This window comes from Psammomys obesus, unplaced genomic scaffold (genome assembly GCF_907164565.1).
Source record: "Psammomys obesus unplaced genomic scaffold, mPsaObe1.curated_primary_1811, whole genome shotgun sequence".
Classification (NCBI taxonomy): Eukaryota; Metazoa; Chordata; class Mammalia; order Rodentia; family Muridae; genus Psammomys; species Psammomys obesus.
Window position 1 is genome coordinate 3,002,711 of NW_026591598.1, and position 71,186 is coordinate 3,073,896.

The window sequence follows — 71,186 nt, forward strand, 5'->3', positions numbered from 1 at the left end:
TGTAGCCTTGGCTGTCCTGGACTCACTTTGTAGACCAGGCTGGCCTCGAACTCACAGAGATCCACCTTCCTCTGCCAACCAGGTGCTGGGATTATAAGGGCCCACCAGCATGCCCGGCTCCAGAAGTCACTTTTTTTTTTTTTAAAGATTTATTTATTTTATGTATATGAGTGTTCTATCTGCATTTACACCTGCCAGAAGAGGGAATCAATTCACATTATAGATGGTTGTGAGCCACCATGTGGTTGCTGGGAATTGAACTCATGACCTTTGGAAGAGCAGACAGTACTCTTAACCACTGAGCCAGACAGTACTCTTAACCACTGAGCCATCTCTCCAGCCCCCAGAAGTCACTTTTAATAAATCATTTTTTTGTCAGTATGTGTATAACAGTATCAGTTCCTTAGTGATTAAAAGATAATTATTTTTCTGTTAATTTTTTTTTAAACTATGGTTTTGGGTGTTTTGTTGTTATTGTTTATTTTGAGTCCTCTGTTAATTTTTTTTTTTTTTTTTTTTTTTTTGTGACAGGGTCCTATGTAGCCTAGCCTGGCCTTGACCAGAATGTGTGTCTATGCAGCTGTGGACGATCTTGACCTCCTGATTTTCCTGCCCACCACCTACCAAGCATGGAGACCCTGAGGTGTGTCATGGGCCCCAGTTTCTCTGTGATTCTGGGGATGGGACCTGGGTATGCCTATAGTCTTTCCACTAAGCCACATGTCCAGCTTCCCCATCTAGTAATTCTTTACTTTTTGCATTTTCGTGGCCACTGGAGGAAGACCCTGATTCCTGGCACCCTCAACCAGCTAGTTTCAACACCTGCCCTCAGCAAGCCGAAAGACACAGTGAACCAAAGAGAAAGAAAAAATTCTTCAAAGTATCAGTGCTGGGGAGACAGGGGCACAGCTCCACACTGTCACCCTCATCAGCCAGAGGACTTCCCCTAGAGCAGTGGCTCTCAACCTTCCTAAAGCTGTAACCCCTTAATACCCCCAACCATAAAATCATTTCATTGTGACTTCAGAACTGTAACTTTGTTACTGTTATGAATTGTAATGTCAGTGTTTTTGGAAACAGGATTGTTAAGGTGGTCACAACCTACAGGTTAAGAACTGCTCCCCTAGACTTTAGGGACCTAGAGAATTGTGGGTTGGTGCTGAATTTCAGGATGACCCAGCATCATGAGGCAGTGTTTGAAAGTTTTTGAAGATCTGTGTATTTTAAAGATTTGTTGATTTTATGTGGACAGGTATTTTACCTCCAGGTAGGTATTTGCACCATTTACATCCCTGGTGCCCAAGGAGGTCAGAAGAGGACCTTCAGTTCCCTGGAGCTGGAGTTACAGCTGGTTGAAAGCTTCCATGTAGGTACTGGGAAATGAACCTGAGACAGTACTGCAAGGGCAGTTAAGCATAGTCTTAACCACCAAACCATCTCTCCAGCTCCACTAAAAGATCCCTCAAACTGGCTATGCTGGGAAGACAAAGAGATGTAAGGATTGCCTGGATCAGTTACTTTCCTATTGCTGAGATAAAACACCATGACTGAGGAACTTTTATTTTGGCTGTACATTTCAGAGGGTTAGAGTCCATGATGGTGGAGCCAAGGCAGCAGATAGGCAGGGGCAGCAGCTCTGAGCCCCTGTCTTAAATTGCAAGGGGGAGGCAGAGAGAAGTAGAGTCTGGTGAGTCTTTGGATCTCAAAGCCCATCCCCAGTGACACACTTCCTCTAGCAAGGCTATACCTCCCAATCCTTCCCGAATGGCTCTACCAATCAGGAACAGAGCATTCGAACATATGAGTCTACAGAGGTTATTCAATTCAAACCACTAAAGTACCCTAAGTCAGGTGTGTGGCTTTTGACATGTCGGTCCATTTGGTCTGTACTGAGACCCATAGCCAGGCCAAAGATGACATCAAGAAGGCGATGGTGGCCATTGAGAAAGTGCAGAAGTAGGAGAAGAAATGGGTGACTGTGACAGATAGAAAGGAGGGATTTTGAATTTTATACAAATGAATAATAGAGCTGGAGAAATGGCTCAGCAGTTTAGAACACTGGATGATGTTCCGGAGAAACTGAGTTCAGTTCCCCGCACCCACATGGTGGCTCACACACATCCCTAACTCCAGTTTTAGGAGGTCTGATGCCGTCTGGCCTCTGCTGGCACTAGGTACATACATGGTGCATGGAAATATATACAGGCAGTACACCCATATACATAAAATAAAAATAAAATTAAATAATGAAAAAAGTATAGACATACACACAGCTCAGTAGCTTCTGACCAGCTTTTCCTAAGGAAACACCAATTTTATGTTTTGTTTTGTTGTTATTGAGATTGGCCACTTTTGAGACAGGGTTTCTTTGGGTAGCCTTGACTGTCCTGGAACTCTCTCTGTAGACCAGGCTGGCCTTGAATTCAGCCTGCCTCTGCCTCCCTTAGTGCTGGGATCACAGGTGTGTACCACCACAACCGGGCCGTCTATCTTCTTGGAGAATGATTTTAATCCCTGGAGGGTCACAATTCTTGGTTGTCTGGTTTGATATCTCTGTGTCTGGGATGACTAGCTGACTCTGGAACTATGAGTCTGGGAGTCAGATCTGTCCATCTTAGTGATGATGGAGTGGATAAGGTCACGGTCCATTTGGTCCGTGCCGAGATTGGTAGTCAGGCCAAAGATGACATCAAGAAGGTGATGGTGGTCATTGAGAAAGTGCAGAAATGGGAGAAGAAATGGGTGACTGTGACAGATAGCAAGAGGGAATTTTGAAATTTATACAAATGAATCGTATGTCTTCCCAGTCTGACTCTAGAGAAGGGAATGATGAAGTAAAAAGACTGCCAATATCAGATCCCAAGGTGAAGGGGCTTTCCAAACTCCCATAGCCATGCCTCCCAGAGATGGTGGAGAGACTGCTGAAGTGGGCCAGTGACATCACCTGTTTTATCAGGTCTGAAGTCTCAGCACATAACTGAAATCATTAGAGGAAGACCCTTCCACATAGCATTTCAAAGGGGCTAAAGTCACTTAATGAGGGGTGTTCTGAACCTGTATGAAAGCGTAGGATAACAATGTGGTTCACGGGAACTGACCATCACGGTGAGTGTTTAGATGTCTCCTTCAGGCACAGTGGAGCTGAGGTGGTACTTAACACCAGATGCATGAGATCCTGTTTTCAGCAGGGTAGGCTTGATTTGGGAGTCCAAATCATGCCACAATTGCAATAATCTCGTGAAGTAGAGCTCTGGTTACCTCTTATGACATTTTTGCTCTCTAAGACAAAGCTTCTACCTGCTCTGTATGAGTTCTATTTTGTCTGGAGGTCAAACCTCCGCCCCCCCCCCCATTTCTGTAGTTAGTGTGGTGGTCAAGCCCTAGAACAAAAGAGCCAGTCACTCGGGGATCACACTAGGTCCAATTTTAGCTTTTAGGTCAATTTATGAGTGCTTTGCCTGCGTGTATATATGTACACCATGTGTGTGCCTGGTGCCCTCAGAGGCTAGAAGAAGGCATCATATTCCCCGGAACTGAAGATACAGACAGTTGTGAGCTGCCATGCAGGTGCTGGGAACCCAGCCTGGGTCCTCTGCTTTAGCAGCCAGTACCCTTAGCTACTGAGCCATCTCTCCAGCCCCAACCTGGTTCCAATAAAACAAAACAAACCCCCAAAATGAAAACAAACCCATATTTATGTATTTCCCCGTCCCCTGTGTGTGTATGTGTGTATGTATGCCATGGATGGCTTATGGTGGTCATAGCACAATTTTCAGGAACTGGTTTTCTTGCTCAACCACATGGGTCCCAGGAAGAAATAGTTCTTCCCATGCTTGAGAGATCATGTGTTACTTGCTCAGTCAGTGGAATGGCCACACGTGCCGCATCGCCATGGTCTTCCTTCCTGTGGGAACCAATGTGAGGTCTTCTTTGAGGTCCTGGTGGTGTTCAGATCCAGTTCTGGGAAGCTTTAGAGAAAAAAATGCAGTGTTCTTGGAGCACATGGCACATGTGATTTATAAGGAAGCTTTTGTTTGTCTTACCCATGCCAACTGCCGTTTCCAGACTCCAGAGTATGTTTCTTTTTTCTTTCTTTTCTTTTTTTTCTCTCTCTCTTTTTTAAGATTTATTGATTAAGTTATTAAGTATACAGTATTCTGCCTGTATGTCAGAAGAGGGCACCAGATCTCATTATAGATGGTTGGGAGCTACCATGTGGTTGCTGGGAATTGAACTCAGGACCTCTGGAAGAGCAGCCAGTGCTCTTAACCTCTGAGCCATCTCTCTGGCTCCAGAGTATGTTTCTTTAAGAGAAACTGTGGCAAAGAGAAGTTGTTTTTGGGTCTGTTCACTGCCCACTTTTAAAGGGACAATTGAAAAAAAATTTTTTTTTGTTTTCCTATAACAGGATTTCTCTGTGTAGCCTTGGCTGTCCTGGAACTTGCTTTATAGACCGGCTGGCCTCTAACTCACAGAGATCCTTCTGCCTCTGCCTCTCAAATGCTGGGATTAAAGGTATGTGCCACTAACTTCTGCCTAGGACAACTGAATTAAAATCAAGCCATAAATGTTTAAGTCAAAACAGAGGATAGAAAATATGAAGTTAATTTTTAGAAATGGGGGCTGGAGAGATGGCTCAGTGGTTAAGAGCAATGGCTGCTCCTCCAGAAGACCCGGGTTCAAGTCCAGCACCCACACGTGGTGGTATAATGTTCTTTTGAAATGTATGTACTTTACCCTTGTTCATTCAAATGTGGATTTCTCTCCCCCACTCCCTGGTTTCAATCTGGACATTGCATTGTGGTACTTATTCTAAGCATCACACATGGCAGCTCACAACTGTCTGTAACTCCTGCTGCAGGGGATCCGACTCACTCACACATGCAGTCAAAACCGATGAACATAAAATAAAAATAAACAAAATTGAAGGAACTTCAATTTAGAAATTGTTATTTGAAACTTTTTTAGAAACGTTTTTTGTCCTTTAAAAAATAGCACTCCCATGCCAAGTGTGATGGTGCACACTTTTAATTTCAGCATTGGGAGAAATTTAGAGGCAGATGTGCTTTCAAGGAAAGCCTGGTCTACACCCTGAGACCCTGTTTTAACCAACAAAAATAATATTAACTCCCCTTTAGTGAGGGTCTCCATATATCTCATATTAATGTTTAATACTGAACCCAGAATGGACACAGTTTCCTACATGGATAACAGCACAGACTAGAGTCAAGGAACAAAACTTTTAATAGCTTGCTGCACATGTCAGTGTTTTACAGCATTTAATGACATACGCCACAAAAACATTTTCTGTTTACAAACATGAATTTTGAGTATAATGATCAAGAACCCTCAGGCCAACATTGCTCTTCAAGTTTTGGTAGGTAACATTTACAACATATACACACACATCCCATTAGATAGCTACTTAGGAGACAGGCAAGAGCAGGGATGGAGGCCACGGAGGGCGGGCCTTATCTCAGATTTCCTTGGTAACATACAGGGAAGTGAGTCATTGTAATTCCTTAAAAATTTACTGTAAATTCCTTAAAAATCCCTCCTTAAAGGCTGGAGAGGTGGCTCAGTGGTTAAGAGCACTGTCTGCTCTTTCCAGAGGTCCTGAGTTTAATTCCCAGCAACCACGTGGTAGCTCACAAACTATATATAATGTGATCTGAAACCTTCTTCTGGCCTAGAGGTGTACATGCAGCTAGAACATTTATATACATAAAATTAAACAAATTAATTAAAAAAAATCCCTCCTGGGGATGGAGAGATGGCACAGAGGTTAAGAGCACCGGCTGCTCTTTCAAAGATCCTGAGTTCAATTCCCAGCAACCACATGGTGGCTCACAACCATCTAAATGAGATCTGGTGCCCTCTTCTGGTAAGCAGATGCACATTCAGGCAGAACATTGTATACATAATAAATAAATAAATAAATAATAAATATTTTTTAAAAGTCTGTCTTTAAAATTCTTGTTGTGTGTGGAAGAACATGCCCTTAATCTCAGCAATGAAAAGGCAGAGGCAGAAGGATCTCTGGAAGTTCAAGTCTGGCCTACATAGTGATCTCCAAGACAGCCAGGACCTTTAGAGAGAAGGACTGAAAATACCATGTAAAAAAGAGGGTGGCAGTATCAGGGATTTTGCTGGGGCCCAGCAAGACAAAGAGTCCTTCTCTCGGTCAAAGAATACAATGTGACTTTTACCCCTGGGACATGGCATTCTAATCTGTCTCTAATAGTATCACATTATACATCACATTCTTCTTCCTTCCTTCCTTGTAGTTTATAGATTTTAGCAGTTTTCCTTTGCCTCCTTCCTCCCTCTCTCTTCCCTCTTAAAGTTACTTGATGTGTATGGATGTTTTGGGTGCTTGTATTTCTGTGCACAATGCATGCCTAGTACCAACAGAGACTAACAGAGGGCACTGGATTCCCTGAAACCGGAGTTACGACAGTTTTGAACTGCCATGTGGGTTCTGGGAATCAAAACTGGATCCTCTACAACAAGCCAGTGGCTTTTTTTTTCCCCCTGGAATTCACTATACAGGCTGGCCTTGAACTCACAGAGATCCACCTGCCTCTATGCCTTCCCAAACAGAGAATTAAAGGTGTGTGCCACCACACCTGGCCAGACAGTGTTCTAATCTGCCGAGCCATTAATCCAGCCCTTTGCTTCTTTTTCTGAGTCATAACTCAAAGTGTGATAACACAAAAATATTTGGTGCCACATCCACTTGATCTCTTTCTTCTTTGGATAGTGGCCAAAATCCTACAAACGTCTGCCCTGACTTTGGGCATTCTCATTCTTTCTGAAGGGTAACCCCCCTCCATACAGAATTCCTACAGCTCCCCAACGTTTCTCCTGACTCCACGGTTAGAATCTAGACACAAAAGGCACACCTATTTCCCTTCCCTGTTCCTGTTCCCTCTTTTCTGGCAGATGCCACCACTCCCAGCTTGCCTACCATGTCACTTTTATCTCAAACTATAATAAATAAAATGGTCCTTAATTTCTTCTGAGTCCATTTTAAAATTCTTTAACAAGGAGACTAGCAAACCAGAAATGGGAACTCCCATTCTCCCATTCCATAGTGATAATACTTTTTTTTTTTTGGCTTTTTGAGACAGGGTTTCTCTGAGTAGCCTTGGCTGTCCTCAAATTCATAAAGGTACGACTACCTCTGCCTTCCAAGTATTGGGAGGCATGCGCTACCATCCTCCTGGTTACCCAAATATCTTTGTTAATACAAATGACATTATTAGCAACGATCTGCATAGGAAAATTATCCCATTTCAACACTGACAAATTGTATGTATATTTCATGTGGACTAAAGCTGGGAAGTCATACAAAAGGATTTCTACATACAGGCCCATTCAAGTTTATTATTTATTTATTATCAAGTTGTTAACTTTTTCTTGCGGAAGTAAGTTTAGGAAAAACAGTTTATAGCGTTTCTGAGTATCTGCTAAAATAACTGTTAACAGTTTAACTACCTTCACATTTTAGGTGAAATCCCTGTAAACAGGGTTTGTTTCCTCCAGGATTAACACTTAAGAGCACCAGGCCCACCCCATTTCACAAGAGGACATGCTCAAAACCAATGTTCCAGTCAGTTCACATTTTAGAGAGGTCTGCTTGGAGTAGAGTCTTATAAACTGGGGTTCCTTTCAGTTTCAAAGTCAAATACTCTAAATTCAACCATCTTAGCTGATGATTTTTTTCAGAGAGAAAAAATATAGAGGTGGCAGCTCTAACTTAAAAGAGTCACAGTTATGCTTACCCATGCTTACACATGATACACCTTTTAAATGGGCACACTGAGATGAAAATTTTGGTATGCAGGCAAAGAAAAATTAAAAAATCAAGTGGCCTGGGTTTAGTAGTAAGTTATTTGCAGGAACTGCAGGGAAGATCGGCTCTGCCTTAGGGTTACTTTAGAAACTATCATGAGTTTACCAAAGGCTAGTCAGCTAGAATGCTCCCCACGGGCTACCATGTTTACACGACTGGAACAGAAATGTCCTCAAAACTCTTGTTTCTCTACGTCACATGTGCTCAGGAGGGGGTGCAATGGGTTGCTTTGGGAGAGGAATGGCCACAAAATTACCCTTTAGCTTTTTAGGCGAATGGGCTTCTATCACAAAGAAGCAGAATGTCAGATTAGATGATGTGATGGGCCAGAAAGGGAAGTACAGGCTGCCCTTTAAAACTTGGGAGGAGCAGCATTAAAAGATATCTTAAAATAAGAGAGTTATCATGTACAGGATGATGGCGGCTTGCAGAGGAGAGCGGTGGGAAACCCTCCCAAACAAAGAAAGTGGTTGGTGGTAAGTTTCACACCATGTGATTTAGTCTGTGATAGCCTACCTGACTACTTAGTCTAGGATAGCCTTCCTTAGCATGGAAGAGCCAGATACAGGGAGGAGCATGAATTAGGGGCTGTAAAATAAATAAATAAGTCTCAGCACAACATGGCTTCTTAACACACAGTCCCAGGAAAGAGCTGCAGGTTTGAGTTTTTCAATCTCTGAGAAAACGCCAGCTTTGAGTCATCAGTATGGCTTACCAAAGTGCCCATGATCTAACAGGAAGACTCAGAACAAAACTAAAATGCTACAACCCCCCCCCCAAGCCTACTTTGTCCCACACCAGACACTCAAATGGTTTAAGGCCCATTACACAAAAGGCATACCAACCCAAACATAGCTCTACAAAACGGGAACAGGTCAGAGGAAGCAGGAAAAATAAAGCCAGTCATCAAGTGGCAGTCACCACATATGGCTTACAAAGAACACAAAGTGCTTAAAAGAGACCCAACCTAAAGGAAACCCAAACCTGATTGGGGAGAGCCATGGTAAAGGTTGAACTTTCTTAAAAAAAAAAAAAGAAAAAAAGAAAAAGGAAAAAAAAAATAAAAAATAAAGCCTAAATCCTTGTTTTTCTCCTTCACCTTCTAGAGTAAATGATACTGGCTAAAGCAGAAGGCTGAAAAACTCCCTGGAATAAAGCAATTCTAGAAGCTGTTTGGGGCAGTTAAACCTTTTGCTCTCCACACAGGGTCAGCTTGCTGCCAGTGGCTGCCACTCAAAATGTCTTTCCTCCAGGCTGGCTTGACAGCTGTTATTGAAGTTATTAACATCAGAATCTGTGTCTTGGCAGCTGTCATTAGTCCATCTCTTGTCCCTGCCTTTTGCTTGCCACAGCTCACCTCTCATCTACCTGGCACAGTGTGGATGGCAGAGGCTGTGGAGACTTTGAAAATGAGTGGTGTGGTAGAAACATAACAATGGCAAGAGAAGAACTGCTGACCTCTCCGAAAGTTCTGACCAGCACCGGGGAGGACTTGTGAGTGGAAAAGCCCTGGTCCTCAGGAGAGTTTCCAAGCTCTGGGCTCCCACACTTGAAGACCCGGAGAGCTGTTACTGTGAGCCCCCAAAACAAGGGTTGAGGTGGGCAAGCCTCTGGGACAGCCATTATAAGTTTGTTTCCAAGGCGGTCAAGATGTCTCAGTGCTGCCTCAGACAACAGCAGGTGTGCGAGTGATCGGCAAGATGGGATTGCTCATCTTTACAAGCAGAAATGGAGCAAACCAGGACATTTCCCATACTTGCAGCCTCTGCTAGCGAGTGCCAGCTGCCTGCCTCTAAGCAGCCTGCTCTCATTTGTCACCACAGAGGTACTACGGAGTGGCTCTTGTAAATGCTTGGAGTCTAGGAGCAGGTTTGCAGAGCCACCATGCGTGGTTTTTCCTCGCCCCACCCCCACCCAAGGAAAGACTGAGATAGTCATAGTAACAAGTAAGACTACCTTAAATTTAGGGGTCATGGCTTTGCTTAGCAGAGCAAACAAGAAAAATATGGAACCACCCAAGCCCACAAAATACCACAAAAGTAAGCACAAGAACAAAAGGTACTTGCAGAGGTTTGGACCAAGTCTTATCTAGAAAACCCAACCAAAAATAAAAATGAATTTGACTAAGGAGAGAGCCAGGAGGTTCTTTCAGGGGACGTAGTGAGATCGTACAGCCAGGACAGCCACGGGTAGTGTTCAGTCACACCAAACAATGCTGACCATAAGAGAAAAACTGCAGAGCAGGCAGTAGGAAAACTACAGCCATCACAGAGAAGGTGGAGGCTAAGTTATTAGCCTAGGAGGGGAGACACTGTCCCAGTGGTAGAAGGAGAAGGTCGGGGGCTCGGCCCAAGGCCATGGGAAAAAAACAAACCAAGTCAGTTAAAGAAGTCCCAGGACTTGGAGATCTCAGCCAAAGAGCACCATGAAGAGCTATTTCGCTCACAGCTGCCACAAGGAGCAAGTTACAAGAAGCCTGTTAATAAAGGAGAAGTCTCTGGGGAAGCATAGGCGAGACTCCACAATCTGGGCAGGCCATGATGCTCAAAAAGTGGGAGGATGCTGCCAGAGAGTTGTGTGTGAACCAGCAGGGTGCTCCATAGATGCCAACTGAGTAACTCTAACAAGACGCAATGAAACGGGAATCCGGCACAAACTTCCTAAGCTCTGTGCATTTGGTGAGATTGGCTTAGGACCAGAGATATAACATCCCAAGTTCGTGGATAAGGTGGAGGTGAAAGTGGCACCAGCCCCAGAGGAACTTACCCAGGAAGGCAAGGAATCATGAAACCTGTTGCCAGGTAACTCTAAGCTGCCTCCTCCCCCAACCCCAACCACCGAAAACCAAGTGTCAGGTGACCAAGGATGGACAGACATGCTTTAAAGGTACTCATTTCTTTGAAAGCTGATGATATTCAAAAGACTATTTGATTTTATCAAAATAATGGTGTGACTCTCCTAATGAAATTCATTTTTAACAACACTGGGAATCCATTTGGCAAATACTCTGATGCCAAGGTACTAAAACAGTGGGTGTGGGAGAAGCAGTGTCCATCTTTCCTGTCCTGAGCATGAGGAGAGCCAATGTCATCCCATCAGAACTTGATCAGGGATGTGAGAGTGCCTGGTAGAAAGATGACAACTAAAGCCACTTGCCTGTGGCATCCGTGCTTTGGGTATGTCCTTCCTTCCTAAGAAAACAACACACCTGCTTTCTATTAAAACCGGATCCTCTCCTAACCATTTCCGCTGTGTGTTGGAAGGCTGTTTGCTCCACAGCTTGATGGGACCCCTGGAGCTCAAAACTTTTCCAAGTCCAGTGGTGCAGGCTTTTGCCCCAGCGCTAGACTCTGCTTTCTCATTGGAGCTCTTGTGTGTTGGCTCCATCATGAGCTCTGAAGGCTTCTGACCAGTCAGTTCCAGTGTTGCTGAACATCATTAAAGGGGTTTCCTTTTTATCAGGTCCTTAAACAGTGGCCTCTGTGCCTTGGCCCTTGAACATGCCATTATTCGGGTCCTCATGAAAGGGTTTTTTTTTTTTTTTTTTTTTTTTTTTTTTTAATGTTGCATCCTGGAGCTGCTGAGCCTGCCCTTGCTCCTAAATGTTGGTCCCAGCGCCAATTGGATGAAAAGGACATTCTTTTCAAAACTGCATCTCAGTTTCTTGCAGATACCCTAGGAGGTCCTTTTCGGGAAGGAATGTCCCGTTCAGAACCTGCTCCTCAAGGCCTGCTGTCTGTAGCCATTGGTGTCAGTCCTGGTCTCCTCAGATGTTCCATAGATCATTTTGAAAGTTGCAGCCTCAAGTCCCTGAGGATGAAGTGTTTGCTGTTCGCAGCCCCAGAGGCCCACTGAGAGGAGCCTTCCCCCTGACAAGTATTTGAGTCGCTGGTGGACATTCTAGGCGCCGTTTCCTAGGAAGGGATGCCCCGGTAGGAATTTTGTTAACTCTTTCTCAACAAAATAGGGCCCTTCTGTCCCCTCAGAACAGTCATTTTGATTTTTTTCTAAAGAATCTGGCTACATTTACTTTTCAGACACAAGGATATTGACGTGTTGTTGCCTTTTCTTTGGCTCACAATTTAGTCAGGTCTAGTTTTTCTGGCTCCTTCCGGTCAGTCCCTGCCTCTCACCTTCCGGACGGGACCTGCGGCAGCGGCGGCAAACCGCTGTGAAGCGGCTTAACAGAACGCCAACGGTGAAAAGCTCCTTTACGGAGTGGGGGATGGGGACTGAAGGTGGGGCGGAGGAAGGGTGGGGAGAGGTAGGGCGCCTACAGGGTTGGGCGGAGCAGATGGAGAATTCCCAGTTGTGTAAATTGGCCATCCGAGGTCTTAAGGTGCAGGTCGGTGAGTCTGGTCTGACCAGCCACTTAGAAGCCTTCAACGTCCTGACTTCAGCGCTCTGGCTGCAGAGGCTTGGTGATAACTATGTACGGAGGAGGCCAACATCAGCCAGCCGGGGCCGGCGCCTGGGCGTTGCAGCAGGCCGTGACCTGGGTCACCCAAGCAGAAGTGGCTCCCTGTGGGAACTCTTAGATGAACTGGTAGCGCACTTTGTAAGTCCGCTGATGCAAAACGCCGCGATTCCCGCCTACAAGCGCTTGGGCAAGAAGAGGCTGCGCGCCCTCCTACGGTGTGACAGGGAAACCACTCACAGGCCGCTCAGAGATGGCCAAGGGGGTAGAAGTGGAAGCAGTTTGCTCCAGCAGGAAAATTTTACATGCCACAGATAGCCATTGGGAGAGGTTTTTATTTTAATTTCTTTTCACTGTATTTTTATGTGTTTGGGTGTTTTGTTTGCGTGTTGGTTGGGCACCAAATGCATGCAGTGTCTGTGGAGGCCAGTTACAGAATGGTTGTGAGTCGCCACGTGGGCTGCAAGAATTGAACCTGGGTCCTCTGGAAGAGTCCATCTCTCCAGACCTCTTCTATTTATTCCTGATGTATACTTTATGTTTTGGAGTTCTCAGGATAGTGCCAGGACCCTAGCACTCCAACAAACCAAGACTAGTAATGCATCTTCAAAGCAAATTAAAGACAGACCTGATACTGAAAGCAAGAAAAAGATTGACTCAATGGTGGCCATGTTGGATAGTAGGACAAAGAGACGCAATGACCTCCTGGGTCCTGACATGAGGTTTAGGTATAAGGGCCAGAATTATGCATATCTGAGCAGTCCTGGGAGAGGCATGGGTCCTTTCATCACTGATCCATCACTGTCTTGGCTACAGTCCCTTTGCAAGGCGGTCAGACAAGATGTCAGGATGGTGAGATATCCCTTTCCCTAAGAAAAGTCCCTTTCCTTGTTGGATGCAGGCTTCATCCTTCTCTGAGGAGGATCAACTTCTGGGGAAAGTCCAATTTCTAGGACCAGTCTGATGGTTAAAGGAGGGCTGCAAGTGTTTCCTTAGAGGATTCTTTGAGAAACATGAAGATGCCTTGTAGGTGGAGGTAGTTTTCCCCGTATTTTTGCTCTTCTAACAGGTGGCTGAACTTCACCCTCAGACAACTTTTGAAGCAGTGGATGTGGCGGCTTATAAAGTTGCTATACACTCATCTCTCTGCACCAGGCAGTTTGACCATCTTGACAGAGTTGGAGGCAGGCTCTAGAGCTATGGAGGCCAGGCTGGCCTCTCTCACAGAGCTCTGCCTGTCTCTGCCTCTGGAGTGCTGGGATTAAAGGTGTTTTAAACCAACTTCTAAATGCAATAGCGGGGAAGAACGTTTGTGTTTAACTGTGCATTCACATGAACTGCTTAATTTTTTTCGCATGACCTAGTTTTATCTTATTTGGTTTGTTTGTAATGCCTTACAAATAATGGTTATATTTTACCCTAACACTAATTGCATGTTTAAAAATATTAATTTTTTGAGATAATTGCACCATTTCTCCCCTCCATTAAATGCAGTTTGTATTTTTAGAGGTTTAAGAACTTGTTTTCATGTTGTGGTCCTCCCAATCCCTACCCTAAGATGCTCCACCTGCTGGCAGAATGGCAGTATAGCTTCAAAAAGGACCTTGCTTAGGACTCCCTTGATTTGGCAGTTTTGTCTTAAGCAAATTTGTAAGTTACACCTTTGTAGCTGAAAAGAGCTCCACAGAGATGTAACTAACAGCTACATCATCTCCCTGCAGGAAGTGTGCAAATATAAGCTGGTATGGATGGCTGGGAAGAGACTCTGGTTGCTGTTACAATCAATGAACATACCATGTACACTGGCATTTTAGAGCAAGTTGTGAATCAAAATATCTGTTTGTTCTGCTTCGTTAGCATATTTGTACCCTTTTCATGCAGTAGAATCCAAGGCCTTGAGCTTCATAAAAAAGAATAGGAGAAGGTTGCTTCCTGTATAGAAATATAGAATAGTATTTATGGGTCCTGTGCTTTGATTGAGAATGTCTCCTATAGGCTCAGGCATTTGAATACTTAGTCCCAGTTGGTGTTGCTGTTTGGTGAGGTTTAGGTGGAGTAGCCTTGCCACAAGAAGCATATCACTGGAGGTGAGCTTTGAAAATATTCGCCTCACATACTTCCAGCTCACTGATTCATGCCTGTAGCTGAGGGTGTGAGTTGTCAGCTTCCTGCTGCTGCTTGGTGCCATGCTTCTCCATCAGGACAGATTTCTATGCCTATGGAACTGTAAGCCCAAATAAACTTCTCACCCCATCCCCAATAAGTTGACTTGATCATGGCGTTTTACCACAGCAACAGAATAGAAACTAATATAGGAATCATAAATAATTAAGTTCTTTAAAAACAAAACAAAATCAACCAAAAAGAAAAAAGCGGGGGGGGGGGGGGGAGACATGTATTCTTTAAAATGCCAGGAAGTTTTGCTTTGTTTTCTTTGAGGCAGGGTTTCTCTGTGTAGCCTTGGCTATCCTGGACTCACTTTGTAGACCAGGTTGGCCTTGAACACACAGAGGTCTGCCTGCCTCTGCCTCCCTGAGTGCTGTGTCAGGAAGTCTTATTGAGTTTGATTTCTGCAACTCCTATAAAAAGCCAGATGTAGTAGAATACATGTGTAATCTTAGAACTCCCAAAGGGAGATGGGAGGCAGAGACAGGCAAACCAGAAGACAACTTGCTAGTACTGCTTTGTCTACTGGTCCAACTGTTAGCCTGTATGCTGATGTGATATTTTGTTATCCATATATGTGTCTGTATGCCACCTTTAGGTATGATGTTACTTGAAAACGACCCCCCCCCCCGGGTTTACTTCAAATTAGCCTATAGGTAAGCAAACATACATGTAAACTCAGTCCAAATTCCCTCCAATTCCTAAGACTTAAACAAATCTTATTATTTTAAATTTACAAGTAAAAAAAAAAAAAAAAAAAAAGCTGGGTGGCAGTGATGCATACCTGTAATCTCAGTACTCTGGAGACAAAAGCAGGCAGCTCTCTGTGAGTTCAAGGCCTGCTTGGTCTACAGAGCAAGTTCCAGGACAGCGAGGGCTACAGAGAAACCCTGTCTCAAACTCCCTCCCCATTCCTCCCCCCCCCAAAAGAAAACAAACTCCAGGACTGATAATACATTGGCTTGTGCTACTATTAGATAGTTAAATAATAATGTCAATATCTTTGTTTCAAATACCACTTTCTGGGGCTTCATTACAATACTCTGTGCAAAAGTCAGTAAATGTAATAAAAAGCTGGTGTAGCTGGATAGGGCCTTGGGTTGTCCTTGGTGATTTCCAGATTGTATTCTAAAGAGTTGAACAAGACACATTATGGACATCAGGGTTCCCTTTTGCAGGTCCCTAGTTTTTTCTGATGAAAGAATTTGAGATTTAGAATTAAATTTGAGAATCATTTTATTAGATTTTAAAAGAAAAACCACAGGGCAGGCAAACTATAATCCATCAGTAAGATGGGGGACTTGGAAAAAGGAAGCTGCAATAGAGTAGGGGGTTTCTTCCTCCCATCCCCAAGCTCCTGGAATAGTGATTCATGAGACTCAAAATATTATTTACAAATACCTAGGCCATGTAGCTAGGCTCTTTTCTCACTAGCTCATAACATAATAACTCATTTATATTAATCTACATTCTGCCATGTGGCTAGTTACCTGTACTCAGGTACCATGCATCCATTCTCCTTACATCTTGTTGGCTGACTCTCTTACACCTGGCTCTATCACAGAATCCCTTTTGCCTGCAGATGTCCCACCTTCTATTTCCTGCCTCACCTATAGGCCATAGATATTGTAATTGACAGGTATTGCATCCATACAATCCACAAGATAATTCCTTCTACAATTCCCCATTTTAGTTCAATAAAAGGCCCCTTTTTACATAATAAACTATATACAATAAGAACACTTATGAAACAATTATGAAAACTATTGGGTAAGATTTACATTCAATGTAAATTTACATTCAACGTCCAGTCCAAATTCATTTGGCAACTTAAGAGAAAGCATTCTATTAATTATCCTATCTTGATAAGTTCAGAGTTGTATACCTAAAAATTTTCTATCCTTATTTGCATTATCAATCAAAAAACATCTTCTTAGACCTAAAAATCTTCTTAAATCCTAAACTTAAGCTTTATTTTAAGACAGTAACTACCTAGTCTTCAACCCCATCAAAGACTTGAGAAGGAATAAGTATTACTTGAGAATGCAGGAAGTCCAGGGAAGCTGCTTCCAATACTATAGACTTGACAGACAGCTGGATGCCTGGACAGTCACCCCAAATTTCTCTATAACATTGTAGTGTCAATCTTCAGCCTTCTGGCCCAGTAAGATACACAAGAGAATTCCTTCTACAGCGCAAAGGAGACTTTTTCATCTCATGTGGGCTCAGTTCAGGAGTTGGGAGTACCAGAGATTCACAGTCACAAAAAGCATCCACTGACTCAATAGCTCTGAGTTTTTGTCTGCGATCCTGACATTGATGGTTGTTAAAGGGTGATGTGTAGAAGGAATCTCTTTTTATCTGTATGGAAGCATCACCTGTCAAGAAAAAGCTAATGGCCTTTAGCTAAGACAAGAAATAAGGAGGTGGGGGGTTCCAGGGAGAGAGGGGGTGGGGAGCAGCAAGGCATGGTGCTGGACTCCTTTAACCCTGGCACTTGGCAGGCAGAGGGAGGTAGATCTATTGAATTCAGGGCCAGCTTAGTCTCTATAGCAAGTTCCAGGCCAGCCAGGGCTACACGTAGTGAGCCTCTAGGTCAAAATGACAACGCAAAATCCCCATAAAACAAACGAACAAACATAAAGCTCCCAAAAATCTCAACTAAGAAAAGTGGATGAGCCTGGAATGCCTTAGAGAAGAGCTTGGAGGAAGGGCACTGCCAAAGAGAACAAAGGGAGGTAACAGGACTCACTCTGAGGCCCTCTGCTTTGTACTTTTTCATTCAATTTGTGGTTGCTGGGTTCACGACTGGACAGTTCTTTTCATGAGTTTAAGTTCTGTGCCTATTCATATCCAAATATTTTTTTCTTAAGACCAACAGAAAAGACACTATTCCTATTATTTGTGCAATATATGACCATCATTTCTCTTTTCTTAAACAGTCTAGAAACTTTGCAGCTAGGGGCCAGTGAGATGGCTCAGTAGGAACAGGCACTTGTTGCCAAGTTCAATTACTGAGACTCACATGGTGGAAGGAGAAAACTAACTCATACAAGTCTTCTAATCACTGACTGCGCCATGGCACAAATCTTCTCACCCCCCCCCCCCAAAAAAAAAAAGTAATAAAAAAATTCCACTAGATTTCAAAAAGATAAGGGGAGGTGACCCTTACACTGAAACATGAAGATAATGATTTTGTTGTTTAGGAGCCAGGGTTTCTCTGTGTAGCTCTGTTCATCCTGGATCAGGCTGGCCTCGAACTCACATATTCCATCTGCTTCTGCCTCCCTAGTGCTGAGATTAAATTCAATTCCTGCACCACCACCATCACCCATCGAACAGAACAAATTCTATGCAAAGAAGTCAAAAATCTAGCCACGTGGAGGGCACACATATTCACTGAAATGTCCCCTCCTGCACCCAGGAATGTTCTCAGTAGAAAAACAGCGGCACAGCCATGTCTAAATTCATCTGCACTTTAGGCGGGTCCTGACAATCACAGGCTGGTGGGGGACAAGCATTTTGGATGAACGAAAAAGGAACTAAAGAGACATACATACTTAGTACTACCAATAATCATTTTTAACATATTGGTTCAAATAAGAAAAACACACATATATATATATGGAAAAAAATCTTAATGTTAACCACTGAGGTGGGGAGGCGGGGAAAACTAATAACAAAGGCAGAAAAAGAAGCAAGACTTTAGGTTGTTGTTCTAATCCAACATTGCCACATAGAGATAAGCACGCAGCTGTTATCTGCAAACCTCACTGGGCTTAATGCTCACATGCAGGCCCTGAACATGGAGCCAAAGCTAGACTTAAACTCTTTATGTAGCTGAGGGTGACCTTGAACTCTTTCCTTTTCTCTGGCCTTCGCCTCCCCCGTGCTGGGTATTTTTCTGAGAGTCAAGAAATACGGCGTTGGTCGGGCCCCAACACTTCCAAAGACCCAATAGACAAGGAGTGCGCCACTACCACGTGGGAAGAGGCTCCACTAGGAGCGCTGACTCCCGGCCACATCCACACAGGGCCCAACAGGAGGCTCACCCGGATTTACCGAAACCTTGCCTCTTGCTAGGCAACCGAATCTCCACAGCGACCGGAACAGGAAGATGCGAGGCTGCCCAGAACCACGGAGGGCGGGCGCACGCAGCCTCTCTGAGCTCCTCGGAGACAGGGATACACAGCGTCCCGGTCGCCATGAAAACAGGCCACACCCCGGCGATCCCGGCCCGTGCCTGCCCAGTGCGCAGACGCGCGCGCCGTTCCGCGCATGAGCAGTGTGGCTTGAAGCCCGCCAGCCCGAGTCTCCGGCGCCAGCTACGCCGCTGTGGCTGTCACTATGGCCCATTACAAAGTGAGGGGGGCGCGGCGTGGCTCGGGGCGTGCGGGCGGCGCCGGGTGGGAGTTGGGGCGCGTGCAGGGCTTGGGGGTGGCAGCGGGGCGCGCCGTCTTCCTGCTCCGGCCCCGGGCTCCGGTCCCTGACCCGCCGTGTCTCCTCAGGCCGCCGACTCGAAGCGCGAGCAGTTCCGGAGATACTTGGAGAAGTCGGGGGTGCTGGACACGCTGACGAAAGGTGAGCCAGGGCGGGCGACGGCTGCCCGCGCCCGCGCGCTCCCGGCCAGGTGGGGCTGGCCCGGGGACTGGCAAGGCCTTGGGGTCCCGCGGGTCGAGCGCACGCCGGCTGCGGGACGTCGCCTCGCCCCGGTGGCCGCTTTCTACCTCAGACTGAAACTCTTGCAGCTGTTGCAAAGTCTCTCCAACTTCCGTTGCTTTCCCTCGAGCAGCCGCACTGGACACCTTAGCAAGAGACCTTGAGATGCCAATTGCTCCCGCCTTACAGTGTGCGGGATCCTACACATTTTCCTTTGGACAAAGGCAGCTAAGAAAATTACTGGATTTGAGAGTGGATTAAGTTAGGTCTAGTAGGGGGATTCATAATCCGTTTGGGCTGTAGCTTTTCAGCTCCTCCAGCTTGTATAATTCCTACTTTGTGTAGATCTCATAATTTTTGAAGAGCTTCAGAGCACATAAAAAATGACTATATTGTTTACCTTAAAAAAAATAGATGCTTACTATTGAACTGTATCCCTTCCTTTCTGGGTAAAACGTTACTGAAAACAAAGGATTCCCAGAGAGAATACAGCTAAACTGTATTCTAACAGTATATTGAATGCCTGCTATATGTTGAGTAACAGCGCAGCAGTGCTTGGTGTTTTCAAGGGAGTAGAATGGAATTTCTGGCAGGGATTGAAACCTTGGTCTCTTTGAGAATGGGAAGTGGCTTCGAAATAATTTATATCTGCTTTTTAGGGAAACAGCTAGGGGAAATTCTTGGATAACTTAGCAGAAAGCTGAGTTTTTAATTCCCTTACATGTTTGAATTACTAGTTTCCTTATGTCTTTGTAAGTGAGGGTGAGCAAAATATAAGGAACTACTCTGTGAAGCCACTGTATTTTGTGGCCTCAGAAGTGTCACAGATGCTTGGAATTCTGGTAAAAAACCCCTCATGTTTCTTTCATGTAATGTTCTTATTCCAGCCTTGTGTTCTAGGCACCAGGGATACAGCCATGAAAACGTCCTTGCTTTCAGGAGCTTGTAGCATAGTTGGGGGCACACACACTAAAACACAGTGCCAGCTAGTGGTAAATGTGTAACTTAAACCATACCAAGACTAGGGGGATAAAGATGTGACATTTTACTTTGAGTGCTAGAGGGAAGACCTTTGAACAGAATCTAAAGTACAGATTAGTATCTTTAGTCTGAAAGTTTGAAATCTGTAACTTAGTGAGCACTGATGTGGGAAATTCCATACCTGACTGCATGAATTACGTATGTCAGCCAAATTAAGCCTAGGAATATTTGCTTGTACAAGATCATGTTCACATTATGTGTATAAGGTTCATACAGAATATAAATGAATTTTATGTTTATGCTTGGATCTCATCCCCAAAACATCTCATGATGTATAAGTAGATATTCCAAACTCTGGAGATAAACACTGAAATACTTCTGGTTCCAAGTATCCTGTGTGTGTTGGGGGGCAGGGGACGGATGCAATGCAGTAATTGGACAGAAAAGCAATAAAAGGCAGATGGAGGACAGTTGGAGAGAACTGAGTGCAGAGCCACCTGCACAGGCCTTCAGGCTGTGTAAGAGTGTGGAAGCTTTTGCATGGTCCCACCCCTCAGTCTTTTTAAATTCTAGTCTCCTAAATAACATCTGACAACACAGTAGCTATTAATATGATTTAAAACTTAATTTTAAAGGGTCAAACATACAAGTTTACATTTTTTCCTATCCAGCAAACATTTCAGAGAGGGTTTATAATTGTTTTTAATGTCAAAACATTGTAAGAAACTAGGCATGATGACATGTTTTTAGTGCTCTAGTGAGGGAAGGTAGATCTGCATTTACTGCTTGCCTGAAGTACAAGACTCAACTCAAAAGGGCAAATTAGAGGTAGGCTGGAGAGATGGCGAGGTTAGACCACTTGATGCATAACCATAAGGACCAAAGATTCAGATACCAGCACCCATGTGTTGGGGGTCTCTGTGTGTAATCCCAGTGCTGGGGGGACAGACACAGGAGGATCATCAAGGCTTGCTGGCTTGCTCCAGGTTCAGGGATAGACCTTGGCTCAAAAGTTCAAGGCACATACATGCAGAAGACCTCAGTATCTTGTCTTTTTTTCTAATTGCACTTGATAGGCTGAAGTAGGAGGACTGCTTGAGTCTGCAGCCAGCCTGTGCTAAAGACAGACTTCATCTTAATAAAACAAACAGAAAAAAAAACAAACCAAACTAGCCAACCAAACAGAAAAACCCTTAAGACAAAAACATCCCTAAAGAAGGTAAATGTTGACACATCATTTGGAGTAGCATTTCAGTTATTTTGAGCAGCATATCAACCTTTAAAATACCTGACTTTAAATAACTACCTAGTTGCTAGGGGCCAGCAAGAAAGCTCAGCAAATGAGGTGCTTGTTGCCAAACCAAATGGACCTGAGTGTGATTTCTGGACCTCACATGGTAGGAGGAGATTCAGGAATCAGAATCTGGATTCCTGAAATGTGTCCTCTGATTCCCACCCCAAATCCCAGTACATAACCAGTAAAAATAAACCTGGCTTCTAAAGCAAAAGGGAATATAATTTGGTTGAATTCTCTTCAGATAAAAAGTATAGCCATCTCATAGAAAAGCATAAGAAACTTAACACTTTGTAGCATCAGCCTTGCAAGCACCACAGACAGGAATTTGGAAGCTGAAGGAAAAGGGGGTAGAATAATGGAAGGAAACGGCAGGAACATTAATCTATGAGAGTTTAGATTCTAGCCTGCTGGTGCTTGTCTTTACTCACAGAACTGGGGAGGCAGCACTCACAGTGTCAGGCAATTTCTGTGAGTTCAAGGCCACCCTCGTTTATATAGTTTCAGGACAGATAGGGTTCCGTCAAGAGATGCTGTCTTTAAAAATAAGTAAAGGTACAGATCAGTGGAAGAAAATGGAAGAAACACTTTTAAATGTATAATTAAAAAGTAATACATCAGGATTTAAGTATTCTAACATATCCTAAGAGATGATGGCAGAATAGTGGTGGTATAAATGCAAATTTCTAACACCACAAAACGAAACACTGTATTTTGGTGTAAAAGTATCTGCTCACTTGATGTTTTTCACATTTGTCTGTATTTCCAATTTTTATTAAATCTTTGAAAACTAGAAGACATGTAAATTGGTTTGTAACTGGACTTCTTAATTTGGACTCTTACATTCTGTACATTGAACAGTTACATTTTTTTGCTTTTGTTAAGATTTTCATAGTTGATATGGTGACACACACACCTGTATGGAAGAACTGAGGCAGGAAGAGTGCTAGGAGTTTGAAGCCAGCCTGGAATACATAGTGAATTCTAGGCCAGCTTTTTTGGTTAACCTGTCTTAACTACACATGGGCGCAGGCATACACAAACTCAGGAGCTTTTTCAACGGGTCTAGTTTGGAGAACCTGCCACTTGAACATTGATTTCCAGGAGGACGTGTTCAGTGATGAGTCAGACCGTGTTCACACCGAGCACTAGTGTAGTTTTAAATGCCAATCTGAGCACGCTGCCTATTGGTAATGTTTTTGGTTGCTGCCTTGCCTGTCATACATGAAATTTAATTCTTGAACATTCTGAATAGAATGCTTCTGTTAATTACCTAAAATTCCTTGAATTTCTTCAGGTAGCTTACACCAGATGTTTTGTTTTTGAGTCAGGGCTCCTTGTAGCTGAGGTCTCTAGCTCACCTTGAACACTTTATCTCCCTGCCCTACCTCATTGGTGCTGAGACTGGAGTCATGGGCCATCTCACCCAGCTTTCTTAATTGTTCTGCCACTTTCTGTGTCCTACCTCAGTCAGTCTTGCATATAGCATTTAAGAATGATCCCGCCACCTCCTTGCTTTAAAACTGCTGAAATTTGTAGTCCTTAGGATCAAAGTTCAACTAAGCTTTTCTCAGTTTTCCATCGTCTGCTCCTAAGTACCTTTTCATTCACTACCCTCAACATAACCTGACGTATTAGTTCCCTAGTGTGGCTTTCCTATTTTACCCGAAACACACCTAGGTTTCAGGGCTGCCTCTGATGCTCAGTATTCTCCAGTCTTATTCTGAGACTCACTAACCACTACTGCAGTTGAGTACTCTGAATTCCTTCTCTTTTGCAATGGACTGTAAATGTGTTGCTAGCAAGGGCATTCTCTGACTTGCTCACCACTGTCTGAGCATTCCGCTCACCATACAGCAGGCAGACAGTGTTTACTGAGTTTCAGAATATTTCAGCCATCTACAATGAAGACTTCATTGCTTTTCTTTCTCTTTGGTTTGCAGTGTTGGTAGCCTTATATGAAGAACCAGAGAAGCCCACCAGTGCTCTGGAGTATCCTTTTCATCTTTGAAGTCAAAAAGACCATATTTTTTTGACATTTTTATTTATTCAAATATATAAGCTTTGAATATTTTAATTGAAAAAATGATTTTTAATTTTTACATGACCTTGATAACTACTGGTAGTGTGGGGGTTGACTGTCCCCGGCCTCATTCTGCTCGGAGTACATACTTAACACTGATGTTAGTTTTTTAAAGCATCACTTAGGAGCTGCTACCCCGGAAAACCCAGAAATAGAGCTGCTTCGCCTAGAATTGGCAGAAATGAAAGAGAAATATGAAGCTTCTGTAGAAGAAAATAAAAAACTGAAAGCAAAGGTAAATTTAAAAAAGAAATTCAAATTAAAAAAAAACAACCTTGTCTCTAATTATTATCTGACCAAATCCTTACTACAAGCCAGGAATTATGTATCTCAGTGGTAGCACATCTGTCTGGCATGTACTAAGGTCCTGGGTTCCATCTGCAGCATGATAAAACTAGAGTAAACAACTAACCCCAAAATGTCACTATATGGGCAGCAGAGAAAACAGTATCAGTTTGAATCAAATGCATAGCCAACTTAAGCCTCATCTAGAAAGATCCCAAGACCAGCAATAAACAGGATAAGCAAAGTGTGGTCAAGAAAAGGGAATTGAGAACCTGTATCAATAAAAAGGTGCGACTACTGGTTAGTACTGCTTAAATTAAATGGGCAATTTTAAGGTTCTTAAGCAGTTTAGGTCAGTCTAGGCCACTGCTTTGCTGGAATGGGGCAGTGCACAGTCTGTACTGTTTGAAGCATGATTCTCTAGGTTCACAAGATAACGGAATAAGCTGCACCCAAGTTTTTCCTTTGTTCAAATTCCCATAAACTTGAGCATCAACTTAAAGTCTCTGAGGTTTACCACATTCTGAACCACGTGATGCACTTTCCAAGTCTGAAACTAATTGAAAGAAGTCAAGTCTTCTTAAGTCTAGTGTTCTTGTAAGGAACTACAAATTTTTATAAAAGAAAATACAATGTCTTAAACTACCAAAGATTCTAAGATACAGACTTGGTAGTTTCTTTATAGACCAGGCTGGCTTCAAACTCAGACCAGTCTGCCTTTGCCTCCCCTGTGCTGATTTAAAGGAGGCTTCTGGTACTTCTAAAGTCAGACATTAGTTATTTTCATTGACTGGCCATACTAATAGAAATCACATAACTCTTCCCTTCTGCTTTTTAGGATAAGACAGTCCCATATTACACAGCACGGCATTTTTTCTTTTGAAAGATAAGATTATTATGTATCTAGTATTTTAACAGTTCAGTCATGAATTAAAATTAAAGTTCAGTTCCCTGGCAATGCTAAAGGTTTACACACAAAAAAGGGTTTTGTTAGGTTTAATTGTAGTCAATCTAAAGTAAGTATAAGTGAATGGTTTAAGAAATAAGTTTAGAAATTGATTACTGACTCAAAAACTAAGTTGAATATAATATCTAGTCTAATTTCATTGTATTACTAAGTTTTTTACCCAATTTAAATAAAATTCATCTAAATCCTCTGTCTTTGCCCCATAGCTTGCTCAGTATGAGCCACCTCAGGAGGAGAAGCGTGCTGAATAGGATTCTTCTCAGTTGAAAAGACACTGAAAACTGGTTTTGTATCACTTGAATAGCTTGTATAGTATATAATCTTTCCTGAAAAGATGCTATAAACTTTTAATATGTTAAATTCACTCATCACACTTTAATGTTATAAACACATACATAGAATCACCAATAAAAACTCAATATAACTTTCTTTGGGTCTTAAAGCAGGAGAATCCAAAGTAGATCTCGAAGAAAAGCTAAAAAGCCACATAACTTTTCACCTTAAAAGACATTTTATTTATTATCCAATTAGGAATGATGGTACTGGTTGTATTTTAGTCAGGAGATTTAGCATGGAGCTATTCCTTGGACTTGAGCATAGTAGGCACACTCATTCTTGACAGCGCACATTTCCTGTAGACAGCTGGATACATCTGTGATGTATGCTTTTGCATGGATTCCCATGCATCTTCTGCTTCTTTATATAATGTGGAAGGAATAACTCTTTGCCACCACTTTGCCTTAGATACCTTTGTGTGTGCCAGTATGAACTCTGACACCACATTTTCTTTCTATGCAATCATGCCCATTTGATAATGCTGCCTTGCTGTGTGTGTGTGTGCTTTAGTGCGTTCTGGTTGCACATTAGTTTAGTGTTTTCAGTTTGCTTAATGCTGCAGTTACCTTGATTGTAATTTACATAATTTCTAACAGGACTACAGTCTTACCCTGTCTTACTTTCTTCCTTACTTGAGTATAGAAGAGAGATAATATAAAGTTCTGGGTTCATGCACAAGCTGGGATGGGAAAGTGGATAAACTATTATGTCATAGATGACTATAGTATGTGATTACATAATGTTTTCTTTTCCCTCAAAGGTATTTTTGAGCCTTGAACTCATTATCCCTATGATGTAGGTAGGGTGAGTAAAGGGGAGGTTGGGTGCTGAATTTTTAGGTCAAAGACTGACATACAGATGTGTTCCTAACTATAGAATGAGCCGGTCAGTTAATGGCTTGGAGATTTACTTTCCTCATCTGTACCATAAGAACATTTGCTGCCTACCTCACAGGGTTGTTGTGAGGTCAAATGAGAGAATGTATATGAAATATTTGTAAATGGTAAAGTACCACTTGTTTAGTCCTTTTCTTTCTTTTTTGGGTAGGGGACAGTCTCAGATAACCCTAGGCTGGCCTTTAACTCCTGCCTCCAACTCCTGAAGGGTAAGATTAGAGGCATTCACCACTACATCCGGCCCTTCCCCCTTTCTCTGGGAAGAATCACAGTAAGATATATTGCTGGTCACTTCTTCCTCACTGACAAACATCTAAGCCTTTCTGTGTCATGCCTCATATCCTTGTTTGGCAGCCTGTCTTTAAATTTTGATCACTGCACCCATCCAATCAAAGCTAGTTTAACCAGCAGAGGCACTGGGACCTGCTGGAAACTGTGACCAATCCATTTACGAGGACACTGTAATCAGTCATGTTGGCAGGATTGTGGCAATGGTCTGCATTTCTTCCAGTCACAAGTTTGTTTCTGGAGGGTGGCCAAATACTCCTGGAGGAACGTTCAGCTGGACAGATTCCCATTTACTATCAGTCTGAGTGCCTCCTGGGTGGACAGCACTGGGCTATGTGCTGGTGTGGTAAAGACTCCATTAGGAGACAATACAAGGTGGGTAAGGATGTGCTAAGAATTGTAGGAATAAGCCAGGTGTGGTGGTGCATACCTGGAAATCCCAGCACTTGGGGAGGCAGAGGCAGGTGGATCTCTGAGTTTGAGGCCAGCCAGGGCTACAGAGAAAAAGCCTGTCTAGGAAAAAAAAAAAAAATTGTAGGAATAAGGCAGGGTCCTGAGGACTTAGAAGAAAGGGGACTTAGCTTCTTCAGGTAGTTTGTATGGCCATCATTTTGTTGATGCAGACAACTATGTATCTGTGACTGGCCTAGCACTTACTATGTAGCTGAAGATCCTCACTCCTCTGCTTCCCAAGTGCTAGGATTAAAGGTGTGTATCACCATGCCTAATCTAATGTTACATTTATGTCAGTAGGTCTGTGAAGTATCTCTTGAACCACCATTTTGCACATTAGTTGTACAGCATGTGGGTTAGATTACCACTTGCAGGTGGACACTGACCTGGGTCAGCCACTGATATTATAAGAATTCAAGGTCTGGGGCTAGAGAGATGGCTCAGTGGTTAAGAGTACTGGCTGCTCTTCTTGAGGTCCTGAGTTCATTTCCTGGCACTCACATGATGGCTCACAACCATCTACAGAAGGATCTGATAACCTCTTCTGGGGTGCAGATGTACACACAGAGCATACATACATTTAAAAAACAAACCCATCAATCGATCAATGATAGAAAAAAAGAAGGAAAAAGATTTAAGGTGAGTGGGAATGGTGAGCCACCTGACATCAGTGCTGGGAACGAAACTGGTCCTCTCCAGGGGCAGTGTGTGCTCTTAACCATCGAGCCCTGTTTCCAACATGTCTGTCACAGACTTGGAAGACTCAGGGTTAGGGTCAGGCAAGATGATGCTAAATGGAGTATGAAATGGAAGCCATTAGTTCAGTTCCTGCTGAACTCCAGCTGCTTCACTATAAAATAATTATTTTATTATAGATATGGTTCAGTGGGTAGAGATGCTTGGGTGCAGGCTTGAAGAACTCAGTTCAATCCGTGCATCCCACAAGGTGGCAGAGAATCATCTCCTGAGAGCTGTCCTTGCACATGTGTACACCTGCATGCACACAGGACATGTAAAAGTTCTGACCAGACATGATGATACAAGCCTGGCATCCTAGCACTTGGAGGCGGGAGGCTCAGGAATTTTAAAGTCATTTCTGACTACATAGTAAGTTAGAGGCCAGCCTTGGGTACTATGTAAAACCCTGTCTCACCTCCAACCCCCACAAAAGGTATGTGTGTATTTGTGTATGTGTGTGTTTTCACATCTTGCCTACCTTAAAAAGTTATTGTCAGGATGAGAGTAAATACAGTGAATATAAAAGTGCTTTGCAAACTGTAAAGGACTACCTGCAGATCAGTCAGTACTACTGCCACATCTATAAGCATCACAGAATTAGAAAGGCTGGTTGGTAGATTACTCTGGAACAAGTTTAACCATCATAATCTGGAGTACATATACTGCTATGCACAAACAAAAAAGTTAAAAACATCAAGTCCTATAGTGGCCAAAAAAAATGTAGTTACACAGAGTGAGTAGGATTTCTGACAAAATAATACTTCTGGTGATCCCTAATGTGTACTTTATACTCCAAGGACATTTTAAAGTCTATTTTCAAGAACAGATACACTGTCCAGGTGCTAAATAAGTCTTTCTGAAATCCCTACTGTTATTCTGTAGTTACCAGGCATCTGAGGGATGCTGTCAAGCATGAATGCATTTTAAAGAATAATGATTAATAAGGAGAAGGGATGTGAAAACATGGCTGAGTTGTTCAGTGCGGTTGCCACCAGCTACAAAACTGAGTTCCTCAATCACACCAGCAGTATTTCTAGCATCAGTGATCATATGGCCAGCAGATACTATGCAGAACAGAATAAACATGAAACATTCCCACTCTCAAAGTCCTATAGAACATTACTGTAAAGGCAATGATTGAAGCAACCGAGGGTAACAGGGAGCAGAGAAGACCGTTTTTGGGGGTGTGGAACTCACTGTTACTTCAGGTTGAAAAGACGTTTGGTGCATAATGAAGACTGTATTAGTAGAGGACTGTAATAGTAATGAAGCCTGTAGTGGGAGGGCTGAATAGTAAGTAATGAATAGTAATAAAGACTGACGGTAGAAGGGCTGTTGTGAAGTGACCACTGCTCTGTTCCAGTGTAGGCTGCTGCCTGTGATTAAAGGCATGTGCTACCAGGCCTAGGGTAGGTAGTGCTGCGGATGGAACCTAGGGTTTCGTGAAAACTAGTCCAGCCTTCTACAAACTGAGCTACATCTCCAGCACCTTGAACAAGAAACTATACGATTTAATTTTATGTGTATGAATGTTTGGCCTGCATGTATGTATGTGTACCATGTGTGTGCCTTGCCTCCTTGGAGACCAGAAGAGGGTATTGGATCCCCTGACACTGGAGTTACAGGTAGTTGTGAGCCATCTGGGTGCTGGGACTGACTATGGATCTCCTGTAACAGCACCAAGGGCTTTTCAACTGAGTCATTTCTCCAGCCCAGAATGAAATTTTAGACAGAACAAAGCTTTGGAGATGGCCCAGAAGGTAAAGCACTTGTTGCATAAATGTGAGGACTTGAGTTTGAATCCAGAACTCACATAAAGTTGGGCAGATTTGTGTCTAACCCCAGTGCTCCTGTTGTGAGATGGGACGTGGACAGGAGTCAGCCCAGAAATTTACAGGCTAGCTAGCTTTGCAAAGATAGTGCTAAACAACAAAGAAACTGTCCCAGAAATCAAGTAGAAAGGTTAAGATATCTGAGGTTATCCTCTGACCTCGACTCATAGAGCACACCCAAAACTGTTAAGCAGAACTTTTATCACAGCTACCCTTAAACTTGATTTCCTCTGGCACAACAGTTGGTTTTCTGAATCCATGGAAGTAAGCCAACTGGATTGGAAGTATTTGAGGGAAAATTGTACCGAGCACATGTAGACTTTATTTTTGTCCTTATACTATGCAAAAGTATAACAAATGTTTACTTCCCCCTCCTTAAAAAAAAGGGTCTCTAGCTTAGGCTATCAAGAACTTAATGTGAAGCACAGGCTGACTTCAAACTTACTGGGGGAAGCCTGTATCTGCCTTTAATATACTGGGATTTGCAGATGTGTGCCATGATGCCCAGGCTAAGACACCATCTCATTGTACTAATTATTATAATTAATGCAGAGATGATATAAAGTACATGTGCAAATAGCCAATATAAGGAACTTGACTGTCTTCTAGTCTGTTAATGGGATTAAGGGTGTCCTGAAAGCAGTCTCCCAGAGATGTTGAGGGACATACACATTTAAGTGCTTTCTACCTCCTTACTAGATACTATAGACTTAATATTTTTTGGGTGAGGTTGTGATGACCTCTGAGGATAGCCGGCCTTCAACTTCTAGATCAGGTAGAACCAAAGTACCAGACCTACACAAGCTTACTTTTATCTTCACAATCAAGTCAATCTGAATCTGAGCAGGGGATGAGGCTAGGTGGTAGAATTTGCCTAGCATACCCAAAAGACCCAGAATTCCATTCGCAGCCCTGCAAACAACAGTCAACCTTGTAAGACCAGGACCCTTACCCGTACTCCTTTTAAGTGTACAGGGCTATATTGGAAAGTCAAATTTTCACTTCTGCAGTGCAAGACTTGAAAATTCTCCTTAAAGTTTTCTGAAATACACTTTGGAGCAAGCATTTGCCTTCATTATTTCTAATTCCTCTGGTCTCTAATCACAAGGCAGTCAAAGACGATGCAGTAAGCATTCAGTTGCTGGATGGGATGGTGGAAGCGCACTCTGACTAAGTGGGAACGAGGAAGCTGGAGTCCGTGGAATATAAACACAGCAGTATTCTATCAGCGATCTGCTTGCAGAAAGTTAAGATATTTTGGCATGCTTGTATTTGTTTTCCTTATCGGGCTCCAGCTACCAGCTAGGGTAAGTTATCCCCGAGACTCTTAACTGCCTCTTTCGCACATACCGCATCCTTTGGTTCTGGACCGGTTCACACACGGTCTCTGGTGGACTTCCTCAACCAATTCCGGAGCATTCGTCTGTGCTCATGGCCTTCTCACGTGAGATCTGTACTGAGTCTACTTACACAGAGGTCCAATCTCTGTTAACCTTCAAGCACCTCGAGGGCAGGCAGGCAGGCAGGGGCATTTCAGTTTCAGTTTCCAGTGCCTTCCTGGTACCCAGGACCTGGCAGGCATCAATAAATACTGGCTGGGCAGCTGCAACCGGAGGGGGTGGGAGGGTGGGGGTGGGACAATGAATTCTTACCCAGACGCCCAGAAGCATCTTCCCTGCGGTACTCTTGGAGCCTGGAGGGAGGCGGGGAGCGGGGAGCAGCCCGGCGCGCACAGGGCAGGCCGAGGTGCGTGCGGGTTGCGCCCAAGGCGAAGGCCCAGAGCCCGACGAGAGGCGCGGCCGGGCCGATCTCCTCGTGACTCCTCCCCCCCCTCAGCCCCTGCTAGTCAGGTGATTCCGGGCACGTGATGCACACCACCTATCCTGCTGCTCTGGAGTGGCATCCCGGCCAGCCAGTAAGGAGCCGGGAGTCGGCGGCAGCCCAATCTGAGCCGGGCTTAGGGGCGGACCAGCGGCGGCTGCTGCCGGGGGCGGTGGCAACAGCGGCGGCCTGGGAAGGCGGCGGCCTGGCCTGGCCTGGCCTGTCAGGGCGCGGGCGGCGGCGGTCCAGCACCATGTCCCTGCAGTACGGGGCGGAGGAGACGCCCCTGGCCGGCAGTTACGGCGCAGCCGACTCGTTCCCCAAGGACTTCGGCTACGGTGTGGAGGAGGAGGAAGAGGAGGCGGCGGCGGGTGGCGGCGGCGGCGCGGGGGCCGGCGGCGGGTGCGGCCCGGGCGGCGCTGACAGCTCCAAGCCAAGGATCCTGCTCATGGGGCTGCGGCGCAGCGGCAAGTCCTCCATCCAGAAGGTGAGCGTCCCGCGCCGGGCCTCCAGCCCTCGGTCTCGCTCCGGTGGCGGCCGCCCGGGAGGCCCGAGAGGGTGGCGGCCTGGCGCTGCGTCCCAGCGCGCCGTCCACGCCTGCGAGCGCGGAGCCTGGGCGCGGTCCCCCTGGAGTCCCCGACCTGGGCCTCCGCGTTCGACTCCGTCGGCCGAGGGCCGAGCGGGCCGAGGAGGCGACGCTGGCTGGAGGGAGGAGGCAGGTTCGGGGCACCGCCCTAGATCTCCGCCCTCCTGGTCGCAGCCCTGGTGGCACTGACGAAACCAACCCGTCCTCTCCGGTTCTCACGTGGAGAACTCGGTGAGCGTCCTCTCCTGCCGCGTCTCACTTAGGTGACCGGAGTTTTCAAGGGATCCCTCCCAAGCTCCGGGACGTAGCAGTTCCAGAAAGGGCTGTGGCAAAGACCTTTTGTTATCAGTCTGTTGGAGACTTCTGTAACATCTCTTTTTTGGGTGGGGGGCGGGCGGGGGGTGGTTCCCAACACTGCACCTACTTTATTTAGTACTTGTCCTGTAATTGCAGTTACAGGTGACAGTTTCCTGTAACTGGTCACAAAACCCTTTGGAGACAAAGTGTTTTTCAGGTTGACATCAGTGCATTTTTTTTTTTTTTTCACCTTGTGTCTGTCAAGAACGAATAGAATGCCTGAGGCCTTTTATTTTTAGTGAACAGGGAAATACAGGCAGGGTTGACATCGTTCGTCAGCCGTTCCCATTACAGACAGAACATTCTAATAAAACTGGTGTCAGAGATGCCTGGACTTTTTTCTGTTTCCACTCTGATGCAAAGGTCCATCCAAAAAGAAATCTCTCTGGTATTTTGTAGATGCGGTGTTTTTAAAAAGTAACGCCCCCCTCCTCTGCATTTGCTAGACTGTTATTTGTTGTCTCAAGTCTGTGTCAAAAGTTAGGCTCTCTGGGGGGAGGGGGTGGGAAGTGCTTGCGCTTGAACTCAGAGCCTTGTGTTGCTAGGTAAGAACTCCCATTGCAAAACCTGTGAGGACCTTTTTTCTCTTCCAGGTTAACGCTGAAAGGCAAGTTTGCTGTTTGTTAGGGTTGTATCAGGCAAGCTTTAAAACTACATCTCCAGCCCGGCTGTGGTTTTTGTTTTTGTCAGGTATCCCTACCTTGAACTCAGTATGTATCCAAGACTTGGCTTTGAACTTCTAAGTCTACCTCAGTGCAGAGCTTACATGTGTGAGTCACCATGTTGGTTTTACTTGGTTGGAGGTTCACGCCAGGGCTTTATGCACAGATGCTCCGACCACACTGATCTCTGGCTCCCTGCTGTGATGATTAGCAATTCTTTACCATTGTCTTCACCATTTCTTTTCACCTGGAGCTGCCACCTCCCTCTTCCCACAGGCTTTTTCCTGCTTCCCACTCGGGACAGTTTTACTTACTCAGGATCCAATCTATTTTATTTTCAATATTGTTCCCTAGAGGCTAAGGCAGGCATTTGTGTTATTTTTGAATGAAAACAAAGTCTTAAACTTTACCTAGAATAGTTTCATGATCTTAAAGCAAGTTTTGACAAGTTTTCAATCTTTGAGAAAACACAATAGAGCCTGGCAAGGTGGCACTGGAGGAGGTAGAGATAAGAAAATTGAATGTGGAGGTTAGTCTGGGCTACATAGCTAATACCCTTTATCACCCCCCCCCAAAAAAAAAAAAGCAAATAAAAAAATTACAGACACTGAGAATAAAAAAAAAAAAAAAAAAACACATGGAAACAGCCTGGGCGAGAGAAATGGTGGCAGTAGAAGTAATGCAGTCAAAGTAGTAAAGAAAAACTCTTCAAAATGGATCCAGTGGAAGTTAACTTGATATCTTTTGTGAGAAATAGAAGAATAGTTCCAGTGATTTACCATCCGGTTATTACCTTATTTATTTATTTTGTAGCAAGGTAAAACATTTAATGTTAGTGCCATGGGTTTAATTTTAGATATCAATTCTATAGTGAAACAGTCCTGAAGTTGTCTCTGCTTTTCTTAACAGGTGGTGTTCCATAAGATGTCACCCAATGAGACTCTCTTTTTGGAAAGTACCAACAAGATTTATAAAGACGACATTTCCAATAGCTCCTTTGTGAACTTCCAGATTTGGGATTTTCCTGGGCAGATGGACTTCTTTGATCCAACTTTTGACTATGAAATGATCTTCAGGGGGACAGGAGCATTGATATATGTCATTGATGCCCAGGTAGTTAGCCATGATGATGTATACTCTTCTCTGGTGTTGGAAAGATCTAGAAACAGGAAAGTTGTTTGTCTCCTTTGTCATATGCTTGAAGCTTCTCTCTTTCCAAATGCTCCCCTGACCATCTAAGACGGGCAGCTGCAGAGGCACCTGTCGTTGTACAGTCCAGACTCAGGTGCTCGGGAGACGTTATTCACATCCAGTCCCAGTTAATGAGCAGTGACCATTGGCTTCCTACTCTCACTGGTCAATAACAGATACTGCTGTACTTTATTATCTATTGCAGTGGTGACCCCAACCATTGAAGCGTCCTGTCAGTGGCCACAATATCAGGAAAAACATGAGAAATGAATGCTTACACTTTTCCTGATTTGCTTAGGTTGAATTTAATCTAGTAAGATATACTAGGGCTCACTGTGTGGCAGACAGTCAGGTGGGACTGTATCCCTACCTTTCAGCCTGTCCTTTGTAAGTCAGAGCATTAGGAAAGCTTTGTGAGTGGTGCCGGCTCACAGTAGTGTGCGCTTTCTCACACAGGATCTGAGCCACTGCACAGTGTGGTGTGGGCAGTTACTCCTGTTTACAGCGCTTGACTTGAGGTCAGGATGTAAGCAACATGGGTGGAGCCACACGCCTCATCAGTGGCCCAGCTGGGGTTACTTTAACCGTTCCAGTGGAAAGAAGTGTGCATCTGGACTTTCTTTTCTTCATAGTAACATTTGAAATTCAGGCATTGACTTGGTATTTGATTTTCTGATAAAGTGAAGAGCTATTTACTAGTTATATGTCAGCACATCTGAATATTTATGAGTAATTAGGATAACTGCTTTCTGTGGTTGGGGAAAGAGGTGGTTTGAGGCTTTCTTGTTACTTATGTTTTATAAGTTTTTTTTGTTAAAAACATTTTGTTCTGACTTTCAGGATGACTACATGGAGGCTTTAACACGACTTCACATTACTGTTTCTAAAGCCTACAAAGTTAACCCAGACATGAATTTTGAGGTTTTTATTCACAAAGTTGATGGTCTGTCTGATGATCACAAAATAGAAACACAGAGGGACATTCATCAAAGGGCCAATGATGACCTTGCAGATGCTGGGCTGGAAAAGCTCCATCTTAGGTAACAACACGCTGTTTGATATGAGAGCCTATAAATGTATTCCCATCTCTGTCACTGCAAAACCAGACTTCTGTGATTGGTGTGCTCTGTCCCAATCCTGTAATAATTTTAATCTCTTCTTTGTTGAATTCTAAGCTGTTTTGTAAGCTTTGTGTTACTGAGAAGTTACTTTTCCCCTTTTTTCATTTACCTGATGAGTGAAGTCATGTGAAGTGTTTCCATTGGCGCTTTTGCAAATTCATCTCAAGGGACTGGAGTCAGGCTGTTTCCTCATGGCAATGAGTCTGCTTTCGGACTTCTCCCCTCTTGGTTTCTTCACTTTTTAACCCCCATTGGCTTTGTGTAATAAATCTGTCACTTTTTTTTTTGTGAAAGTTGAGTGTTAGTCTTTTCAGAGTCTCACATAGGAAGAGGCTTTTAAAGGTGAACATGTTCAAGTCTGGACTGACTCTAGTGTTTCTTAGCTTTTAAAAAAGTTTTAAAAAAAGCTCTGAAGTTAGGTAGATCTGTCTTCTGTATTTATATAGTGTTGTTGTCGAGTTGGAAGGACTGCTGGTTTACAGTTAAGTGTCAAGAACTTAAAGAACACATACTAATTTGGATTAATAATTATGTGTTTTATGTATTTGTGTTCTAAAAGTGTCTGAGGAATGTTATTGTATATCTTGTGATAATAGGAAGAAATGAGTATTTACAAGTCCATAAGAGCATGTCCACTTAATCATAAAAACAGCTTAAAGGGGAAGCAGAGAAGAGATACAAGTGTAATTTCCTTACCCCTGGCCTGTTACAAAAACTTCCTTCTATACTCAAGTGGGTTGTCCTAGCCCCAAGGTTCTCAGGGCCTTCGGCTGTAGAGTCTTTCAAGTAGTTTCTAGAAAACATAGGTACAATCTCATTGACCTAGGATTAATATTTTAAAATACAGGTAATTCATGCTTAATAAAGTTGAGAAAGTTGAGTCTTTATCAGAGTTGTGTATGGTGTTGTACCTTTGTAATCCCAGCACTTGGGAGGCAGAGGCAGGAGGATCATTGCAAAGTTTAAGTCAGCCACCCAAGGCTACTTAGATCCTGTCATGAAAAAACAGAATAAATGTTTATAAGGGTGAAAGTACCATCCATAAATCCATCAATCTTAAGGATCTGTTAATTTTTTTTTCCATAAATTTTCAACCTGCTCCCATGTACTGTTGAGGAAACATTCTAATTCTCTCTACTGTCAGTTGTTGAGCACTCCAGGATGTTTTATGGTTTCCCTTGTACTCAGAAGGACTGTAAACCTAGCCTGTTAACCTCCATATAATTTTCCGTCAAGCGTTTACTATTTATGTGCATTGAGGATTGAACCCAGGACTTTGTATAGTATCTGCAAGCATTCTACCCTTGTGCTACCCCCAGCACATCCCAAACTTCTTTAGTACCAGCAGTTTGATGGATGAGGTACAATTTGCTTTTCCATTTGTAGTAACTCAGCTTATGAACATGCTCTGAGCCTTGTGGGTTCTACCTGTCTATCTCCAGTTCACACAGGTTCTGAGGACCCTAACCTTGCTGAAGTTTTTGCCTAAAGGAAACACTGAAATCTCTCTTCCTTGCTAGTGTCAGGAGTCACGTGGCCTTACCTGCTATGGTACCCTTACATCTAGAGTAGAACTCCTTCTTGATTAGGTTCTTAATTCACTTTCTTGAAATTTTCTTTAAATTGTCTGTAAAGTATAAACATTCTAATTTCTGGTGTGGTAATATGTACATAAAATACATCATGGATTAGTGGTGCATGCCTGTAATTCTAGCACTTGGGGAAGCAGAGGCAGGCGGATCTCTGAGTTCAAGGCCAGCCTGGTCTACAAAGGGAGTTCCAGGACAGCCAGGGCTGTTGTTACACAAAGAAACCCTGTCTTGGAAAACAGAGAGAGCGCGCACACACAAACACACAGCCATATACATACATACATACGTACATACATACATACATCGTGGATACAATTAAATGATGAAAAATGTCCTCAGTAGAAAAAGCAGGTGGACTTGTTCAGTGTTTAAGGGCCCCTCTCTCAAATTTGTATTTAGTTAAATCTACATTTGATTTCTTGCTATAATCCATTTAGAGTCTAACTCTTTTATATGTCTCCATCCTCCTTAGGCTAATTACCTAATCCTAAGCACCAGAGGTGGTTATGGTTTTAGGGTGTTGTGGCTGCAGACTAGTTTTTTTACTCAGCAAATCCTTATGAACTTAGATTGAGAAGGACATGCTCATAGGAAATGTGTGGTGGAATTTTAAGTACTTAGCAGTGCTGTGGAGAGCAAAGCATGGCATAAGGATAGCAAGTATAAGTTTACTACTTATGTAGGCTAGTCAGGAAAGAACTTTCTCGAGAGGTGGGAGAAGAAATAATATGGTGTTACTATATAACCCTGGAACTCTGCTATACAGATCAGGCTGGCCTCAAGCTCACAGAGATCCACCTGCCTCCTCCCAGGTGCTGGGATTATAGGCTTACACCACCATGGCTGTCAGGAAAGAACCTTGTGAGGTGACATTTTAGAAATGTGAATTGTATTATTTAATAAATAATATATTATTCTGCTGAGTATGGTGACAAAAATCTGTAATTCCAGCTTTACTCAGGGAGGTGGAAACTTGAGGATTAGAAATTTAGGGTCATTCTCAACTATATGATGAGTTAGAGGCCAGCCTGGGCTCTGTGGTACCCTGTCTAAAAAAATGAATGAATGAATGAAATGAAATGACCATGTCATTACCTAGAATTTTGATTCAGTTTTGTGCTTGGGAAGTAAGTTTTAAAGGGTGGTTTGCAAAGGCTAATGTCACCCTTCATGTTTCTCTTTTGAAGAGCCTTTCTGGGTGTTTCCTCAGTTGCCTTCTGTGTAATGTAGCAAAAGCACAACCCTGTTGGGGAATGGTCTGTCAGAAATGATGTAGGTAGCAGACAGGGTACATTTGGATGTTAAGTAACTTGAAACTTAAGACATTATGACAGTAGTTACTGGTCTTATTTTATGAAATAACCATCCTGTATTGTATTTTTCAGCTTTTATTTGACTAGCATCTATGACCACTCAATATTTGAAGCCTTCAGTAAGGTGGTACAGAAACTCATTCCACAACTGCCAACTTTGGAAAATTTATTAAATATCTTTATATCAGTAAGTAGATTATTTCCTTTAATTTAATTTCCAATTCTGCTGTTGTTAAAGTGTTTGCATTTACTTCTTCAAAAAAAGAGACTTGAAGATCAGTGACTCAACATGTAAGATAAATACTAACATATAGTTTGAGTTGTTATATTCTGATTGTGTGTGTTTGTTTTAGGTAAAGTTCCCCATACTTCCTTACGCATCTTCCTGAAGGTTGGGATGTAGCTCTGTGGTAGAGTACCGCATAGCATGTGAAATGCCGTAGAATCAGCTCTTAGCACTTCACACACGCAATAGTAATCTGTTCTTGCTGGGTGTGGTGTTGTACACTATAATCCCATCACACAAGAGGCAGAGATGGGGCCTGAGAGGTCAGGGCAGCCTGAGACTCCTACCCAGTAAGGAGTAAGGCTGTTTTACTAAAGCCTCCCAACCAAGCATTATTTATTTTTGATATTTAAGTATATTTAAAAGATATGAAGGGTTGGGGTGAAATTCAGTGGTAGAAATTCATTTATTGAACCTTTCATTCAGTATCCCAGAACCATTTTTTTAAGAATGGAAAAATTACTTTTAAAATTAAGGTGGTTTTTTTCAGTAATTTAAGGTCTTTGAAAAATTGTATATTGTGATTCTTAAGAGAAACTGAACACTTACCCAATTTTGTTTTTCCAAGAATTCAGGTATTGAAAAAGCTTTTCTCTTTGATGTTGTCAGCAAAATCTACATTGCAACAGACAGCTCCCCTGTGGATATGCAGTCTTACGAACTTTGCTGTGACATGATTGATGTTGTAATTGATGTGTCTTGTATATATGGGTAAGTGCTTACACATTTCTGCAAGATCCCAGATAGGTGGAAAACCCACCTAATTCCTACCTCTGGCTTATACTGAATAAAATGAGATTTTTTTTTTTTTTAAAAAAAAATACATTTATTTACTTACTGTGTATGTGAGTATAAGTGTATAGGTGTGCATGTCATGTCACCTGTGTTGCGGTCAGAGAGACAGCTTTTGGGAGTTGGTTCTTTCCACTTATGTGGGTCTGGGTGATGACTCAGGTTGTCAGGGTTGGTGGCAAGCACCCTCACCCCCTGAGCCATCTCCCCAGCCTGGGTGAGATTGTTTAGAACATGTGTGTCACCTTAGAACATGATGTCTTTGTAAGCTGGACCTTCAGTGAGGATTGCAGAGAACAATTGGGAAGTCTCTGTACTGGGGGGAGTTTGTACTATCTTTTCTCTCCTGGGTCTTGGCAAGGTTTAAACAAACAAACAAACAAACAAACAAAGCCAACAAAAATTAATTTTTTAAAAATGATCTGGGGACCAGGTGTGGAGACAGAGGCAGGCAGATCTCTGAGCTTGAGGCCATCCTAGTCTACATAGTGAATTCCAGGCTAGCCAGGGCTACAGAATGAGACACTGTCTCAAAGTGTCCCCAAGATGGTCAGAACAGCCAAGTGAGGTTGCTTATCTGTAGAATTTCAGTGCATGGGAGGATCAGAAGTTGAAGGCCAGTCCCATCTAACCAAACAACAATAAATAAAGCACACTAAAATTGGTCTGAATAAATGCCGCTGCCTGAGTTAAACTCAGGTTTCATGGAATGGGGGACTTTTGGTTTTTGTTTTGATTTGGTTTCTTTATGTAGTCTTGACTGGCCTAGAACTTGCTATGTACATCATGCTGGCCTTGAACTAATAGAGCTCCTCATACTTTTCCCTCTTGAGTGCTGAGACTAATCTTCCTGTCTCCACCTACCAAGGGCTAGGATTACAGGTGTCTGTTATCACACCTGGTTTTATGTGGTGCTGGGGATAGAAGCCAGCTGCATCCCCAATTCAAGTTCCTTAAAAATCTTTCATAGAGAGTTTTGACCCAAAACAAAAATAAACAAACAAAAAGCCTTTAAGTTTTGAATCTACTTTTTAAGGTCATTAGTATATTTTATTCTTAGCTTTATTAACCATCAAAATCTGTTATCTCTAGGCATAAATAGCTATCTAGATGTTTCTCTTATTCTTTCTGCCCCTTATATAAGCCTTGCATTTGCCAAGCAAGTAAGTGCTTACAGAGCTGTGTCCCTGGCCAAGAATGTGCCTTTAATTTTTTTTAATTAAAAAGATTGCGTGTGTGTGTGTGTGCACGTGCGTGTACACGTGTGTGCATGTGTGTTTGGTGTGTGTGTTTAGGGTGGTGCGCACCATGGCATGCATATGGAAATCAAAGGACAACTCTTTTACTTGTCTTCTTTCATCTTTATGTGGGTTCTGGGGATTGAACTCAGTTCACAAGCTTGTGTGACATAGTGTTCTCATGTTAGGGTCTGACTTGATGTCATGTGACTCAACACTTGAAACTGCCAGCTACTGGCTGTGGGTCCAGTCACTGACGTCCATGTATGTCTGTGTTGCTTGTCAGCTGGTGCCTGCTCTCACTTCCCAAGTGGCACGGAATAGGCTCTCCTTGACCTCTGGCTATCAGCTGACAGTGCTCTGTACTTGCATTTCCTTTTCCATCAGGAGGAAGCAGGTTTTTTTTTATGCTTGTAAAGCATATTGCTCACTCTTCCTTACTGCTGTGACATTGGAAACTGCTTGGGATTGAATTAAAACCCTAAGTTTGAGCCCAGACCTTGCCAGACATCTTTTTACTTTTTATAAGTTAGAGTTTTACAACTTTATGGGCATAGTTTTCTTACTTGTATGTAGATAACTATGTTTTGCTTTCCCTAACCACCCTATGCCCCTCCCTGCCCAAGTTAAAATAGTTAAATAGGGAATAGTAACAATTTTTCTCTGCATTGTGAAGAACAATGTATGAAAAGCTGAGCTGTAAGATTTAGAGCAGTTTAAAAAAATAAGCTCTCCTTCATGAAAAGACAAGAGAAAACAGGGAAACATTGTTTCTTGCCAGATTCTTGATGGTAGCATTTACTTTTTAGTATGCTTCCTTCACTTTTTCTTAAAACAGTGTTTTGGAATTGTTCTTTCTCCCTGAATTCTCAGTTCTCTTCTCTCAGACTCTTGAGTGCTGGTGCCTTTCACCCTCCTTTGGAAGGCTAATACTTCTTTTAAGCTTTATACTGTTTATTATGAGTATGTGTCTATGCGCCTATGTGACTTTATGTGCATCATGTATAAGAAGCCCTTGGTGGCCAGCAAGCTTAGCACATTGCTGAAAGTGGATGACAGGGTTCTGAGCTGTCTGATAAATGTGCACTGGGAACAAAACCTGGGTCCTCTACAAGAACAGTAAGTGCTGTGAGCCAATGGGCCATCTTCTCAGCCCCCAAACACCTCTACCGAAGAGGCAGTTTTGGCAGCTCTTGAGTTCCATGCAGGTGCATGCATGTTGTGTACCACATGTGGAGGTCAGAGAACAACTTGCAGGTCTTTGGTGTGTTTCCACTTGTGGATTAAACTCCAGTTGTCATACTTGGCCACATACTCCCTTACCTGACAAGCTACCTTGCCAGCCCTCAAACTCTGTTTAAAAGTTTGTTTGTTTGCTTAAGTTGTTGTTTTTTAACATAATTCCTACCTCTCTCTGCCTGAGACTGATCTGTAGACTACAAATTTTCTTGATTTTATTTATTGATTTATTTTTAGTAAGGAAACAATAAAAGATGTCTGCGAAAAGGTATTATTGGTTTGGCATGTGTAACATATCCTGCAGTGGTTCACTGAGTTGGTGGCAGCTTCCAGGTGTTCATGTAGCTTGAGAGAAGTGGGGAGAGAAGGCCCTCAGCTGAGCTTCAGAGCACAGTCAGGGCTGCCAGTGGCCTGGCCAACATGGCATTGGGAATGTCAGTGGTTTAGAGCTACATCATTGTCACCTTTGTCTCCAAACGCTTTATTACAGTAGTGATGGAGGGACATGCAGAGCATTGCTATTGAAGCTCTGGATTGTGTTTGTGAATCTTACCTCTAAGTGATGACTGTCCCAGTGTTCTTCAGGTAGTATTGTTCTCAAAAGACATGTGGTGATCAGGTGGGAAGGTTTGCTCCTGTAAAAAAATGCCTAGTTGGGAAACTTGTAACAAATGGTGCTTTCTTTTAAATAGATTAAAAGAAGATGGAAGTGGAAGTGCTTATGACAAAGAATCGATGGCCATTATCAAGCTGAATAATACAACTGTCCTTTATTTAAAGGAAGTCACTAAATTTTTGGCACTGGTTTGCATTCTTAGGGAAGAGAGCTTTGAACGAAAAGGTAATGAAGATTTTTTTTAAAGCTGCTTGTATTTATTATTCATGGTTTAAATTTCATTCCTTTTTTTTTATTTTTTTTACTCTGTGTGTCTGTATGTGCGTGTATCTGTGCATGTGTGGGCCTAAATGTATGTCTGTGTACCATATGCATGCAGTGCCAGGGGAGGCCAGAAGAAGGCATTGGATCCCCTGGAATTGTAGTTATAGAGCATTGTGACTCATCATTTAAACAAACAAACAAACAAACAAAAAAATGTGCAATGATGACACATGCCTTTGCCTTTAATCCCAGCATTTGAAAAGTAGAGGCACTTCTGTGACTTTGAGGCTAGCCTGGTCTACAGAGTTCCAGGACAGCTGGGACTACACAGAGAAACCCTGTTTTGGAAAACAAAAACAAACAAAAAAAAGGAGACTTACTTACTATTTTATATGTGTGTCTGAGTGTATGTGTGTATACCACATGGGTACAGGAGCCTGAGGAGACCAGAAGAAGGTATTGGATTCTCTGGAGCACTGGAACTATAGTTGGTTTTGAGCCACCATTGGGTGCTGGGAACCAAACCTGGGTCCTCTGCAAGAGCAACAAACACTCTTTAATTCCTTCCTTCCTTCCTTCCTTCCTTCCTTCCTTCCTTCCTTCCTTCCTTCCTTCCTTCCTCCCTCCCTCCCTCCCTCCCTTCCTCCCTCCCTCCCTCCTTTCTCTTTCTTTCTTTCTCTTAATATTATTTTATGTGTATAGATTTTTTTTTCTTGCATGTATGTCTGTGTGCCACTTATTTGCAATGCCCACAAAAGCCAGAAGAAGATGTCAGATGCCCTGGAACTGGAGTTATAGACGATTATGAGCCACCATGTAGGTGCTGGAAATCAAATCATGACCCTCTAGAAAAGCAGCCAGAACTTTTAATTGCTGAGCCGTATCTCTAGCCTAAAGAGCTGTTCTTTTGTTGTTGGTTTGGTTTGGTTTTGAGACAGGGTCTCTTTCATGTAGTACTTGCTGTGTAGACCTTACAGAAATCTGTCTGCCTCCTGGATGCTGGGATTAAAGCTGTGGGCTACCACACCTAGCTAACATGCTGGGGTTTTTTGTTTGTTTGTTTGTTTGTTTGTTTGATTTTTGTTGTTGTTGTTTTGTTTTTGAGGCAGGGTTTCTCTGTGTAGCCTTGACTGTCCCTATATTCACTTTTTAAATCAGGCTGGCCTTGAACTCATAGAGATCTGCCTGCCTCTGCCCCCCTGAGTACTGGGATTACAGGCATGTGTCACTGTACTCAGCTTAAAATGCTGTTCTTACGTTACATTTTTTGTTATGATTTCTTAGGTTCTTGAAAACACCACTGTACCATAATACTAATGGCTGTCTTATAAGCCAACTTAAATACATCTGTGTCTTCTGTCTATATGTAGCCTAGACATTCTCTTTCCTTTTAATCTTGTGCTTTTAAATCATTTTTAAAAATCTTCCCCTTTCCTCCTTATATTTTTGTTGGCTCTTCTTGCGTTTAGTTTGTTTTTGGTCTGAGCCAGTCTATAGCTATTGCCTTGGCAAGGGCCTTTCTCATTCTGTAGGCTCTTCAGTCTTCTGGATCATGTGACTGTCAGTCATTCCTTGATCACAACATTCTTCTCTAGATCACCTTGTATATTTTTTTGTCTCCTATTTTCTTCTGGCTAGTTTTTTTTTTTTTTTTTTTCTTAATTCCATGTTCTTTAGAGTCTAGTCTTTCTGCTTGCTGTTTTACTCTTTACGTCAGCTCCTCCAGTTCATGGCTTGGGAGTTTGTTCTCTCCTACTATGGGTTCCAGGGATTGAATTTTGGTTGTTAGGCTTACCTGGGAATGCTTTTGAGCTGGGCAGGCAGTGGTAGCCTAGTGCTCAGAAGGCAGAGGCAGGCGGATCTCTTCAGTTGAGGCCAGCCTGGTCTACAGAGTGAGTTCCAGGACAGCCAAGGCTATACAGAGAAATCCTGTCTCGAAAAAACAAAAAACAAAAAAGTGCTTTTGCCCATGAAGCTAGCTCTCTCCAGCTGTAGTTTAAGGCTTGGGTTAATTAGTTTGTGACTGAAAAATTTATACCTGCAAATCTCTCAGGAGTGCATGTTCTAGTACCATATTTAGAAATTATTGATGAGGTATCTTTGCTTCAGTATTTGCCTGGTGTTCTGGCCATTGTGGACAGTCATCATTCTTAATGATAACCATTCTTCTCTAATCTTTTCACCTCTGACTCTTTCCTTCCCTGCTTTTGTCACAAGTTATACCCTTTTTCTTACATTCAAACTTTGATGTCTTGCCATTAGGTAATTGGTGTTTTTTTGTTTTGTTTTTTCAGAACAGGGTTTCTCTGTATATAGTCTTGACTGTCCTGGACTCACTTTGTGGACCAGGCATGAACTCATAGCAATCCGCCTGCCTCTGCCTTCCAAGTGCTGGGATCAAAGGCATGTGCCACCACCAACCAGTTTTGGTAATTGGTGTTTTTAAAATGCCTTTGTATATTGGTCCATAGATGGGATTTCATGTTCTCTTTTCATTCCTCTGCGTTGCTCACGTTGAATTTTTATTAACTCTTACTATGTATTCCTGAAACACATTCCTCGTGGGGTTTTTCCATTTCTCTCTGTAATGGCTGCAGCCCGAGCCCACATTCCTGCATACCTGTGTTCCTACAATAGCCTGCAGCAGAGTACTGTACTATCACTGCTGCGCTGGGTGATTTATATTTGAAGATCTCTGCTGTGTGCTGTATTTCGCCATATGCAGCAGTCAACAAGAGGTCTTGTCTCCAGGTAGAAGTCGAGGCAGCAGAGAATACACACTCAAAGCTGTCCCTGGTCACACATATACTATGGCAAGTATACACCTGCACTCATGCTCACATTCACACACTCACATGTTCAGACACAGATAAAAAAATCCCATTCTTTCGCCTGAGCCTTAAAAGAAATATTTCATATATAATATTTTTTCCTATTAAATAAAACGTGTGTTTATTTTTGACCATAAGAGCCAGTGTGAAGTCTGGAGAGGTAGATGAGTGGTTAAGATCACTCCTATGATTATCACTTCCAGATGATCATAGCAGCCCTGTGGGGTGACTCACAACCACCTGTAACTGTCGCTCCAGGATCTAATGCCTCCTGGCCTCTGTGGGCACTGCACTGAGGTACACATGCCCACATAGACACATAGTTAAGAAAAGAGCTGACATGACATACAGCTGCAGTCTTGTGTATATTTCTCCTGGTATACATATTTTTTTGTGCTATGTATTTTTCCAATGCATAATTTAGTCTTTGGCTTCATGTCTATCCATAAATAATGTGCAGGTGATGCTGAATTGAAGTTAGTTTTTGCAACATGCACATTTCTCCTTGTTCAGGGTTATTTTTGAGATTTTTTTTCCACTGCTGCATATGGGTTGTATACTGAACTTTGTTTTTGTTGCTGGACATTCAGATTATTTCAAAGGTATAACTAATTTTGTGACAAATACCTATGAATAAGCTGTGTATAATGTCTTGTATCTTTAGTTCCAACACTTGAAAGGCAGAGGCAGGAGGATGTTGTATGTTTGAAGCTGTCTAGGTGTCTTAGGGTTTCTGTTGCTGTGACCAGATACCAGGACCCTTTCCAACCCTTGGAGAGGAAAGGGTTTCGGCTTGCAGTTCGTGCCACAGTCCACCTGTCACTGAGTGCAACTCCCTGAGGGTGGGAACTCAAACAGGGCATGATCCTGGCAGCACGAGCTCATGCAGAGGCCATGGAAGGGTGCTGCTTACTGGCTTGTTCTCTATGGCTTGGTCAGCCCCCTTTCTTATAGAACCTAGGACTTCCTACCATCCCAGGGTTGGCACCACCCACAAGGCTGGGCCTTCCCCATATTAACCGTCAATCAAGAAAGTACTCTACATACTTGTCTACAGGCCAGTTCTGTGGTGCATTTTCTTGATAGAGTCCTTTCCGGATGACCTACCTTGTGTTAAATTGACCCGATACAAGTTGCCATCTCAAACAAAACAAAATGGGCTGGAGATGTGGCTCTATGTTAGAGTGCCAGTATGGCATGCAGGAGGCTCTGGGTTCATAACCCAGCACCACATAACTGAGTGTGGTGTTACAGACCTATAACCCCAGCACTTGGGACGTGGAGGCAGAATCAGAAGTTTAAGGTCATCCTCGGCTACTTAATGGATTTGAGGCCAGACTGGGCTGTGTGAGAGACTGCCTCAAAAAATGAACAAACAGTAACAGCAACAAGCCCCAAGCTGAAGCCAATGCCCATGAACAGATTTGCTTTGCATGTGTGTCACCTGTATCTAGCGTGTGTATGCAAGAATGGGGTATAGAATAGATGCATTAACAAAGGACTCTCCCAAGTGGCTTTCCCTGTTTTACCCCTCATAGCACTGTGAGTGTTCTCATCCTGTTGTCTCCTTGATAATGCTTGATTCTCAGTCTGTAGGTGTGAAATGGTAACCATCTCATTTTTACAGATTTAATTGATAATTAAGACAGGGATTTTTATAGCAAAGTACCTATTTGTGGACATTCAGTTTTCTTCAGTAACTTGTTTTTTATTTTATAATTTAGTAACTTTTATTTATCTGTGTGTATGTGTACACATATACAAAAATACAAGAACTTACTGAAATCTAGCTAGTATACCCAAAGTTCCGCCTCATCCCTGAAGTTTTCATTGCCAACTTTGCCCTGCCTGCATTTAGCTCTCCTTTCTGTGTACTTCTTTCCAATTTGTAGTTAGTTGGCAGATTGTGTGTGTGTGTGTGTGTGTGTGTGTGTGTGTGTGTGAGAGAGAGAGAGAGAGAGAGAGAGTTTTGGCTTTCTGCCTCAGCTAGCATATGCTTGAAAGTGTGGACCTGATGTTGCTACTTTTGACACATTACATCAGCTCTTAATGCTGTCAATAAGTGTTCAAAGACTTATCAATTCTGTTATAAATTACTGAACGGTCACATGATTAGGCCACACAGTGCTTTTTGGTATTTGATGTGGACAAGTACAGGAGGGGCGGTCTTGCTATGCCAGTGGGTATAGATGGTTCTTAGGATTGGAGAGCTTGCTATCCAGTTTGGGCATTTTATAATTTCAAGCCAAGTGCTTGTATGTATCCAGGCCAGGGGAGGCTGGGAAGTAGACTTTTTAAAGCTCAGTATCAGCTGCTCACTCAGAATTGGGGTTCTACATATAAAGGTGAAGGGGGACAATGACAATCTGCTCTTTCTGTCACAAGAGGAACTTCTGTTCACCCAAAGTCTCAAGTGGGTGTTCAGTTCCTAAAACAGATAGAGAGGAAGTGTCCCTCTCTAAGATGGGCCAGGCTGCGGGAGCACTGCAGAGCTTACAGCAGTGCTGCCTGCCTCCTTCCTGCAGACCTCACTAGCTGCTCTACAGGGCAGTTTGGCAGTAGAAAGAATACTGCCCTGATTTCAGGTTTTATTAACACGTTCATTTCCCCATTTGATTTGTTTGATTACCAGCCCTCCTGTCCACTCCTGTCCTAGAGGAAAAGTGTTAGCTGCTGGGTTCTTGCTTTATCATGATTGCAGTGTGGAGAATTTCAGATAGTGGGGAGCTTTACAGTTGACATTAAGTAGACAGATTCTTTCTCTCTCTCTCTCTCTCTCTCTCTCTCAGGTTTGATAGACTACAACTTCCACTGTTTCCGAAAAGCTATCCATGAGGTGTTTGAGGTGGGTGTGACTTCTCACAGAAGCTGCAGTCACCAGACCAGTGCCCCAAGCTTGAAAGCATTGGCACACAATGGCACGCCTCGGAATGCCATCTAGTCTGAATCTCAGCGGTGGAGGCTCAATGCCGGTTCACTCCTCACTCCAGGGTCAGGTGCCATGTGCTACAGGACACGCGAGCTGCTGCCTGTGGGAGTCTGGAGACAGCGGTGGAACTTCTCGTTGCTGAAAGCCCTTCAGCCGACTGTGTTCAACTGATGAAGCTACTATCTCTTTAAAGTACAGCACAAAAGAGTTATAGAGACCTCAGAGATCAGTGTGTCTTTCTCCTCTTTTGAGTCCTACTTTAAATAGATGGAATATTTTGGACCTGGAGAGGATACCAGTTTTCCATCTTTACCAGTGAATGTTGCTGTCAATTCCAGCCTAAAACAGTAGGAAAACTGAGTTTTATATGCTTCCCTTAGGCTTTCACTTGAGTAGTGTCTAAAGACCTTGCTTTGCTTACGTTCTAACACTGCCTCTCAGAGCTCAGATCTCACTGTACCTCTAAGTCCTTGGAAGTGCATTAGCTTGCTGACTCAGAAGACTCAGCAAAGGATGTTTCTGTGTTTGTCCTGAAGAAAAGAGGAAGTTTCTGTGTGGCATCAGGGAGAGCCAGGCTGCATCAGTTCCCTGGATGTGTTGAGGAAAAAAAACTTTGAAACCGAAGATATTTTCCACACCTGTGGTTTGGGTAGCAGATGGATGTGCTCTCCTCATTTGATCATGATCATGCACAATGTAACAAAGGGAATTTAAGACAGAAAGGCTTCCCCACAGTCCCTCACAGTGAGGGGACAAACTCATTATGTCACTGTACTTAGCTCACTTTTCTTTAATCTTGATGCCATGCCTTTTATGCTGTGTAGGCTCTTTAAGAATTGTTTTTGACCACAGATGACCCAAAGGTTCTGGTGGACTGTCCGCTTGGGTTGGAGCAAGTGTGCGATGGTACAGCGTGTGCTACTTTACACGCTGTCTGTGGTCTCCTGGCACCAAGTGTCAGCTGTGGTCTTTTCCTTTGCCTGGGATATGAATTCATAATTGTTTCTCTTGTTCATGGCTGATACCCTTCCCTTTGATTTAGACTTAGACATTTTCTTTACTGCACATGCCCAGTAGTCACATTCCAAAGCCACTGGACCACTTTAGTGCATCAGTGCCGCTGTTGAGTGACATGTACTCAGGTCTGTAACCTAGCAGTGAGACTTGAAGTGCTTCCTGCAGATGACTGACTGTTGAGTATTTACATGGACCATGGTGATATCCAAAGGAAAAATGCTTTTATATTTATAGATTATTTCATTGAAGTATATGTAAAATGGGTATCAATAAATGTATTTACTCCAAAATCAGTTTTTCTTGTGCTGTGGTCAGACGGGTGGTTCTATCGGTTCATGTCCTTTGATGCTGTGTGCAGTTAACCCTTCCTTCCGTTCAGCGCTTCTGGTTTTGCCTTGATGTCATTTCCATGGCTCATTTCTGCTGTGGAGTAGGAGGGCTAGGCTCAGATGAGAGCGTGTTTGGATTTGGGGTTTTACACCACCAGACCTCACTGGTGGTGGGAAGTGTCCAGAGCCTGGCATGGCTTGCACAGTGCATTCAAGCAGGGGGGTGAGGAGACTGTATGGTAGAGAGGGGTAGACATGGTGGGTGAGATGGCTTAGTTGGTAAAAGTGCTTACCACCAAGCCTGAGTTCAGTCCCCAGGATCTACATGGTGGAAGGGAAGAACAGACTCATGCAAGTTGTCTTTTGACTGTCACATATACACTAGCTCATGTTTGCTCCTACCCCCTAGCACACAACAAATGTAAAAGAACCTCTAATATCATGAGTACCTAGTTTAACTTAGTACCTAAGTTTCCTAGGTACTCAGTACGTTAGGTCGAGTCTAAGCTGACTGAAGAAATAATTCATTAACTTACCCAGAAGGAAGTATTCTTTGAAGAATGCTTAATTTCAAAATTGAACTACTTATAAGTTAAGTTTTGAAACTCCGAAGTAGAGATGACAGAAGCTGCTTGGAAAAGATCTCTTAAATAAGTTTTCACATGAGGGAACTATGTCAGGATGGGTAAAGAGCCTTGCTGAGAGTTACAGGTAGAACAGTATGTACCTTAAACCGCAAGCCGAGGGGATGTGCTTCCTCAGGCCCGAGCAGCAGCTGTAGAGCTGTGCTCAAGCATCATGGATGTGGGATGTGGCAGAGCAGAGCATGTGCTCCAGCCTAGCACCTGTACTCATTTGCCTCCTTCCTCAGACCCAAGCTTGGGGGTGCTGCATAGCACAAGATTTGCATAGCACAGCTGTTGTGACACACTCCTGTGGTCTTAGCTACTCAGGGACAGTGCAGGAGGGCCACTTAGCCAAGAGCTTACTCCCCCCCCCCCCAATTGTGAGAGGACTTTTTTCTTAAAACAACCAAACAACAAAAAACACAAGCTTAACTTAAAACTCCAGAGGCAGGAGAATCAATGAGAGTTTGAAGCAAATAGTACATAGAACTAGTGCATGGTTTGGGCCAGCCTGAGTTAGAGTGAGACCCTGTCTTAAAAAACTAAAACACCTTACACAGGCCCTCAATAAGTTACTTTTTTCTACCCTGACAAAATCATAAGTGCTGGGATGATTAAGAAAAGAAAAAAAGTAAGCCAGGCTGTGGTGATCCCAGCACTCGAGAGGCAGGTGGATCTTGGTGAGTTCGAGGCCAGCCTGGTCTACGAAGTGAGTCCAGAACAGCCAGGGCTACACAGAAAAACCCTGTCTTGGAAAAAGAAAAAGAAAAAGTGAAAAAGAAATGGATGTGGAAAGGAAAGTATTCATGAAGAAGGTTTACCCAAAATATGTGTGCCCCAGTGGGAGTTTGTCTTCAGTACCTCAGAGCTGGGGGCTTTCCAGGCCCTTAAACTTCCTCTGCCGTGAGGCTGTTAGCTAGTTCTCAAAGCACTGCACTTTCTGTGCCCCACAATCATAGGAACCCAAAGATGTAAATTATATATATGGTCATAAAGATTGTAAACATTATGTAGGTATTTTGTACACACACAGATGCACACAGATTATAAATTATAAATATGTATAAGGTATGTTAGCCGGGTACGGTGGCCCCTCCTATGATCCCAGCCCTTGGAGGCAGAGACAGCGGATTGCTGTGACTTCAAGGCCAGCCTGGTCTACAAACTGAGTTCCAGGACATCCAAGGCTACACAGAGAAACCTTGTCTTGAAAGAAACAAAACAAAAGGGCACACATATATGTGTCCATATATATCGGCATCATTTGTGACTTTTGTTGATTTGTACTTCAACTCTCTGCTTGTACAGAGAACCTTGGTTCAAAAGATGGCATCTGTCTCAAACCTTATTGGAGAAAGCACTGAGATTCATAGATCTTGGTAAGGTTCTCTATTTGTCCTTTCCTTGTTTTGCTTAGGCCATGTTGCTCTTGATCTCTGTGAGTTCAAGTGCCTGTGCCTCCCAGGTGCTGGGATTAAAGCAGTGTCTTTGTCTTAATAAAATGCTTCTCTGAACTGCCTTACCAGAATTAACAAGACACCCAAGGACATGAGGGAGAAGCAACTACTACCAATTGTCTTAGGTGGTTTACATTGCAGTCTTCATAATTCGGGATAGCTGCTCTGTTCCCGTTGAACAGATGGGGCAGCTGAGGCACAGAGAAGGTAAACGGAAGTGCTGGAGTTAGAATTGGAATTCAGTTTGTTTGCAGTCCTTGGACTAACCCTTGACCTTGCTGGCTTAGGAGGGAGGTTTGTTCATGTGCGTAAGGCAGAAAAGGGATTCTGCATTCAATCTGGAAGCATGCATCCTGTCATAACGTGTGGGAGATGAACTTTGAACAGTCAGATACGGAAGGACTGGGGACCTGCAGTAAAGAAGCCTGCCTACCTTGGCGAATGTTTCACAGGCCTGTTTAGGAAATGCCTGTCAAGCGGGGCGTGAACAACACACAAGGCTGCACCGAAACGTTTCGGTAGGATTGGGATTTGGCTTTTACTTTCAGTGCTGGGGTGAGGTTGAGGGTAACTAACAGTGTTTGCTCTCCACCGTTGTACTACATCTGGTAAATACCATTTCCAAAGTATCTTGCCTGAAGCCAGCTGGTCTCTTGGCTGGCTAGTTCTATACCAATCCTTGTAGGTAATGAGCTTATTTGACTAGCTTTTTTTTCACCATGCTCACGCTGAGGAAAAGAGTAAACTTCTTCACATCCAGGCTTTGCTATGAAGGTGGGGGCTCCGGGCTGGTTTTGTCATGTCCGGTGCCTAAGCATTTGGCCTGTAGGTGGCGGTGCTGTACTACGTTAGGGCATAGTTTCTTGGCCCTGTGGTTTTGCTTGTTGGTCTTAGCTGAAGTCGACCCTCTGGGAAGGTATTCAAGATATGCTGAGAGATTTTATTGGAAGTGGATCGGTTTGCAATTTTCTCTAGGATGAAGGTCACAACTTTGACTGTGTGTTGAGTTACAAAGGGTCCTTAAGAAGATAGCTCTGTCTGCATTCCCATGGGGGGCAGGACCCGTTGCTCCCTAAGCCATTTGTTGTAGATGAGCTGTGAGTACCCTTAAAGACTCCCATGGGGAGGAAATGCCACACATTTCCTTTGCCTGAAATGAGGGTTATTGAAATTATTTCACACTTGGTCTTGAGAGATAAAAATCCCCTAAAGAAAAAGTTCAGCATCACATGATCCTTTGGCACCAGCTTTCTTCCAGGGTTGGCCTTCCCTCCATAACCACTGCCGCGACTTCGTTCTGCAAAGACAAACCTTAATGCAAAAGGAAATAGATTAATCAGTGCACCTCCAGAGCTGTTTAAAATACAACTTAGGGGGCTGGGGAGATGGCTTAGAGGTTAAGAGCACTGACTGTTCTTCCAGAGGTCATGAGTTCAATTCCCAGCAACCACACAGTGGCTCATAACCATCTATAGTGAGATCTGGTGCCCTCTTCTGGTACACAGGCACACATGCAGGCAGAATGCAGTTATTAATAATAAATAAACAAATCTTTTTTTAATGCATAAATAAAACTTACAACATTGCGTATGCAGCCACCCCAGTTAAACTCAATGGGACAGACACACAGACATGAATGAAAGTAGAAGGGGACCTAGTTGGAAAGAAAGAAGAGGTTCAGAGGGGAGGGAGACGTGAATAAAATATATGTGTAAGAAATTGCTAAAAATATATTAATTTTAAACAATTGCAAAGGACAGAATGAGGAACTGAATGATAGGAACCCCCCATCCACCGCCCCTGACTTCAAAGTTGCCAGCATCTACCAACCCCAGCTCTCAAGGTGTCACAACTTTTTCTGGAAGTTTCTTACACTTTAAAAAGCATCATTCGAGCTGCAATGATCAAATATCAAGAAGGCATCTGGGAGATGATTGGGTCAGTTTGTTACAACACAACCTACACAATGGACAGAGACGTGGACTGTGAAAACAGAATGTTAATATTCTGCAACGTTATTTTTCTGTTTGTTTCTTTTAAAATTACTACTTTATTTTGTGTATGTACCTGAGTATCCGCATATGCACCACATGTGTGCAAGAGGCCGAGGAGGTCAGGGGAGGTGTTGGATCCCCTGGAACAGGAGTTACAGATGGTTGAGAGGCACCCTTTGGGTGCTGGGAACCAAACCTTGGTCCCCTGTAAAAGCAGTTAGTGCTCTTAACTGTTGAGCCATCTATCCAGCTCCTTGTGTTTCTTTCAGAACCAGGCTGGGGCACGTGCAGTTTGGATATGTTCTGCGCATCTCGTTGAGTGTCTTCTCCCGTCTCCATCCAAGGTGGCACGCACACCTTGCATTGCAGGTAATGGGCCACCTCAAAAGGGAATGTTGATTTATTTGAATAGACAGGGCCTATTTTATTCCAAGAAAATGCAGTGCTGGAATGTTTTGTCTAGAGGTTTTATTCCAGAGAAGGCCCTGGCCTGGCAGCTTTGGGAGACAGACAAACAGCCCAGAGCTTTACCAACCCTTTCTTTAATACCTGACCTGAGTTTGGAAATGGATTGGCTTGTAGTCTCTATGCATGGAGGCTGCCTTCATGTGCCACCATCACTCTTTCTGAGTTAAAGACAAAGCACTCTCTCTCTTGAGATTTATTTATTTTATGTGTATGAGTGTTCTATCTGCATGTACACCTGCATGCCAGAAGAGGGCATCAGATCCCAGTATAGATGGTTGTGAGCCACTATGGGTTTGCTGGGAATTGAACTCAGGACCTCTGGAAGAGCAAGCAGTGCTCTAAACCACTGAGCCATCCATTCTCCAGCTCATGACGAGCTCTCTTACTATATACCCCTGTGGTAGACTTTTGGCAGAAATGGGGTAATTGAGAAAGGCAGGCTATTTGTCAAAAAGGAACTCATGTGGGGCTTGGGCTAGAAATGACCTTTGACAACCAGAGTGATGGGGAGGAGGCTAGGCTTGAGAGTGGGCTGCTGCATTGAGCATGGGGCAGGGCACATGCAGGGTGGGCTCAGGGAGGACTGTGGTCAGCTGGTTGAAGGAGGATAGCTGAGATGGTGTTAGGATACCCTTGGCATGACAGAGGGAATGCAGGTGTCTGGGAAGGAATGTTTACTAGTAAGGTTCAACATGGAAACCCAGGAGAGGGAACAAAGAACAGCCCTTGATCTTGCCTACAGATATTAGCGACCTCAGAAGTCCTTCAAGCTGAAGATCTGGGCTGCTTTACACCTCTGGAGGTCTCTGACTCTGCCCTTCCAAGGCACCATTAGGTCACAAGTTATTTATTTTTGACTTTTTTTTTTTTTTCAGATACAAGAATATTGTCAAAAAAAAAAAAAGTTTGTTGAGTTACTATGTTTATTTCCCCCTAGTCTACCCCCAATGCTCCTTTCTTGGATTATTTTCTTTCATTAAAAATTGCAGAGCTGGGTTGGAGAAATAATAGCTCAGTTGGTAGAGCGCTTGCCTAGTGGGCACGAGGCCCTGGGCTCTGCTCTTAGGACCACAGAACACTGGGTGTGGCAGCGGTACACACCTGCAGTCTCACCACAGGGGAGGTGGAGGCAGGTGGACCTGAGTTCAAGGCTATCGTGGTCTATATAATGAGTTCCAGGTCAGCCAGGGGTTACATCATGGGATATACTGTTTTAAGGTATAGGGAAAAAAAAAAAATCCAGACTTAGGTTCCGATGACAGTCACACTATATTATTATAAGCAATAGTGCTTAGAGCTCTGCTAGGCTTCCTAACTCCATCCAGTGGAAAGTAGATTTAGAATACAGATGAGGCAACTGAGGCACCTACAGGAAGGAACGTGGAGGAATGTATTTCCAGGTGTGTGTGTGTGTGTGTGTGTGTGAAGTATGATCTCATGTGTCTCCACTTAGTGCTGAGATTACAGGCATGTGGCACTACAACCAGCTTCATATTGCACGATTTTTCTTTCCTTTTTTCATATTGGTAAATTTTTTTTTTCGAGACAGGGTTTCTCTGTTTAGTCCTGGCCCTCCTGGAACTCACTTTGTAGACCAGGCTGGCCTTGAATTCACAGAGATCTGCCTGCTTCTGCTTCCCAAGCGCTGGGATTAAAGGCGTGTTTCACCAACGCCCGGCAGAGATTGGAGCTGAAGTCTCCTCTGTCCAATGCCAGAGCAAAGTCCCACCTTGTTGGCGGCAGAAGGGCTACATGTGGACTCGGAACGGTGCATCCTGGGACCCTGAGGGCGCCGCACTACCCAGGCCCCAGGACCTGGTGGATAGACAAATGCTCTCCGTGGTAACAGCAGTGTTATTCAACTTCTTGCAGTTGGGGGTTGTAGACATCTGGACCTCCTGTGTTCATCCCAAACCCTCACCTTGGATGGGTGGTATGCAGGGCAGATTTCTCTGGTGGTGAGATGGAGGGTCTTTTCCTGACAGATACATCTGCATACCGTGTCTTCTGTATTGGTCATGACCCTTGGTTAGGAACTCAGACCGGTAGTCAGCGGGAAAGGAAATAATTGTGGACAAGAACCAGATACAGTGGTGTCTGCCTGTAATCCCAGCACTCAGGGAGTGGAGGCAGGGGGATTTTGAAATCAAGGTCAACTTAGACTATACAGACCTGTCCTCTCAATAATAATAATAACAATAATAATAATTATTATTGTTATTATTATTATTGCAACGAAATGAATTGGGAAGGTCTAGTTTTTATGCCAAGTTAAAAATTCAACAACATAACTCGTTGGCCAGAACCAGTTTCTCAGATGACAGCATTTGCAGTGTGAGGTCAGGGAAATGCTCTTTATGGTAACTTGTAGTGCAGGGGGTTCACCACGTGAGCATCAGAGTCAGTGGATGGGCACAGGGCTTCTGAAAGCCCCTGAACTGTGGCAACGTCCTCTGGACCAGCTAGACAGAGCCTGCCCCTCCTGCCTTGCATTCAGAAGGATGAAGAGCTAATGAAGAGCTGTCTGTACATGCAAGCATAAACCATTTAGGAAGCTCCTCTGGATCAGACCTGGCTGCACACTCAGGATTTTACTTTCTTTTCCTCTTGAGGTTTCCGTTTGTGCCCTCATCGATGCAAACTATAAAAGGAGAGTTTCTCTTGAAACTGACACATCAGCACTTGGTCTGGGCGAAGGAAGTCATGAATCTAAAACCAGTTGTCCTGTGGTCCAGTAGAGCATTAAGCTGATAGTCTTAGCAGCCAAAGCAAGCCCCTGCCATTACTTTCTACCTCTACGTGGCTAACAGCCTCTTCCTCTCTGGATGTTTGAGGTTTTGTCTGTTTGCTCAGGTCCCTGGCTGGGTTCCTCCCTTAGTGAGCTTTAGACTCTGCTTTTCTCTTGGATTCTCTTCTCAATAAGTCTCCTGCCCACCTCCTTCCCCTCTTCCTCCTGTTCCCCTTCCCTATTCCCTCTGTCTTCATCTCTGTTTGTGTGGGCCAGATGCTGCTGTTTTCCCCCTCGTTGTCTGAGAGGAAGTCTCACCTGAAGGTCACTGACTGAGCTACAGCAGCCGTTCTCAACCTTCCTGATGCTGTGTGTCTTTAAAACAACTCATGTTTTGTTGACCCCCAGCCACGAAATTATTTTTGTTGCTACTTCATAACTATAATTTGCTACTGCTATGAATTTTAATGTAAATACCTGTGAGGTTTTTTTTTTTTTTTTTTGTAGTCTCAGGTGGCTCCTTTGAAAGGGTCTTTCGACCTTCCAAAGATCACAACCCGTAGGTTAAGAGGTGCTGAGCTAGATTATTTGGCCAGCAGCCCCAGGTATGCCCCTGTTTCTACTTCTCCAGTGCTGGATTGCTGATGCACGCCACCACATCTGGATTTTTATAGGGGTGCTGTGAAGCCAAAGTTCGAAATGCAAGCACTTTACCCCTAGTTTCTGTTAGGCGGCCCATGCTCATTTAGACCTGTAATCTCCCTGCCTCTGCCTCCCAAATGCTGGGATTACAGATGTGCTCTACCATGGCTAGCTCAGCTCCTCTTTTGATGGTGTTGATGTTTAAAAAAAAAATTTTTTTTATTAGCATATGCTAATTATACAGAACAGTGGGTTTCATTGTGACACTTTTACACATTTTTCCATTCCCTCTGATCTCCTCCTCCTTCCCAATCAGACCTCTCACTACTTTATGTCTTTGTGTGTGTATGCATGTGAATCCATGAATTTAATCAGGGTTACTTATGGGAGCATGGGAAAGGGGCTGTTTACAGGAGCATGGGCTACGTCACTGAAGAAAGCATCCGTCCCTCTTGTAGGAGCTTATAAGTCCTCAGCGAGAGTTGAGTCTTCATGAGCCCACCTTCCTTCATGACAGAATGTTGACGGCATCTTGTTCGGGTAGTAACAGCTGTGGAGAGTCATAGCACGTTCAGATGTCTGTATTCTTCAACATGCCGCTCCTTCCTCCGGCTCTTATATTCTTTCTGTTTCCGTAACCCCAGTGTTTCCTGAGCCCTGGAAGAGGGCGATCAGAGTGTCTCAGCAGTCACTTCTGGTGCTCTGAGGCTGTGTGTTTAAAGAAGTCCTGGATGGCTTATTGCTAGGCTGAAAGGCAGGGCCTGGGCAATGGCTCGCCTCGGCGCTGACCTCAGAGTTGGGTTCCCGCTGTGCATTCAGTGTAGACTTCACTTTACTGAGCTTGGGAATGATGGGACCATCGTGAACAGCCCACGCCACAGGTAGCTCTTGATTGATGGAAGACTGCTTAGGACCTGTGATTTCTGGGCCCTGCTGTGGGATGGGGCAAAGCCAGAAACTTACACATTCATTGTGTGTTTATTTACGGCATGCCTACCGTTGCAGGGCTCCGGAGATATATCAGTGAGCAATATATATATATATATATATATATGTGCGTGTATGTATGTATGTATATATAATAGATAATACACATATACATACATGTATATATATGCATACATACATACACACACATATATACATATATATGTAAAACGGTGTTGATTGAATTTCATCGTGACGAAAGTTAGGACGCAGAGGGAAAGACAGACTCCAGGGAAGTGATGTGACTTCCCATAAGTCGCACAGCTGGTGAGTATGTGTGAATTTTCTGATTCTAAGCTGCACAGGCTTGTCAGCCTACCGAGAGGGGCAGGGGAAGCGAGCTGGGAGAGGCAGCTGTAGAACTGTGTCGGTGGTGTGTTTGTGTTTATGTAAGAACGAAAGCTTCTTTCTGTCAGGGTATACTATAAACAAAACAAGGGAAGCTAGGAGGAAGTGTTTGCTGTGCATAATAGACAAAGTTAATATTTTTATCCACTTTCACAAATCAGTAAGAATTACACTCCAAAAATAAAACACGGAAGGGTATTAGTATGTGATACGCATGGATAAAGCAGAAGAGGCCAAAAACATGAAAACCCTTAAACTCATCAGTGATAGAAGAAACGGCTAATTAAAACAACAAGCTTTTCTTCCCCTTTATCAAAGGACAAGACTCCATGCCGATGAGAGCCCAGAACAGGATCTTTCAGACAAGCTTCAGCAACCAATTTTAGGATGTTCTGAAATAGATCGATTCTTCTACTTTTTTATAAAAATAACATAGATTTGAAAAGCTTTATAACTTTTGATTTTTTTTAAAAAAAACCATATTAACAACGTCTTCCAGTTTTTCTAGAGTAAATGAATATGTATCCTTTTTATAATTAACAATATACATATATTCATTTTTTAAAAAAAGACTATAAAAATAGAAGAGAAAATGGAGAGATGTTTATTGGTTTCACATGTATCAGAATAAGACCCTCAGCTCAGTAGGGGGCAGAGTTTTATCACCTGCAGCTTCCAAAGTGTCATCCTGCCCTTTGCATGCCCTTGACTGTCCCTCTGTGACTGTCATTCTTCCAGCTCCTGCTTGGAGCCCAGACATCAATGCCCGGATCCTGTGCCTTGGCTGTGCAGAGCCCATTGTTTGTCTTCACTACCTGGATGAACTTCCCAGTCTCTTGAGGTGACTAAGATATCGTGACATGAGGCTCACCCGCCTCCAGCTAAGGAAAGCTGCTGCCATGTGACTTACTGTCGTTTAGTGTTGAGGACTACTGACCTTAAACTGCATCTGGTCATTTTTTCCTGTGCCCAGGCCTCAGTCGTAGGACAGAATGTAGGCTTGTTGAAATAACTGGGTTTGGGCTCCCAGTACTTCAAACACATAGACACAATCTCTGTCTCTCTGTCTCCCTCTCTGTATGTATGTGTGTGTGTGTGTGTGTGTATGTGTGTGACCCCAAAGTGCCAAAAAAAATGCACGTGAGGTGTCAGATGTGTATCTGTTAATCAGCACATTGTTCTGTTTTCTTCTAAATCCCTGGGTTGTGACAGTTCAGCATACCAGGAGTTAGTACAAGGGTTATTGTGAGAATTTCAAAGCAAGATGAATTTTGACTCACTTAATTGAACAAAGAAATATGCTGCATGGCACAATATTGACAGAAGCAATAATTATCCACCAAGGGTAGCGAACCTCCCCGTTGCTGGGCCTGCTTAGCTACCCGGGAAATAGAGGATGAATGAACACACGAGGGGCCTGGAGCCAGGGCAGGACAGCCTCTCTCCCTTTCTACCTGTCTGTTACAGAGGCCCTCGCCCTCTCAGCTACTCCATTTACACCTGAGAACACTCAGCCTCTGCTTGGGACATAAGTGGAATGTTACTGTTTTGGGGGGAAGTTGTCCCCAAGCAACTGGCAAACACTAAATTGTCTTCAAAGTAAGCCATGTTGTGGGCTGGGACAATGTTCAAGAACATTCGTTAAAGAACCTGGATCCATGTAAAAGGGCTGTCATTTTCTCCTAGTGTGGCATGTGTGGTGTGTGGTATGTGTGTGTTGTTTCTTTGTTTGTTTTTTGCTTTTTTCCTTTTTTTTTTTTTGAACATGGTTTCGTGTATTCTAAACTGGTCTCTAACTCTGATGTAGCCAAGGATGGCCTTGACTTTGTAATTCTTCTGCCTCTACATTCGAGTGTTCATGGCAAAGGCATGGGGTTGTGGGTACCACACCCATTTACGGGGTGCTGGTGATCAAATATCCACGACCCCACGTAAACACCCTATCAATAGAACCATACTGCCAGCTCCTCCTGGTGGTTTTGGATCATTGTGTGGCAGCTCTTACTTCTGCACAGCGCTCCTCCCCCTTCCCTTTCTCCTCCGACTGAGGACTCAGAGACACAGGCAGGAGCCTCCACACCTTCCCTGGTTGTATCTGCTCTGCAGGCAGGCATGGGAGTGTGAAGGCAGATGTCACTGCTGCAGCCGTAATTTAAGACGTCCTTTAAAAAAAAAAATTCCAATTTCATCATTTCACAGAAGAATAGATCAATATTTCTACAGTTAAGAGTTTAGTTAAAAACCCTGCTGTGCAATGAAATAATGCATCTGCTTTTGGCGTAGAGCGACTGGGATGTTAATTCCTTGGTTTTGTGTCAGTTAAGGGCAAATTAGCCTTCCAGCACTAGTCATGACTCATTATGTCATTATGGAGAAGGCACTTACTGTACCTCCACTACTATGCAATTTAGATCCAATAAAAATTGTGACAGCGTTTTTATCCACTTCATTAAGCTACTAATTTCTTGTAAAAAAATGTACATTAATCTTTTTATAGCTTCATGCAGAGTGGCATATTTTTAGACTCTAACATTGATTAGGTCCTGGTTAAGAATAATTTTCACAGTACTTTTAAGAAATGTAAATAAAGTTACAATAATTTAATTTTTCAACATAGTTATGACAGTATTGATCTTCAAATGAACATGTTGGCTGAATTAAATGTGTAGCCCAAATGAAATACAGACTGAATATTTAAGCACGCAACAAATTACAAGGCAGGGCTGAGCAATGCCCTGCAAACAGAAGGGGGGGGAGCACGAACCTCCGCAGAAAATATTAATTGCTCATATTTTAAAAGATGTAAATGGGCACTTTCTTCTTTGACATCTGACTTTTCTTACCCAAATGTTTAAAAAACACAGTGAAGAAAGTCTTCCTGCTTTGCTTCTCCATTCCTTGTGCAGTACTAACGGAGCCCTGTCTCACTGTGTTAAGGAAAGCATGCTGGATCCAGAGGAGAAGCATCCAGGGTGTCCAGGGGGCACGACAGTGGTCCACGGGTCAAGGACAGAGTCAGGAACATGTACACTTGGTGTCAGAGCTGTTTCTCTTTGCTCCAAGGACACACCGCCTCCAGCCTGTTTGCGCAGTGCAGACAGCTGTGGGTGGGTCGTGTCCTCACTGCTGGAAAGGTGAGCTCGGGTGGGTAGGGCTGCCTCTGATGAGCTCACTTCTCAACCCTGATCAGCCTCTCTCCACCTATAACCTCGCTCTGGCTGTGAGCTGGGCTCTGACTTTGTTCCTCGCTGCCTTCCCAGCCAGGGGAACCCCAGCTCTGACTTGTTGTAGGCAGCACAAGTCTGAGGTGGGGCTCCCAGGGCCATGCTAATTGCTACAGGGGTGGACAGCTGCTTAGACTTTACACTGTATGGATAGTATTGAATTCAAAGATCCAGAGTCCCCGAGGGTAGAGTGTCCCCTCCTTAACCTGTTCCTTCCTTCCTTCCTTCCTTCCTTCCTTCCTTCCTTCCTTCCTTCCTTCCTTCTTTTTTTTTTTTTTTTTTCAAGACAGGGTTTCTCTGTGTAGCCTTTGCTGTCCTGATCTCGCTTTACAGACCAGGCTGGCCTCAAACTCACAGAAATCCACCTGCCTCTGCCCTCCTCAAGTGCTGGGATTACAAGCGTGTGCCCCTGCGCCCCGCTTGTTGCTGTCTTCTGTAGGGAAGCTCTGTGCTGGGCCATCACCAAGAGCCACTGTAGAACCTGGTTCTAGACTCTAAGACCTGCTAGTCTTCCTGGAGGGATGCCTCCCTGGGAGTCTCTGCCTCCAGTACTGCAGAGCTCACTCTTTTGAATTTTCTGAGCCCTGTGTGCTTCCAGAGAGGGTTTAGGGTGAGGGTAAAAAGCACTTCCTGTTTCAGAGCATCTTCACTTCCGCGGACCCAGTTCAAGCCTGGACCGTTCTCAGTGTGCTAGCCGGTCTCACCTCAGTATGAAAGGGGGTGCAACCGCCTGCTGTATTTTCATTTGTAAAGCCTGCCTTTTTAAAAAGGCAGTCTCACGTAGCACAGGCTAGCCCCGGATTGCCTATGTAGCTGAGGATGATCTGGAGGCTCCTGTTCCTCCTGTCTGTATGTCAAGAGCTGGGGCTAGGCCATCACACATGTTTATGCAATGCTTGGGACTGAACCTGGTTTCTGTGCCTGCTAGCCGAGCTCTCTACTGACTGAGCCCCTACCCTGGCCCTCATCTGTACAACCTCTACCTGTTAGGAGGCATGGGCTAGCTCAGCCCTCATTGCAGAAGAGCATTCTCAATGCTGAGAGGCAGAGATGACCCAAGGGGCAAAGGAACTTAAGTTGTGCAGGTGGAACACGGAAGATCTGGGGTCTTGTGCTCAGGGAGTCATAGCTAACAAAATGCTGTTGAGTGGGCCAGAGTAACGGCTCGGAGCTCAGACCTGGAGTCCAGTAGGTGAGGGCTTAAACCCCACCTCCCTCCCTCTCATGTTACCTAAGTTCTCAGAATCTTTCCTCCGTCTTTTAAAGAATGGGAAAAACTACCTTTTAACCTCACGTGGTTATGAGGGCTAAGCAGAAAAATGTGAATCGGTCTTGTGTGTGGAGCAAGGTGGTTGTGACTATGTTTATCCTCGCCATCACTATCACCACCACCACCACCACCACCACCACCAGCACCACCACCACCATCATCACTGCTTATTTATTAGCATCTTCCTATAACCTCCATGCTGCAGGTTATTATCATGTGATCCCTGATAATCCCAATAGCAAGATGAGGCTGGACAGTGCTGGACAGTGCTGGGCAGTGCTGGACAGTGCTTAATGGGATCTCCTCCAAGCCTGCTCCTGAGGTGCTTCCTGCCTGTGCCCAGCAGCATTTTGCCAAGGTTCCAGCCTTCTTCCTTTCCTGCAAGGGCTCAGGCTGAGTCTTGTGGCTGGGTGGCTGATCGCCCGTTCTCAAGGGTAGCATGATACAGTGGCTGAGAAAGCCAGAGCCAGTCTAGAAGAGGAGCCTCATAGTGCCCCAGGCCCCTAACTTCTCTCTTCAGGAAGAACTGGTGTTCTGGGGTCACAAAATTACTCCCCATAGAGAGCTCTTTCTGCATGTATAGGGTTTGGTATGTAACTCTGTCTTCAAGGCAGCCTGGGGACTGGCAGGAGGTTAAGTTCTGTTTCTCTGAAAAACAATGACTCCTCTGAGGTTTCTATAAATACTCAATCAGTTCCCTATTATGACAACACGAAGGAGCAGTTGGTTGCATCTCCATAATTAAGACTTGAAGAGAAGTCAATGGCAATGAAAAACACTAGACTTCTGTGCTTTTCCCTACACCCTCCTTTCCTTGCATCCCGTGGTCCTCTTCCCAGAGCACAGCTGCTAGCCTGGCCCCAAGGTTCTCAGGCGGGCCTGGATCCCTGTGCTCTGAGCATCAGTGGAGGGAGGAGGAAGCTGTGGGCTGCCCCTCCCCTCTAAGCTGGGAAGCCCCAGAGAGGGAGAGGTTTCGGTTTGTGGGCTGCTTTGCCAGATGGTATTTGATACGAATATTGATGTTAATGGCGTTTGGATAATGACACTGTCTGTGGCAAGGGCTTTATTGCCGTTATGAACAGCACAGTCCTGGGGGGAACCATTCCGTTTAGTTACCTTTGTGTGTGTGTTGCAAATGTTTAACAGACAATTGCCAGGAGGCTGTGTTCTAGGGGGTTTGGGTGATTCCTGGTTTCTCAGGCAGGTCCGAAAGTCAGTCTATACTGTGGAGCTGAGGTGCCTTGGAGGAGACTAATGGCCGAGGTTATCCACTTTCCTTTTGTGCATGGATGGGTCACCCAAGCCTTTCCCAGCATTCCCACTCTTGGAGGGTGAACTCTGTTGCAACCTCTCTCCATAACCAGATACATCAAAACCCTACCTTTTACACTTCCGGGGGTGGGGGGTTTCAGATTCTTCCTATTAAAAATGAATAATAAAATCCTCCGCTTTCATCCTAATGGGGTTAGTAGGAGGTGCTTAGCTTTTTATAGCTACCTAGCTGATCGAAAAAGGCAGACGAAGCCATCACAAAATTAAGGAAGAGGTCATTGTTAGAAGACCAGAGACTGGAGTCTTTTAAAAGCATTTCTGGTCTTAATTCAAAGCGCCTCTCTGGAGTGCTTTGGGAAGCAGGCCGGTGGGTTTCCTTTGCTGAACCAAAGCTTTGGTAAGGTGGGCACCATGTAGCAGGCTCCTCTTGGAGCCCTGCAGAAGAATCTGTCCCTTCAGAGCAGAGATGACACATTCAAGACAGATCGTCTGGCCTATGGGTAGGCTGGTTTTCTACATCCTGCAAAAGCCTGACCCTTTCAGGAAATGAATCAACGAATGAATGTGACCTCAGGTGTCTTTGGAGCCTTGTCAAATGGCTTCAGAGATGGAGCTGGTGGTTGCTACGGACCGAAGGCTCCTGGGATCTTAGCTTTCCGGAGGCACGGGAAATCGGGAGGCTGGGCAGAACTCCTGGAAACAGCTTTGAAATGGATTGTTGTGTGTGCTCCTACCGGTGGATGGCCTGGCCCTGAATCAGAATACAAAACAGAGAGATGCTCTTTTACTCCTTTCAGACTAATGATTTTGTCCTTTTTCCCTCTCCTCTTCACTTTATTTCTTCATCTATAACATCTGCGAGAGGGCAGCCAGACTAATAAAACTGCACTAAGCCTGACTAATGCCAGCCATTGATCCGAGGGTGGGACCTGATTAATCAATGGGATTTTAGCGGTGTTGCCTCCCCCAAGGGACACGAGGCCCAAAGACAGCTTTTGCCCCTGCAGAGTGAGGGTCTGTGAGTCTCCATCTGTGAGTTCTGGGAGGGGGCAAGAGGTAGGTGCCTGCCCCTCAGGAGCTGTCTTTGTGACCTTTCAGGGATGATCCTGGCGTGGTTAGGGATGATCACTTACTCTGGCTATCTGATACCACTGAAGGATTTGCTGGGCTCTGGGGGGCAGGTGTTTAGAACAGGGAGAACCTCTCTAAACATACAAGGCACCTTTCACTTAGCTAGAGGCCTGGTCTATCTTCTCTACCTTGCAGTATACTAGGGGAAACTGAGGATGATGGAGAGAAAGGATGTGTCAACGGTCATGCAATGAGTAAGTCTATCCAAAAATCAACTTTCTGCTTTCCTCGTATGTCTAAGGCTGAATGGAGTTAGAAATCGCCACAGCTAATGAAAGTTCGACAAGAGTAATTTAGAGAGTTTAGCAGAGGGTGGATACCCAGACTGAAGAGTTCAGTTTGAGAAAGTTTTATATATATATATATATATATATATATATATATATATATATATATATATATTATCATTTATTACAATTTATTCAATTTGTATCCCGGCTGTGGCCCCCTCCCTTGTCTCCTCCCAATCCCATCCTCCCTCCCTCTTCTTCCCCTATGCCCCTTCCCTAGTCCACTGATAGGGGAGGTCCTTCTCCCCTTCTGAGAAAGTTATATTTAAAAAAAAAAAAAAAAAAAAAAAGCTGAGATGGGTGTGGTGGTTCAAGGCCAGCCTGAACTATAGAGTGAGTTATAGGAGAACCAGAGCTACAAAGTGAGACCCTGTCACAAAATAAATAAATAAATAAATAAATAAATAAACAAACAAACAAATAAATAAATAAATAGAAATAGACAAGATGGTTCAGTATGTAAGGGAGCTTGCCACCAAGCCTGACAGCATGAGTTTGCTCCCCAGGATCCCCATGAGGAAGGAGAGAACAAGTTGTCCTCTGACCTCCACACATGCTATAGCCTGCACGCATGCACATACGTGGGCAAGTGTACACAGACACAAATAATAAACATGTTAAAAATAGTCTAGAGGGTGGGGAACATAGCTCATCGGTAGAGTGCTTGCCATGCACCATAAAGTCTTGGGCTTGGTACTCAGTGCCACATAAGCCAGAGTGGATTCATGCCTGTAATCCTAGCACTCAGGAAGCTCAGAAGTTCAAGGTAGTCCTTGGCAGTACGTGGAGTTTGAGGCCAACTTACGTGACACCATGTCTCAGAACAACAGCAGAAAAAGCTGGGCATTTCTTTATTCATTACTTTTTGGCTACACACACACACACACACACACACACACACACACACACACTTCAAAAATAGTTTTCCACTTAGTTTATGCAGAGATAGGAGCAAATGCCTGTAGTTACAGCACTTGGGGAGCGGAAGCAGGAGAATTCAAAGTTCAAGGTCATCATTAGCTATATACTGAGTTCCAGGTCAGCCTGGGCTTCTTGAGAGCTTGTCTCAAAACAATAGGGATAAAAATGGAAGAGGGGCTGGAAGATGGCTCAGCTGTTGAGAGCACTTGTGCTTTTGTCGAGGACCAGGGCTGGTTCCAGCATTTGCATGGCACCCTAACTGCTGTAACTTTAGATCCAGAGGCTCTGACACTCCCTCTGGCCTCTTCATGCCCTGCTTACGTGTGGTGTACATGCTTGCATGTAGGCAAACATTCAAACACGCAAAAATGAATGGTTTTTTTTTTTTTTTTTTAGCATTATTTGGGGTGTGGTGCTTAACTTCCTACACTTCAGAGGCAGAGGCAGGTGGATCTGTGAGTTCAAGGCCAACCTGGTCTACACAGTGAGTTCTAGTCAGCCAGAGCTACGTAGTGAGACCCTGTCTCAAACAAACAAACAAACAAACAAACAAACAAAAATAAATAAAATAAAACTGAGCACTTCCAGCCTCACAAAAGCCCTGGTGTGAACTAAACCTTGATGCTGATGTCTTTTGTGGTGGTTTGGGGGAGACAGAACCCAAGGCCTCTGCCAGTGCTAGGCAATGACTCTGTCCCTGAATTTTGTCTCCACTTCTGGTGATGACCATTTCTTTACTTGTCTTCCTAATTTTACACCCAAATGGCTTGTTGTTTCCTGTGTCTAAACTTTATATAAGAAGAACCACACTGTTTGTGTGTGCTTTTCTGTTTTGTTTCTTTGACTCCTCAGTGCACAGATCATCCATGCTCTAGTGAATAGCTGGATTTGATTCATTTTCCATGCAATTTTTTTTCCCTTTTCCTTTGCATAGAATGTTTTTTTTTTCAGTCTTTGGTTTGTATGTCTGACACACATACAAACACGTGTGTGTGTGTAGCACATGCATGTCATGGCATATGTAAAGGTCAGAGGGCAAACTTGGGACTGGTTCTCACTTGCCTACCTTGTGTGAGGCAGGGTCTCCGGTTTCTTGCTGTCTGCACCAGGGTGGCTGGTACACACACTGGCAGGGAGGCTCTTGTCTCTGCCTCCCAGCTTTCAGGGGGACCACGGGGTTACAAGGCCTCTGCTGTGTCTTTTCGTGGGCTCTGGGGTGTGAACTCAGAGGCTCACCCTTAAGAGATGGGTGCTCTACCCACTGAGCCATGTTCTCTGCCCATAAAAATTATTATTTAAAAAAAAAAAGCTATTAGAATCCTGTCCCAGGAACTGAAGTATGATCCTTGAGATAGCACAACTTACAGGGTGGGTGTTGGATGTCTCAAAAAAGCTTTACAAAACAAAATAAAAAAACCCCATGGTCCTGACTTTTTATTTTATTTTCAAGCTTCGGAGGCCAGACTGTTTCATGAATTCCTTCAAAACACCCGCCAGTTTCAGGAACACATGACTGTGGTAGGCTCCACATCGCCATGATGCGGGACAGGGAAATAACAGGGGCTTCTTGATTTGCCTTGGAGGCTTGACCTAGGCTGTGAGTCACCTACGGGCTGCAGTTATTTCGTTTATGTGATGGTTTCTCCTGGGCTCAGAATCTAGTCCGTACGTAGATCAACATGCTTTCCAGCGATCAGAGCAGTCAGGCCTTCTGTACAGGCCTATATAGGAGGCACACGTTCCTCAACAGTGTGCTATGCATGTCTGCCGGTGGCCACTAACTGTTTCCTTGGTGACAGGGAAGGTCTCCACGTGTGTGTGGTGCTGCATGCCTGCGGTGGTGCATGCCTGGAATCCTGGCACTTCAAGGCTCCAGGCCAGTGAGGTCCATCCTGCAGCCTGGACTTTGTCTTCTTGATAGAGACTGGGGTCTTGACCGCCCCCGTCGCTTGGATCTTACATTCAAAAGCACCTTAGAAGAAAGGTGTACGTTAACCAGACCCTTGCCTTCTCTCCAGATATCACGTCAAAGAAGTCTGGGAAAGAGAAGTTTGCTAAACCAAGCAAAAATCATCTGTGTGCCTCTGTGGAGTGTGTCCCAGGCTTTGGTTGAGGGTTTATGGCTGCTAGGCCTCTGCTTGGCTCTGGGGCTGCCTTCCCTGTCTGCTGCGGGCGGAGGGGAGGAGGAGCTGTCCTGTCAGCTGGAATGACTGGACTGCAGGCTTCTGGGCTCTTTCTCTACCCTCTGGCCCTCAGCTTAATCAAACTTCGGGCATTTCAGTGGCAGCCACAGACGTAGACCTGTGCTCCTTGGACGGCTTTCCAGTATTAATTGACTTATTTAAAGCTCACCATTTAAAGAAGTGCTTAGGCACAGGTAGGGCAGTCAAGGCTTACAGAGAAGGTTCCCACACCTCTCATGGAATCCATGCCAGAAGTAAAAGACCAAGCAGGGAAGCCCTTCCAGAGCCTAAAGAGGCGCCGCGGGGAGGCCCGCCTTCCTGGAAAGCCACGCTTGGAATTGTCTTCAAAAGCTGCCACGCAGCCCCCGGAGTTTGAGTACGAATAAATCATTAGCATTTTATTTACAGTTCTGGGTTTACAATTCCTAGAAAATGATCCTGCTGTTCGGAGCGGATCTCGGCTTTGCCGGCTTCCGCAGCACCTCCTTCCATCTCTCCTGTTTGGGGGACCAGATCGGCCCTTTGGGTGGACAAGACAAGAGCGTGGGGCAGGGGTCTGGAGAAGGAGGGTGCGACGACCCCGAGTCCCGCATTTTCCGAGGACCGGACTGAAGGAGCCGTATCCTCCTGGCTAGCCTGGAAAAGAGGTTTGACCCAGAGAGCGTTGGGGGATGAGATCAAACAACTCCCGAGCCCCGGAGTCCTGGCTTCCGAACCAGCCAGGCAGGCCGACCCGGGAGCCTCTGGCTTTGTGCCGGACTCAGGTCTCCTTCGGCACCCGCCGCGCCCGCTAGATGGCAGCCTTGGTCTCCGCCCGGGGCCAGCCGGGGCGCCGCGGCCGAGAGCCCGGAGGGTTTGGTAGGAGGCGGCCTTGGCAACGAAGACCGAAGACAGAGCTTGCCGGATGGGATGGACGAGAGAAGGGAAGGTCTGGGGATGGGTCGTCGTCTTGGAGAGCTGTGCTAGCTGACCCAAGCCACTTGCCTGGTTGGCCAGTGACAGACGTGAGACAGGGCAGGAGGGTGTCTTAGATCCAGGGAACCCGTGGTGGTGACTGAGGCTGTAGCTAGATTTGGTCCTTGTCTATGGCTGACACTTCCCAGTTGTTGTACATTCCCTTCAGACCTGAGTGTTCTGTACCTCACACTGTCCTGGCCTTCCTCTGAGCCAAAACGATGCCCCTTATACACCCAGGATCCACAATGCCAAAACGATAGCCACACCTTTGGATAGACAGAGATTGGAGCGTCTCTGAAGCCAGTGAGACTTGGGGTCCCAGGCCCAGACAGGGAGACGTACGGTGTATGCAGAGAGCGGGATGTTATGGGAACCCTGTTTTTCCTAAAGAAGGAGACAGTGGGACCCAGGGAGATGGCTCTGTCCCCAGTATGTGAATTCATGAGTTCATTTTTATTGATCTCGTTCTGTCAAGTTCAAAGTCTTAGGGTCTCTGGCTTCAAGGGCATTACTGTTCCGGATCTGCCTCCTGGGAAGAGAAGTTCAGGATAGGAGCCCTGGCCTCCTCTTCTGTCCATTTTCTTGTCAGGAGTCAACTCTTTTGCCCTCTAAGAGAAGGAGGGCGTGGCCTGGCCTGGCCTAGCTGCCACCTGTCACCGTATCTTGGGCACGACAATAGAATGGTTATTCAGGTTTTGGGTTTGCTTTTGCTGTAGTGGTTGGAATTATTCTGCTCCCCGACTCCAGAATTCTCGATGCTTCTGAGTCTGCTCAAAAGGCTTTTCCACTTTATTTTGTTTTTAATTAGAGAATTCTGCCTTATTTATTTCGTGTGTTCAGGCTCAAGCGGAGTCGCCCCACTGGCTCTCCTCTTTAGATTCCCCGAGTCCTTCAAGGCTCCATGCTTTGGATTAATTGTGAGAATCACCTGAAGGCTTGATCCCAGGGTGCGTGGACCGTTAGGCCTCAGGAGTGGAGCTGGGTGCCTGCCGGGGAGCATGGGTCATCTTGGGGAAGGGAGGGTCCCCGAGCCACACTTTCCCTACAGGTCAAGCTACAGGAGGACAGCTGGGAAATGGAACTGGGAATATTCCGTGGTCTTCCCAGTCATCCCTAAGCTGTCTGGCCTGCTACCCGGTGCAGAGAAATGTGGGGAATTGCTACCCACCGCATGGCACTCGGTTAACATCACAATTTCCACGACAGAGCGGCTCTCTAATGGAGCCTGTCAACTCAGCTTAGGCCGCAATG

General features: G+C 44.3%; 2 protein-coding genes across 3 annotated transcripts; both read left to right on the forward strand.

Annotated features, from left to right (window-relative positions):
* Window positions 1-18,704: 18,704 nt before the first annotated feature.
* On the forward strand, window positions 18,705-25,134 carry Mycbp (MYC binding protein). Its single transcript, XM_055611369.1, has 5 exons — window positions 18,705-18,803; window positions 18,950-19,022; window positions 23,319-23,367; window positions 23,564-23,693; window positions 24,917-25,134. Exons 1-5 carry the CDS (start codon window positions 18,789-18,791, stop codon window positions 24,959-24,961), a joined length of 312 nt encoding a protein of 103 aa, XP_055467344.1. The 5' UTR covers window positions 18,705-18,788; the 3' UTR covers window positions 24,962-25,134.
* Window positions 25,135-31,249: 6,115 nt separating this feature from the next.
* Window positions 31,250-49,401, forward strand: Rragc (Ras related GTP binding C). 2 transcript variants are annotated; one of them, XM_055611365.1, is made up of 7 exons: window positions 31,250-31,561; window positions 33,589-33,792; window positions 34,711-34,910; window positions 37,969-38,083; window positions 38,751-38,893; window positions 42,144-42,292; window positions 47,952-49,401. In XM_055611365.1, the coding sequence occupies exons 1-7, from the start codon at window positions 31,328-31,330 to the stop codon at window positions 48,101-48,103; spliced, it is 1,197 nt and encodes a 398-aa protein (XP_055467340.1). In that variant the 5' UTR covers window positions 31,250-31,327; the 3' UTR covers window positions 48,104-49,401. The 2 variants fall into 2 exon arrangements, with proteins under 2 accessions (XP_055467340.1, XP_055467341.1); XM_055611366.1 differs by having other exon boundaries at window positions 47,961-49,401.
* Window positions 49,402-71,186: the final 21,785 nt, after the last annotated feature.

What these genes read in the sequence shown, in the direction of transcription:
- Mycbp (XM_055611369.1), top strand. An exon ending in AAGCCCACCAGTGCTCTGGA is followed by an intron (nt 23,368 to 23,563) that starts GTATCCTTTTCA and finishes CACTGATGTTAG; the next exon opens with TTTTTTAAAGCATCACTTAG. An exon ending in ATAAAAAACTGAAAGCAAAG is followed by an intron (nt 23,694 to 24,916) that starts GTAAATTTAAAA and finishes TTTGCCCCATAG; the next exon opens with CTTGCTCAGTATGAGCCACC.
- Rragc (XM_055611365.1), top strand. Translation starts at nt 31,328, where the DNA reads ATGTCCCTGCAGTACGGGGCGGAGGAGACGCCCCTGGCCGGCAGTTAC. An exon ending in GCAAGTCCTCCATCCAGAAG is followed by an intron (nt 31,562 to 33,588) that starts GTGAGCGTCCCG and finishes TTTTCTTAACAG; the next exon opens with GTGGTGTTCCATAAGATGTC. An exon ending in GATGTGTCTTGTATATATGG is followed by an intron (nt 38,894 to 42,143) that starts GTAAGTGCTTAC and finishes TCTTTTAAATAG; the next exon opens with ATTAAAAGAAGATGGAAGTG.